At 45.2% G+C, this 71,835-nt stretch overlaps 2 protein-coding genes across 5 annotated transcripts in view; one reads left to right on the forward strand and one right to left on the reverse strand.

Annotated features, from left to right (window-relative positions):
* Positions 1–16,954: 16,954 nt before the first annotated feature.
* Fgfr1op (FGFR1 oncogene partner) lies at positions 16,955–47,979 on the reverse strand. 3 transcript variants are annotated; one of them, XM_021221350.2, is made up of 13 exons: positions 47,805–47,979; positions 47,512–47,565; positions 44,378–44,432; positions 43,838–43,926; positions 43,315–43,452; positions 40,479–40,559; positions 37,925–37,984; positions 30,673–30,893; positions 28,604–28,716; positions 27,040–27,108; positions 22,190–22,229; positions 21,346–21,442; positions 16,955–19,074 (listed from the first exon to the last, which is right to left on the reverse strand). In XM_021221350.2, exons 1-13 carry the CDS (start codon positions 47,904–47,906, stop codon positions 19,000–19,002), a joined length of 1,194 nt encoding a protein of 397 aa, XP_021077009.1. In that variant the 5' UTR covers positions 47,907–47,979; the 3' UTR covers positions 16,955–18,999. The 3 variants fall into 3 exon arrangements, with proteins under 3 accessions (XP_021077009.1, XP_029388980.1, XP_029388979.1); XM_029533120.1 differs by lacking the exon at positions 37,925–37,984 and having other exon boundaries at positions 30,673–30,890; positions 47,805–47,954; XM_029533119.1 differs by lacking the exon at positions 37,925–37,984 and having other exon boundaries at positions 16,956–19,074; positions 47,805–47,954.
* Positions 47,980–65,947: 17,968 nt separating this feature from the next.
* Rnaset2 (ribonuclease T2) overlaps positions 65,948–71,835 on the forward strand; it is a 54,479-nt gene continuing 48,591 nt past the window's right edge. Inside the window, exons 1-3 of one of the 2 annotated variants that reach the window (XM_021221473.2) lie at positions 65,948–66,449; positions 68,267–68,327; positions 71,488–71,540. In XM_021221473.2, the coding sequence (XP_021077132.1) occupies positions 66,349–66,449; positions 68,267–68,327; positions 71,488–71,540 (215 nt within the window). In that variant the 5' untranslated portion in view covers positions 65,948–66,348. The remainder of the gene's footprint in view (positions 66,450–68,266; positions 68,328–71,487; positions 71,541–71,835) is intronic. The other variant, XM_021221474.1, reaches the window with a different exon arrangement.

The following is a 71,835-nucleotide window of genomic DNA, read 5'->3' on the forward strand; positions in this document are numbered from 1 at the left end:
ATCTCTGTGAGCCTCGGTTTCCTCTTCAGGGATATGCATACACACGGCTACTGTAAAAGCACACAGTAACTGGGTGATGGCAACACACCTTTAATTCCAGCACTCAGGATACAAACAGATCTCTGAGAGTTCGAGGCCAGTCTGGTCTACAAAGCGAGTTCCAGGACAGTCAGTGCTACACAGAGAAACCTTGTCTCGAAGAAACAAACTCAAACCAAACCAAAAACCAAACCAAACCAAAGCAAAACAAAAAGCACACACTGGACACACACCGACACAAAGAATCAGAGAAGAAATAGATTGCTGAAGTCTAAGTTATGTTAAGGTGTGTTAAGACACCACAGATCTGAGTCTTTATAGATCTAACATGTCAGAATAGTGCTAAATGATCTTCCTAGCCAGCTACAGTTCTGGCCATTCCAGACTGTAGCATTGACTCGATAGCGTTTCCTGGAAGCTCTGTCTCCAGAATGCTGATGGGGAAAATATGGGAATGCGGGTATAAGGTCTGAGGGTGTACCTCCATGTACTCTATACTTTGCCTGGCACGCACAATTCCCTAAGTAGAAGATGTGGGCTGTGGAGACCCAAAAAGAGGAGGAAAGAAGAAAAGGGCTCCCAGAGAGAAAGCGGCCGGGAGAGCAGACTTCTGTGTTCCCTTCGGTTCCTTGGCTTTGCTCTAAGAGAAGCGATGAAGATGAAGATTCTTCATCTGTTGCCTCGTGGCAGGAAGATGAAGCCATCCGTTACCTTCATCTGAGTTCCTCCAGGGAGTCAGAACTAACTTTGGCCATCTACACAGATGCCACGCTCACCACCTCCAACCTCATCCGTGTGCTCAGTGACCAGGCATAATCCACCAGAGCCTGCATCTGATGCAAGACTCACCTCTAGAGCACTGCTGCAGTGGACCAAGGGCCACCTTCTACTCAGTGTCATAAAATGGAGGGTGTAAGACTCGTGGGCAAACGTCCAACCTGGGTTCCTCAGAAAACTGCTGATCTGTGGCCTCTCGAAAAGAGGGCAGTGGGTCTTACATTGACCAATGAACCTGACTCATTATATCCAAAAGGTACCCTACAGCTCCCATTCTCTCCATAGAAGACCCTACATTCCCATTGTAGAGTCCCACCGAGGGCCCTAAAGTTCCTCTTTCGCTTACTGAAGACCACTCTAAAATCTGGTATGGATCCAGGACACCAAAAGTTCTCAGAGATCACTGCTTCTTCATGAAGACCACGCCAACAAAACAGCTCTGGAACAGGAAGGGTCTTTGTAGGCTCCTTCTACACAGGGCTTCTCCTAGAAGCCTACATCTCAGATCTTCCAAGAACTGGACCCAGAAAGTTCAGGATGCTTAATTTTCAAACCAGTTCTCTCATTTGATTCTGATGTTAGCTCAATTTAAGTTTCTTCACCCCACCCCCCTCAAAATTGAAGTCTCAGTTCAACCACTGGCCTACTTATACAATCAATGAATAATATACTTAAGATGCTGGGAGCTCACAGATAGCCTCCAACAGATCGGAAACAGATCTGGGTAGATGAGTGGAGACGTAGGTGGAGTTAGATCTGGGGGTGTCTGTCAGTCATACCTTCAGTACACCAGTCTTTCTAGCCCCCGGGGAGAGATTGCTTCAACCCACAAGTGGCTGAGCTGTGGGAGTTTCCCTCCTGCCTGTTCTGTCTTTGCTCAGGTAAATTCCAGGCTCATCGTTACCCGACAGCAGCTCTCTACTGGCTCTGCACATGCCCAGGCCTGGCTGCCACTGCCTGCTATGTTACTCTCAGACAAGTCCATGGTTTTGGAAGGAGCCATCTCTGCTGTCGCACTTCTTTGGTAAACTTTGAAGGGGTCTTTTATGGCATACCCAAGTCTCTTTCCCATCTTGGATGGGAGAATGTTCCCTTCCCTGTCAGCCCCAGAGGCTGAATTCCTCTTCTCTCAGGAAATGGTAACATTTCTATCTGGGACACCCATCATCACCCACAAGCCAGTTTGTGCCATAGAAGAAGCCTAGTTCCAGATTCTTGCACCTCCCCACCTCTCCTGCCAACCCTAGGGTGCTCCATGGGAGGTAAGAGGGCTCTGGGTTCCAGCCTCCAAGATGGGAGCAGATGCGACCCTTGTGTGGCTTCCCAGAAGTCTTTGTGCCATAGTCGCTGTGTTCTCACCCTGTGCAGCAAACATCTATCTGTTCTCCCTGGTGCTGTCAAATCTGGAACCAGTTGGACATCCCAGCTATGGCAGGCTCGTCCCTCCCTGTCATCCCATGGCTCCCTCTCTTGGTTGTCTCTCACCCCACACTCTTCGAGGGGGCATGCAGGAGAAATTGCAGGGCTGAGCCCCCCCCTTCTTGTTAGAAGGAGCAGGGCTGTTTGCCACTTCCTACAGTGTAAAAGGAAGCAGACGTCTGCGTTTATAGTTAATGCTGAGCCTGTGTGTGCTTCCAGTGTCATAACAAACATGTCCCTTCATGTAAGCCACTTCCATCCGGAGGAGCTGCCTCATTTCCCTCACTCGGCCTGGCAAGATCCATGTGGGCTCTCACCAAGAAAGCTGAAGCGATGACTGAAGGCGCTACACAGTTTAACCATGCCTGTGCAGAGCAGGCACACGGGGTAGGCCTGGGAACAGAAGACACTGGGAAGGAATCCAGAAAATGGAGAAACCCCTGCAGATGTTAAGATCCGAGAGAGGGCAGAGATGTTGGCTCAGGCGCATCCTCAGGGGCTGGAATCTGAAAGCATGCTCTTGGGTGACAAGGACCAGAAGATTTCTTTCATGAGAATCAAAGTAGAGAGGAAAACAAAGGCCCTGTCCCCTCCTACCCCAGGCCAGATCAGGAAGCCAGGCTGCTCGCAGGGACAGCACACAGCATCTCCACTAAAGGTTGCTCAGTCTGGGGACCTGAAACTGAGACAGGTGTAACAGGCCCACTGGAACAAGTGGGGCTTTCCCAGAGTGGCAGACAGACAAGAAGTATGTGTTCAGAGCATGGGACAAGCCCAGCACACATCAGGAGTGTGCTCAGAGCATGGGACAAACCCAGCACACATCAGGAATGTGCTCAGAGCATGGGACAAGCACAGCACACATCAAGAGTGTGCTCAGAGCATGGGACAAGCCCAGTACACACCAGGAGTGTGCTCAGAGCATGGGACAAGGCCAGTACACACCAGGAGTGTGCTCAGAGCATGGGACAAGCACAGCACACATAAGGAGTGTGCTCAGAGCATGGGACAAGGCCAGTACACACCAGGAGTGTGCTCAGAGCATGGGACAAGCCCAGCACACATAAGGAGTGTGCTCAGAGCATGGGACAAGTCCAGCACACATCAGGAGTGTGCTCAGAGCATGGGACAAACCCAGCACACATCAGGAGTGTGCTCAGAGCATGGGACAAGCACTCAGACCTACCCTGCCCAATAGAGACTTATGAGACCCTCATTACTACAAAGGAACCCTGGCTCATATCCTGGAGGAAGGCGTGCTAGACAGAGAGACCAAGGATGCTGAGGTTGGACAGGCAGTGCTGGGCTTTCCCCACAGTCCGACAGCATCCCTTCACACCCATCTACTCAGTCAGCTTGACTCAATTGTCCATCTTCAATCATGCCTGCATGATGAAGCCTTCATGGAGGCCCAAATGACAGGATCTGGGGGGTCTCTGGTCTCAGCATGTGGATGTTGCTGGAAGATGGGGCAGCTGAGCGGTCATGACAGCTTAGGGCCCATCTCTATTCTTCATCCTGGATGTGGCTTCACACAAATCACTTGTACTAGTAATAGTACAGAAGTTATAGTAATAGTACAGTCATACACACATCATCTAGCAAAGAACCTATGTGCTTTTTTGAATACCGTGAGCACGGCAGCAAAGGAATCGATCGCAGAGAGCAGGTGCTGGAGTCTTCCTGCCTGCCTGAAGCTGTGAATGAAGGAAAAAAGAGAGAAAAGAAGTTCCCTCCCTTTTCTCTAGTAGAAAAATAAGAAAGCCAGTATGTTTCTAAAGTCAGAAGCTGATTAAGTGGGCGTGACCATTTCTGATTTTGAGATGAAGAAACTGAGACGTGCCTGTATTAACTTTGCTCATTGCTATGACAAACTACCTGACAGAGGCAACTCAGGGAAAGGAGGATTTAGTTTAGCTCACAGCGTGAGGGTAGAACAATATCTGGAGGGAATGGCTTGGTGGCAGGAGTGCGAGAGATCTGGTCACAAAAGCTGGTGTCCAATTCACTTGCTCCTTAGGAAAGTTTGTGTGTGTGTGTGTGTGTGTGTGTGACATGTGTATGGGTGGCCATGAAGGTCAGAAGAGGATGCCAGATGCCTCCAAGCTGGAGATACAGTGGTTGGAAGTCTCCTTACGTGATGTGACATGATGTGATGTGACGTGACGTGACGTGCTTTGGGACTTGGGTCCTCTGCAAGAGCCATCTCTGCAGCCACTAGTTTGAGAATTTTAAGTTGCAATTGTGTATTGAATTTTATCTAATGAAAGATTTTTCTATCATCTCAATTGGTCAAATCTATTTTTACACACGATGTGACATGATGTAAGGTGACATGTCATGCTTAGGGACTTGAGTCCTTTGCAAGAGCACCGTGTGCTCTTAATGCTGAGCCGCCCCTGCAGCCACTAGTTTGAGATTTTGAAGTTGTAGCTGTGTATTAAATTTTCTCTAATGAAAGATTTTCCTGTCATCTCAATTGGTCAACTCATGCATTAGTTTTAGGTTACCAGTAGTGTATCAGCTCATATTGGTTTTCAATATCGAAAGCAACAGATGGGCCCAGGGTCATCATATAACTTCATCCACAAAGGGATTTGGGTTGATGGTATTTTCTGTATCTATTGTTTTGTTTGTGAAAGACACTGGTGTGGTGCCTTTGCTTCTTCTGTTTTATCCGTTTTGGCATCACCAAATCACTCTCATTACAAATGAGCGAAGACTCACTCCCCCTGTATGGCCTGCTTTGTTTCAAGTTTTCTGAGGGGGTGATCAGTGTCTTCACGTAGCACCTGACATGTCCTCTGTTGAAAGGTCTTGGATCCAGTTCAGGGTCTCTAGATGGACCCTTAGGTCAACCATTTCTCGTCCCTATTTTGCCTGTTGAGATCTTTTTTTCTCCTTACTTTCTTTCTTTCTTTCTTTCTTTCTTTCTTTCTTTCTTTCTTTCTTTCTTTCTTTCTTTCTTTCTTTCTTTCTTTCTTTCTTTCTCTTTCCTTTCTTTCTTATCTCTCTCTCTTTCCTTTCCCTTTTCCCCCTTTTCCCTTTTTTCCCTTTTCTCCCTTTCCCCCCTTTCCCTTCTCTTCTCTTCTCTTCTCTTCTCTTCTCTTCTCTTCTCTTCTCTTCTCTTCTCTTCTCTTCTCTCTTCTCTCTCTCTCTCTTCTCTCTCTCTCTCTCTCTCTCTCTCTCTCTCTCTCTCTCTCTCTCTCTCTCATAGTTGCTGTTATTATAATAATATTTGAGGCAGGACCTGGATGAATGGCCTTGAGCCTATTGTGTAGACCAGACCAATCTGTCTTCCAGCTTTTGTCAATCCTCCTGCCTCTGTCCTTCCAGAGGTCCTTCTTTTGCCATTTTGGGGAGCTTGAGTACATCAAAGATGTGGTCCACTTTAAGTTGTCTATTCCTGTGTGCAGGGCTGTCTGTGGAACTCTGTGGATGGGCACAGACACGGGGCTGTGCTCACTTACTGTGGGAATACACGGAGACACAGAGCTCTGCTTACTGTCGATGCACACAGTCATACGGAGCTGCACTCACTGGGAACTACTGGCTCCCTTTCCTTTGACGTGTTAGAATGTACACCCTATTTTTTAGGGTGGATATGGGTGTCATTGGATTCTATAGTTCTTTTTTGTCTCTTGTTTCACTGATTTTTTTTTAGAGCTCATCAACTTTACATCTTTTTCCTTTTTATAGTTTAGTAACAATAAGAAATGTTAGATTACTAATATAGCTACTGTATTTGTGCATACAGGACTTTTGTCAAAATAGGAAAAGCTGAACAACATAATTTTTGGTGGCAGAGGTCCCCATAATCCTCACACATTCATGTTTGCTTTTCTTATTCTCCTACCATGTGTACCCCCAGCCCCCAAGTAATTCATAAGTAATTCAGAAAACCAAATCCAGCTAAAATGAAACACTCTACACCAAAATCTATGCATTCTTGTGCTCACTAGCTTTTTGTCCCTGTGGAAAAAATACCAGATAAAATAACTTAAATGGAGGAAAAGGTTATTTTGGCTTAGAGTTTTAAGGGTGAGACCGGACACCATGGGTAAATGATGAATGACACTGAGGAAGGTGGCCTTGGATTCAGGGAAGAAGTCATTAGACAATGACTTCTGGAACGATTGAGTTGCATTCCTCATCACATTCTTAATGGTAAAGTTTGCAAGACCTTCCTTGAGCTGGTGACAAAGATCACCCATCACTGAGTGGTCCTACTCGACAAGGCTTCGGGTTGAGTTGGGTCTGGGAAATGAGAACTAAGCTCAACCCTGCTGTATGCCAGGACTCACTCTCAGCAGGTACATTACCTCTAAAACCACACAAGGCAAACCACAGTGGAAAATTTAGCTTATCTGGAAAATAACAGCAAGATAATCTTCTGCAAGCCTTCCTATTTGGGTACAAATCTAATGTGGCCTATATTCTCTCATTCTCTCTCTCTCTCTCTCTCTCTCTCTCTCTCTCTCTCTCTCTCTCTCTCTCTCTCTCTCTCTGTGTTTGTGTGTGTGAGTACCCATCCATGTATGCATGTGTGAATAATTTTTATTTGTGTGTGTGGCTGTACTTTTTGGGGGTTGGTGAGCGCACAGAGGCCAGCATGCCCAGGTGGAGCTCAGAGAACAATTTTGGGGAGTTGGTTCTCTCTCCCACAATGGGCTCTGGGGGTTAAGCTCTGATCATTAGGCATTTCTACCTGCCGAGCCCGTCCCACACTCTTTCCACAGTCCTTTTTGAGACAGAAGTTCTCGTTAAATCTGGAACCTGACCATTTGTGTGTGTGTGTGTGTGTGTGTGTGTGTGTGTGTGTGTGTGTGTCTGTGGGTAGACTGGTTGACTGGGAAGCTCAAAGGATCTTCCTGTTTATTTTTATTTTTATTTAGATTTATTTATTTATTATATATCAGTACACTGTAGCTGTCTTCAGACACTCCAGAAGAGGGAGTCAGATCTCATTACAGATGGTTGTGAGCCACCATGTGGTTGCTGGGAATTGAACTCAGGACCTTCAGAAGAGCAGTCAGTGCTCTTAACCCCTGAGCCATCTCTCCAGCCTGGATCCTCCTGTTTCTATCTCCCTGGAACTGGTGTTACAGATGTTCACTGCCACACTAAGTGTTATGTGGGTGTCAAGAATCCAAACTTGGGTCTTTGCACTTGCATCCCTAGCCTGTCCTACCTGTCTGCTCCTGTCCCAGCAGCCCCTCCTCTAGCCCACAGCGCTTCTTCATCCATACTCACCACAGTGAACCTGACGAATACGTATTTGGTCATATAAAACTGCTCAATTGAATACAGTTCCCACCTATGGGCCTTTGTTTTCATTTGCCTTTATTTTTATTTTTATTTATTTATTTATTTTGGTAGACTAGGGCTTGAACCCAGGACCTTGCCAGGCAAGTGTTTCATTACAAAGCTATAGTCCTAGTGTAGAAGAGTCAACTCCTCTGCTCTTTCAGAACCTCCACTTTACATTCAGCAGGGAAAAATGTGAAGAAGTTGCTGTTTCTTAGGGCTCATTGCCAATTTTTTTGAAGCCCGTGGTGATTTTTGTTTTCTTTTTTCAAAGAAGTGAAAAATCCCTGGTGATAAGCCACCCCCAGGGCCCAGCAGCATGAAAGCGCGCACACGGTAGATGACCTAGTTCCTTTGTCCTCACTATGGGGCATTTGATGCAGGCAATCTTGCTTAGACAAACAAAACCATGAAGCTGTTTTTGAGTGCTCTCTGGAGGGATGCTTTTAGGACTGTTGGCTCTTCCTTTTGCTTGCTTTGAACATGGCTTTCCTAGACCTCAGAGGCCAGCCTGTCTTCATCCTGAGCCTTGGACTGATGGTTTCTTGGCATGTTCCCATGGTAACTTGGAAGGTCTGTTGGCTTCTTTGTGAAGTCTCACTGTCCTTCAGCAAGTGTTGCCAGTCTCTGCTGCCTTGATGCCCATCCCAGCTGCCTGCCACCTGTCCCAGCTGCCTGCCACCTGTTCCATCTGCCCGCTGCCCATCCTAGCTGCCTGTCACCTGTTCCATCTGCCTGCTGCCCATCCCAGCTGCCCTGCCACCTGTCCCAGCTGCCCTGCCACCTGTTCCCGTAGCCTGCTGTCCATCCCAACTGCCTGCCACCTGTCCCGGCTGCCTGCCACCCACCGTCCCAGTTGAGGCCTGAGAGTTGACCTGCCTGGCAGTAACTGGTCATTTCAGAAGTCCCGGGACTCCAAACAATCATTTAGGGAAAAGTTTTCTCTTATGCCTTGGGGAGGAAAGAACCACTTTCCTGGCTCCAGTCTTCAGGTTCCCTAAGAGCTAGGGTCCATACAGCTGTGAGAAAGACCTCGGCTCTCCCCCTACCAGGAACAGGCTGTGACGAGCACTGTAGGACCAGACAGTCTGACTGCAGAGAGTGGTCCATCCTAATCTCCCTGAGTCAGCATTCTCCACAGACTTCCTCCAGGACATGTACTTTTTTATCGATATCATATAGACTGATTATTTGACCCCAGGATCACCTTAACATCTACTTTGATTAATATTTAAAGCTTAAAATAAGGTTGGAGGCAGATACACTGAATGTACTAAAGAAAAGGGGGGATTAGTCTTGAACTCACTGGCACAGGAAAGACTTTCTGAATAGGATACTGCTATCACAACCATGAATAAAAGGGTCCTCATGAAACGGAAAGGCTTCTGGCTGGCCAAGGACACCGACATTGGACAAAGCAGCAGGCTACAGAATAGGAAAAGATCTTTACCAATTATGTATCTGACAGAGGGATTAATTAATAGCTAAATATATAAAGAACTACACAAAAACACATGGCTATCAAGAAAACAACCAAATTTAAAAAGTAAAGAACTAAAAACAAAGTTCTTGAAATATGAAGCACAAATGCCTGAGAAGCACTTGGAGAGATTTTCAGCATCTTAGTCAGCAAGGAAATGCACATCAAAACTATTCTGATCTTTCATTTACAGAATGACCAGTCCGAGTGGCCAAGATCAATAAAACAAATGACAGCTCATGGTAGTGGGGAATGTAGGAAAGGAGAGCACACATCTGGAAATCAGTGTGGGAGTTCCTCAGAAAGCTGGGAACAGACCTACCTCGAGAGCCTGCCGTACAACTCCTGGGCAAACAATCAAAGCGCTCTACATCCTACTACAGGACATCTGCGCAACCATGCTCATTGCTGCTCTACTCATAGTGGCCAGAAGCAGCCTAGATGTTCATTTATAGATGATATGCAATGAAAATGTGGCTCGTTTACACAATGGGATATTACTCAGCTGTTATAAATCATGAAATTCACAGCTAAATGGATGAAGCCACAAAGATCATACTGGGGGAGGTAACAAGGACCTCGAAGGCAAATATGGTATGTGTTCTCTTCTAGGTGGATGTTAGCCTTTAAGCCTTCAGTAGGTAGGCTTCAATCCATATAACCAAAGAGATTAGTGATTAAAAAAAATGGGACTTGGGGTGAGGGGAGGATTTCCCAAGGAAGGAGAGATATACAGTTATACACAGGGTGGAGACTGGAAAGGAAGGACTAAATGTGTGTGTGTGTGTGTGTGTGTGTGTGTGTGTGTATAAAGAAGGGAATTCCCCAAACAACTTAGGCTATTGCAAGGCCATTGGCTGCTCTCCACAAACTGATGCTGAGGCCCTGTTGCTGAAGATGATATTCTCATTGAACACAGAGAGGTTGAGCTGGTGCCTAACTACAGCCTTCAACCCTACCGCTTAGTGTTCATGGTACTCAAAGGTTCACTGTAAGCTACCAGAAGAGAAAGCTAAACACCAACCCAACTACAAACCCTTTGATCTACAGTGGTGACCTGCTTGCAAGACGTGCTGGTTCAACAGGGTCACAAACATTGTGGGAGTAACCACCCACTTTCTAACTGGGATTTAAGGCCCATTCTAGGAACTGGAACCCGTGCCTGATGCTTGAGTGGCCAGAAACTGAGACTAGATAGGCCGTGGACCTAGGGGAAAACCAAATCCGATTGTTTTACTAAAGCAGCTTGCAATGTCATGACTCTTAATGCCATTCTGCTATGCCTACAGATCATGTTCCATTCAGCCATCGCCAGTGAAACTTTCTCCTGCAGGAGCTGGGAGCTATACAGACATCCATATTTGGGCAGTAGGCAGAGAGTGAGAGACCTCGGAGCACCTAGTCCTAAATAGAATGTCTTTACCAACCCCTCCCTTCAGGATGTGTGGACTCTCAGAAGAGGAGGCAGAAAGATTGTACGGGCCAGAGGGGGTGGAAGACACCAAGAAAAACCTTCAGACACAGCAGAACTGACACACAGAAACTCACAGAGACCAAGACAGCACACACACACGGCCTGCGTGGTCCAAGCCAGGCAGAGTTCCAGTGCTGAGGCGGGAAAGTGGACAAGAGGTCCATCCCTAAGCAACTGTCTCCAACTGACCACTGCTTGCAAAGAAAAAAATTAGTTTTGCCCGGTGGAGACTCGATAGGTACATAAACCACATTTCAGGGCAGGCGCCATAGAGCGTTTGTTTTTCTTAACCTTACTGATATCTTGCTTGCCTGTTATGGCTTCGTAAGCTTGCATATCGTGCCTCTGTGGGTTTGTGTCTGTGTGTTTCACATGCTGTATTTAATTTTTATTTATTTATTCTGCCTGCTTTCTACAGAGAGAGAGAGAGAGAGAAGGCGTGGAGCTGGGTGGTTTGGAGGTGGTTGGGGAGGGTGTGGGAGGGGATGAGAGCAGGGAAACCGATCAGGATATATTATACGAAGACATTGATTTAAAAAAAAAAAATAGGGCTGTTGAACGAATAAAGAAAAATTCACCCAGTTTGTAGTTTCTATAGTTCCGTGAATCTTTTGACCTTGAAAAAAAAATAGGGCTGGAGGGATGGCTCAGTGGATATGGGGTTTGCTGTATAAGCCATGATTTTGATAACCCCAGGATCTGCAGTAGGAGGAGGGAGTCCTGACTTCCACAAGTTCACCATGCTACACGCACCCCTCCCCCTTTTCTGTTTATGTTTAGCACACAGTTTAAAGTTTTGCATATCTGTATTTATTTATTTCCTCCTTCCTTCCTTCCTTCCTTCCTTTCTCTCTCTTTCTTTCTTCTCTCTCTCTCTCTCTCTCCCTCTCTCTCTCTCTCTCTCTCTTTCTTTCTTTCTTTCGAGACAGGGTTTCTCTGTGTAGCCCTGGCTGTCCTGGAACTCACTCTGTAGACCAGGCTGGCCTCGAACTCAGAAATCTGCCTGCCTCTGCCTTCCGAGTGCTGGGATTAAAGGCGTGCGCCACCACGTCCGACTTCTGTATTACTTTCTAAGGAACATGTTGACTTTCAGGAATGTGTTTGGGAGCTGGAAAGATGGCTCGTTAGATAAAGTGCGTGTGAGGGTCTGACTTCAGATCCCTGGAGTCCATGCAGAGCTGGGCATAGCCATGCCCATCTGTAATCCCAGTGTTCCTATGAGGTGGAGACAGAATACACAGATACTCGAGGGTGGGTCACCCTACCCCAGTACACACACAACAGTGAACGAGAGACTGTGTCAAGCAAGGTTGAAGGTGAAGATCAGCATTGGAGGATGGCCTCTGACCTCCACACGCCTGCCCCGGCATGCACACGCTGGCCCTCACGCATGAGCGTGCATGCACAAAGATAACACAGAAAGCAGTGTTTTAAGGTACCACAAGGTTCGGAGAGACCGTTTGAGAATTTTCATTATGTAAACTCCTCCACAGATAGACACGGAGAACAAAGGAGACCTCGCTCCTCAAGCTGTCAGAGTTCCATTTCAGAAGCCACTGGCCATCAGTTGGCTAACGCCCCAAGAGGTGGAGGGTGGAGATCATCTCCAGGAGCCCACTCCCTCCTGCCACGGTAATGCCATGTAGAACACGCCACAGCATCCTCGGAACCTGCATCCCGTCATAGGGCAGGGTCCATGGTTCCTTAAACGCTCACAGACAGCTGTGAAAGTCTTCCTCCCCAGGTACTTGACATCTAACTGTCCTCAGGCCACTTGGGAGAAAACACAGCAAGTGACACGATGCATGTCATGGGGGAGGGGTGTTCTGGAAAGAGGGGAGCCTGACACTGAGCAAGGGACACATGTCAGAAACAGGGATGGCTAGCAAAATTAGGAAGGTCTCATTGTCCAGAAGTGCGACCTGGGAGCACAGGTCCCTGCGGAGGCAGCTGAGGATGCCCTCTGAACTTCATCTGGTCTTCCTTAGTCTCTCCATCGCTAGGAGCTTCCCTGGTTCACTTCTTAATCTTGGGCACTTAAAAAAAAATACATAGTTCTAGAAAGCAGGAGTCCCAGGAGATGCTGGGCTAGTTACATATGGGGCAGGTATTCTAGGGACAGCATGAAGGCAATGCGCAGAGGCACTGAAGACCGGCCCCGCATCCTGTTAGAGGAAAATTATGATAAACTGACGTGTAGGCTGTAGGACCTGGACCAGTCACTGAGAAAGATAAATGAAAATACATTTTAAAAGATAAGAAAATATTTAGGGAATTACATTGGAAAGTATGAAAATATCTGCCACATGGAAACAAAAATGGAATAACGAAGAACCAGATCTGAGCCTTATTAAGAAATCTAATGTGGCACACGTATTCAATTATAAACATTCCGTCCAAAATAAAGAAAAACAAGCAAACTAACCCAACCACACGGCATCTATGGGAGACAGCGTAAAGTTCAAAGACATAGCTGTCTCATATATCCTATGAATTCAAAGGGTGAAAGGAAATGACACCCCATGCCAACAGGCACTCCGACAAGAATGGCTACATTGCCACCAGACAAGATGGACATAAGCAGTCAGCCAGGCAGGGTGGCAAAAGTCTGTAATCCCAGCATTTCCTGTGGGCCATAAATCTGAGGCTAGCCTGGTCTACACTGTGACTCTCAGGTTTTAGCTGCTTCTGACAGATGGAAACTGGGAATGCTGGTACTGAACCACTCAACCCCACTCCATCACAGGGCCATGCACACCGATTCTCTCTACTGCCTATATCCAGTCTCTGTCGCTTCACTTCCCGCATCCCTGCTGACACCCACGCTCCTTCCTAGGGACATTTCCCCTGTGGAGTGGCCCTCTGTTTATCCCATGGGATTCAAGGAGCACTGTCACAGACCACACAGTCCAAAGGCATATCCCTGGTAGATGTTTGCTCCTCCCCTGCTTGTCTCCATGCACACAACCTGCCATCACCTCTCAGCCAAGCGTCTTCACATATTGTGGCAAGTGGCACCTGTCTGTACCGTGTCACTCCATCACAGACTGAGCTAGTCAGGAAACTGAGTCTCAGGCACAGGGTACGGAATAGGATCGAGGCCTGAAGGGAACTGGAATGGGCAGCAGTTCTAGGTCTTCAGGGGTCACAGAGAGCTTCCAATGGAGGCTGATGACGGCCTTCTCACCTGAAGGTGACACGGTTCTGTGCTTCGCAGACCACCCCTGGGGGCCATTGGAATCTGGCACACTTGGTGGCAGAAAACTGGTTCTAACCTGAGCCTTGAAGTGGGGGAAGACTGGCAATGCGAAGTGTACGTCAGATGGGGAGGACAGGGTCCTGTGGGTAAAATACAGGAGTGTAGCCAACCCAGAAAGTCTTAGTACCTCAGCAGCACGCATGATCCAGGAACCGGCGCAGCTGGATGGAGAGACAGGCACCTGTCCTGTCAAAGCTCTGAACCTAGGTCAGAAAGACTAAGGCCCCAGACCACACAGGAGGGGAGGAGAAGAGAGTGAAGGGGTATCACTTGCCAGTGATCTTCATCTCCAGATAGCTCTCTGGTTTTAGAAACCTCAGAGTGAGCAGGAGAAGGAAAAGGGCCCATGATGACACTGCAAGTCACTTGCATGTTGCAGCGAGGACAGAGGCTGGGGGTGGAGGAAGATGGGGTTCAAACAGCAAGAACACCGAGGAAGCCAGGTATGAGACAACCATGCTCCCAGCTGAGACACCACAAACTAAAATCAATTTGGGTGTCCTTGTCTACCCACCACCCTCATGCCAGCATGGACTCAGGCAACTACAGGGACCTTCCTCATTCTGGTCCTGTTTCTCAGGAAGGGGGCTAGGCCTGCAGGAAACAAACCTTAATCCATACAGGCAAGCAGGCAGATTTAGACAGCACAACCTTCTAGAAGCTGTCTGGGAACCTTCGAAGGTAACACCTTTGTCTGCAAGATTCTTCTGCCCTGCAGAATTACAGTATAACTTTTGACGGTGAGACTGCTCAACCTGACTGGCCCTGAGTCCCACGTTCTTCTGGTAGCAAGACTTTTTAAGGTTTTAAAAGTGGTTTTATGGATCTAAGCTTCATCCACAAACGATCTTCCTGGGAACCACCACTTCCTCTGTGGGATCCCACCCAGGGACATTCCGTTTCCCACCCAGCCAGAATTTTCTGTGTGACCACCTGAGAGCGCTGACCTCAGTTATAGGAGGACCTTTGGCCAAGTTTCCCAACTATTCTAATTTTGGCCTTTTTGTAAATAGAATCCTTTGAATTCATCTATAAGCTCATGAGTATGGTTGTGATATATCTTGTTAGTCCAAACCTTCCAGCCCTGAATATACAGCCCAATGATTTAAAATTCAGATTCACTTGAGAGCCAGGCACAGTGGTATGGGCTTGCAGTGCCAAACACTTAAGACTGGCATGTACTTTTAACGCAATGTGGGATTAATGTCAACATTGGTTTTCCTCCTTAAGTTGGACAGTGAGGCAATTTTTAAATAAGTTACTTTTTTTGAGATGCCTGTTTTAATAAAGTAACTTCCAATTACTAACCCTGGAGCCAAGTTGACCTAAATAAATAAATAAAGCAAGCAAGCCTAATGGTGACAGGGTGAGTGATTTTATAATTTCACAGCATGTATTATTCATTCCAGGAGAATGAAGACAGAGCAGATTGATATATAATTTGGGGACTTTAGCTTGAGCCAATGAATACTGAATTTCCAACTTTGGGAAATGTCCGATGTACTTTCAGAGTTATTCAGCTCCGATGATTGTGACCCAGGCCATTGGCTGTAGCCGTGTGTGTCATGTTACAATCACAGCAGCTACCACTGCACAAGCAGCCATGTCAAAGAGTATTGTTTCAATGCTACTTCTCTGCCAGGAAACTGCCTGCTCTTTTTCAAAGTCCATGGAGGTATATAGTTTTTTCAATTATGTTTCTTATATTTTCCTTTTATTTAATAAAAATTTTTAAATTTATTTAAAAAAAAAAAAAAAAACAAGGACTGGCATGTACTGATTGAATTCTCCCCAAGTAACACATCAGGAAACCATGTAAAAGGGGGAAAACAAACAAACAAACAAAGCCACAGGGCTGGCAAGATGGCTCAGCAGTTAAGAGCTCTTCCAGGAGATCCGGTTCAAGTCTCTGCACCTACATGCTGGTGCATCACGTCACCATCTTTAATTCTAGTCCCAGAGGATCCAATGCCACCTTCTGGTTTCTATGGGCACTACATATAGTACACAGATATATAAGCAGGCAAAGTATCCATATGCAAAAAATGAAAATAAAGGAAAAATTTAAAATCATTTTCGTTCACAGCAAGGTGTTTTAGGTAGAAGTTGTCAACTCAAATCTAACTAGCTTGATGGGTGTGACTTCATCCTCTGGACTCCATTTCCCCACTAAGGCTTTGTCTACAACAGGGGCTGGCAGCATGGCCTGTTAATGTGCACAGGCAGGGGACCATGGGCAAACCTTCCTAGTCCAGTGCTCTGGGCTGAGACTGTACACCTCTCTCCAGGACAGCTGCTCCTTTATGTCAACAAGGGCACTGGGGCTATGAGGGGATCTCCATGTTTGGGAAATGTCCACGTGGCTTTCAGTCTGAAGAGCTGTCAACCTCCAGAATCAAATCTACACCTAATGACCCCATCTAAAGACTCCAGGCTGGCAGGGACACTATCCTAAAATGTAGCCCTGAGCTTAGGAGAAGCCGTTTGGCCACTAAACAGTCCCTGCATTCTGCAGTACTTGCAAAACCCATTTTTAAGTTTATACTAGGGCCCAAATGCTCTTCTCGGTAAATTAGATTTTAGCACAGTTCCTGCTCTTTTGGAGCTCTCAGACAACAGACAGGGACATGGATCATTCCAGAATGAGTGCTGTGTGACTACTTCCCACCAATCCAAACACTCCTTCTTGCAGGGAGAAGGCAGGCACAAATGCAACGGAAACTTGTCAACTCAGTAGGTTTAGGAAGCTACAAGCCTAGTGACTCCCTTCCCACGGTTAGAGATGCAGCGCACAGTTGCCAAGGTCACTCCTCAGACGAGTGTTGAGAGGCTGTTGGTTAGGATGCTCTAGGGATGCTGGATGTAAGTAGTCACATGAGTTGGTGTGGGCTCTGTAATTAGTCCCAATAAACCAACAAGTTCACCGAACTAGACTTGAATGGTTTCTTGGGTATCCTATCTAGGTGAACGACATTTGTTCATGCCTCCCACAACAGAGAGAAATCAAACACAAGGATAAACCTAAGTGGAGAGAGGAGTACTTAGTCTAGTGTGACATTTTTACTGAAAATCAGCCTTGTGTGGCTGCGAGGAAGCCATTTCAGACAAGGAAAGGTGACTACAAGCCACGTGAGAGGCCGTGGGGTGCGGGGCCTGCAGGACCCAGTTCTAGGACAGTGAACAGAGGCTTTAGATGACATGAGGAACAAGGGAGGCAGGAGCAGCATCTGCTGCTGTAGTACACGAGGGGCAAGATGGCTGCTCATCAAAACGAAACGGCGTTTTACAAAGCAGAGTAGAGCATTTAAAAACAAAACAAAACACTGTAAAATAGAGGACACTGTCGGCCAACGTTTTAATTCACTGTTCAAAGGAACATTTATTACATGCAGAACCTGTCATTCACTTCACACATTAAGGTTTAACAGGTTAACGACATCTAAGCAAGGAGTACTGTAGAAAGCCCTTCTTCGCTGTTGAATTTCACATTTTTAGAAGTATTCAATACCTGCATGTACTGCTGACCACAAAGTTGCAGTCTGCTTTTTCTTTCCACCCTCTTAAGAGGTACCAAAAGGTCAGTCACTGGGTAATAATAGAAAGTGACAAATTTCACATTTGACTGTTGGAAAGTCTTCCTCAAATATCCAAAGCCACATCCTGCCATGCTTGCAGGCCAGTTCACTAACTGGAGTGCCTACCGAATATTAAGGCACACATCTGACCCAGACTCCAGGTGCTCAGCAGCCCCAGGGCTCTTTCAAAGTACTGAAGAGACGAGAGCAGGATCTAACAAGCGGACAGCATCTTTGTCCAGTGCTGTTCCAAAGAGGCGAGCATGAAAAGCAGGCAACGCCATGTTGGGGCAGACTAAGAACGTAAGTACCCAGGGCTCCAGGCCACCTCTGTTTCTGTCCTACTTCCTCTTGCTGACTATAGCTCAGTTTCACATAAGTGTTAAAAAGCCAGCCTCTATTGTTAGAGAGCCCGAGTCTTTATGACTACGTTTTCATCCCTCTACACTTACGCCTGGTAAGTGTCCCTGTGCTTAGGCACTAGGGACTGCAAAGTGGCACCGACACAAACCTCAGCACCTGCTCGCTCACTCACTCACCATGGATCAGGGATGTCCAGTTTCTCTTTTAATAGTCATAATTAAAATAAAATGCATCTAGGTTTCACACAGTCCCGCTTGTTAGTGGTGTGACTGTGCATGTATTGGGCTGAGTTTCTGCTTGCATATTTTAGATACTTCAGCATTACAGATGCCACTGGCCTATATCCCTGCGGCACTCCATACAACAGTGTAAATTAAATCTGCCAAGCATTCTATTATTGGCTTTATTTTTAAAGAACTACAATGCAATTATGTACAGTATACAAAGTTTGTCAAACTGAATATATATGGTCTTAGGCCATTACTACTATTTCACTCCAATTTGGATTTAAATATAATCAACTTACAGATCTGAAATGAAAGCACTGCTTAATGGTTTCAGATGCATTTTGGTATTGAATGTTTCAAGGCATTTTTAAAAACAATAAATTACGATTTTAATGAAGTAATCTGTGACTACAGCTGCTTACAGACAGCAGGCAGAATATGACCTTAACTGGTAACTGTTATTGACAAGTCTATGAATTAAGAGTACTAATCCTTTCTAGTTTAAAACAAGCAAAACTAATAGTACAGAGTACTTGAATATAACCTTAATGGTCTAACAAACCTTCCAAATGGAAGGAGATACAAAATAAAGTCCATAGATCCAATTTAACGTGTACAGATACTCTTTAGCATCATGGACTCACCAGGTCAGTTCACCAACTTTGGGCTAACCCACCTGATACACACTAAGTGGGTGAGCTCTCGATGGCTAAAGCTATGGTTTCAGAGACCCCTGGAGCAGCCATAGACACATAGTGGCACAAACCATGGCTGTACTGACCCCCTTTCTGCTCTTTAACACTGATATTTCAGGGTTCCCTTGCTATCATGAGCCTGACTACAGATGATTTCCTTGGAGACATGCAGCTAAACCAAATTAAGAATATTAAATCTCCTAGAAATGGGCTCATATAGGAAGTATTTGTTTACTAAACTGAAAAGTTTAATTTTAAAAATATCTGCAGTCTTTTTGAAATGCAAGGCACCAGCAGGAGCGGACACCCCAGCCAGAGTGACTGAGGAGAATGGAGCTGATGACTCGTCTGTCCTCTGTGGATCAGAGTACTTCCTCTTCCTGTCTATGCAACATCTTCCAGATAGTCAGCAACATCACTGAGCTGGGAAACAGTCAGGTCTTGTGTGAGGTCATCGAGCTTTGTTGTCCAAAAGAAAGAGAAAAATCAGTATATGCAAAGTCAGAATCAATCTGTATATTGTTAGAATTCAAATGTACAATTTATAAAAATATAATTCATCTTTTAAAGCCTGCTTAGGGAGGCCAGCCCTGGACTAGAGATGGCTGATAGGGAACAGGGACACTAGGTGAGAACACGTCTCCTCTGCAAACCCTGTGACATCTCTCACTCTGTTCATCTGGCCCTTTGTGTCTTTGTTATTCTTTGGATATAGGAAATGTTAAAAATAGAATCTCCTCAAATAAACCACCCTGCTCCTCTCCTATGGCCAAACAGCAGTCTTGGTATATAACTTTCTGTCACAAAGAAAATTATAATTATTGTACATAACCTTAACTAAAGTTGTTGTATTGTTTAAAAAGAAAATCAAAAAAAGCCCACACATTGCAAAATCCAGAATCCTTTGGATCTGTGTGTTTTTTACTAATTGTTATTAAATAATGAATTCATTAAGGTAATCCATTTTATTTGTAAAACAACTGAATACTGTATTATAGCTAATTTTAGACTAGAGACAAGAGCGGGGAGGGGAGGGAGAACTATAAATAAAGAAGATCTGTCATCATCTGCAGGGGACGTCAGTCTGCTGGGGTTTTAGGTTTTCAGCAAACGGGGCTGCACTGCTTGCTTCCCTTTGCCACTGAGCTGCTGGTGTACAGTGCTGCTGCTGACTCTTGTGTGGCTCTCTGCTCTGCTCAGCCTCTTAGTCTGCTTTCATAGCTTACGGTGGCCTCCTTTGTATTTTCTACGCACTTTGATCAAGCTTGCTGCAAACAATGCCAATGCAATTTCTTCCCTCGCTAGTTGGATGTTTATTCTCTCTCTTGCCCGACCGCTCTGGCTAGACTCTCCCGCACAGTGGTAAATCATGGTGGTCAAAGTCTGAAAACAGTCGTTGTTTTCCTTCCTCTTGCCTCCCTTCTCAGTTGCTGCTGGCTGCTGCTGGGGAGCAAGCCAAGCCTCACGACTGCTACCTGAGTGCTCTATAGCCCAGCGAGCCTGCTTGTCTCTGTTTTGAAATCTGTGCTATTACCAAGAAGATGAGTTAGCAACTGACCTCTAACATGAATTCCATTACAAATGCTACACAAAAATAATGCTCAGTATAGTCTTTGATAAGACTTCAAACTGTTTTTTGACTCTTCTGGATGATGACTGGTATAAAGGTAAGAGAAGAACCATCTGTTTGCTTATATCCGGGGATAGTAATTACAGACGCTCTCTCCCCTGGTATCATTTAAGTGTTAACATTTTCACCTTATAAAAGAAACTGGTAAAGCTGGGCATAGTGGTAGCACTTGGAAGGCAAAAGGCAGGCAGATCTCTGTGAGTTCCAGAACAGTCAGAGACTGAATCTAAAAAAAACAAACAACAACAACAAAAAACCCCAAAAAACAAAAAACCCCACCTCCCAAACAAACAAGAAACTAAAAAACAATCAAGAACACTGGAAAAAAACAAACCACACCAACAACAAGAAACTGAGATGACAACTGGCTTCTGAAAGGTGGAGGCTAGAGACCTGGTTCAAGGTCGGGGCTTGCCTTTACTACATAGTAAGTTCAAGGACCCTATCTCAAAAAATCCAAACCAGACAACAAAGGAACTCAATACAATAAAAATAACAAACTCAAAATGTCCTTACTCCTTCCAAAATACCATCTTTCTTGAAGGCCTTCTCCTGGTGTGATAATCGGAACTCAGCTTACACCCACCTTTTTTGAAGGGCATCTTCTAGTTATCTCATGACACGAGAAGGCAGACCCACCCAAGATGTGAGCAACAGAGATGCTGCAGCTCATCTCTGTTGGGTGAAAAACTCCAGCGTGGACCTTAACAGTGGATGCCTGGCTTTAACCTCAAATCCAGGCTGTTTCCTTTTGCTCTCCTGCCTTGGGTAGCCTGAGATGACCAGAAGACCACCCTACCCCCCACCTTTCCCAGGAAACAGGACCTCACCTGTGACCCTAAGAGAGGGAACATCTGACTCGAGTCCTGATCGCTTGTGGTCACTCTTAACCAGAAGCAAGCCCAGAGAGGCCTGTCAGAGCACAAGTACCAGCTAACGGATAGCTGAGTCTCACAGACCCTTAAAGGTTCGCTTCAGACTTGGAACATGTAAGTGTCATGAACCTTTGTGATTTTCAACCATATTTTACTAGTCATCTATATTTCCTAGGCCTCACAAGTCATCAAGTGGACAGACACACCCAGACTGCGGCCCCTTACTTTATCACTGGTGTTCACGTCCTCTACTCCCATGGAAAGGTCTTCTTCAATCTCTTCACCAATACTTAGCTCACTTTTTTCTGAGCGATGGCTAGCACTAATTAAAAGAGAGGAAAACGACAAAGAACTCTGAAGAACAACTCCCATTACTCAAACTTCCCAGAGATTCCGAATCCTCTAAATAACATACAAACCCAACATTAAACATCAACTTCACATATGTCATTTAAGAAAGCTGACATGGGCAGCAGAGGCGATCACACGGAAAACCTGGATTTCTCAAATGCCACTCGCCACATGCTATTCCTATCTCTAAAACACAGTATAATAAATTATAGTAATAAATAGAAATCTCTAAGCAAAAGAAAAGTGTCAAAATACCCAGACATGCAATTTGAATTTTCTAATCCTATTTATAACAAATATTACTTTCCCATTAATAGGCAATTCATACAAGAAAGTTACCTCAAACAAAATGTTAAGTAATGTCATGCCGAAGAAGGCAGTTTTGCTTAAAGTCAAACTCAGATGATTCCCACCCCCAAAGACAAAAATGTGCCTTAGATAAGCTAGCGACTTGGTTTTGAGTGACAGGCTAACAACAACTCGGCCACTTCTTTATTCTTTCCAACCCCTGCCCCCAACACAGTGTACATACTCATCTGTATTGTACTGTAAGATGAAGAAGTCACTCCAAAATATAATTTTGGATTAACTATCTTTCTGTACTTTCAATCAACATGAAAAAGAGAATTAAACACCAAATAAACCCAATGTAATTTTGCCATATCTGTATTCAGAAAGTATTTAAAGATTTACATATTCACCTCAAGGTGTTTCTTACCTATTAAAATCATCAGCATAGTCCTCATCTTCTCCAGTGCCTGGCAATGAGTTTTTAAAAAGGAACATGTTAAATAGATTATTTAAAATACTTAAATAAGCATGTTTACTGCAAAACAACATATTAACTGAATATTCATGAAAACGTAAGTACTACAGAAGTATTTAAATGTTTTGCAGATTTATTTATTTTATATGCATGAATATTCTGCTTGCATATATAGTATGTATGTGTGGCATGTGTGGAGTCCCTGGAAGCAGCCACCATGCGGAAGGAGGCTGTGAAATGAACCTGGCCCTCTGCAAGAGCAACACTCTTAACCAGTGAGCCATCTTTCCAGCCTCAGGAATTGTATTTTTAGCACATAAAATGAAGGCAGATAAGAAAAGGTGTTCAAGGGGTCGCATCAGAGGCTAACTAGTGAGTACCCTGTCTGTTCTAGGTTCAGGAGGTGGCTTAATCGTGGGGAAACTCACCATGATGCACCCCTGGGGCCTAATGAAGCACAGCTCTGGGGGTAGCTCAATAGCAGAACACTTTCCCAACATGTTCATGGATCTGACCTCTAGCCTCTTCACCACAAAAACAGAAAAAGTGACACAGCAGCAAGGTACCATTCAACTTCTCTAGTCATCCCGTTTCCAGCTGCCATGACCTTCAACTCAGTAGTTCATTGAAGATTTTAAAAACAATCAGAAAGTGTGAAGAGGCAATAGAGCATGCATGTGGGCCTATCACCCAAAGAGGTGCTTCGAGCCCTTCTGTGGTCACATCCAAGCACAACCAGGCCTGAACCACAAAGTTCTGAATTCATAGGGTTTGATGCACGCGAGGTTCCAAATGCAGTCACCACAGGAGCTGTGCTACTAATGTAGAAGGACCTTAAGCTCCCTCACATACACAAGCTCTCAGTGACAACTAACTGCAAATTAGCTGTTTCCCGATGGCTTTTAGAGCAGCCAAGGAAAGATGCTGGAGAAACAAGACAACCACTGCCAATGGGAAAGAATGGCAGCTGGGCAGTGCACAGGAAGTATCTGAGAGGCTAGAGGAGGCTGCAGGGCAGGAAAACCCTGGCTGGAAAGTTAACTGCTCAGAGCTGCTGCCTATACTATCCTAGGTCTGCTAAAACATGGGACCAGACCAGAGGAGGATCCAAGCCCTAGAGGGGGCAGAGCACTCTTACAGAAGCTTATTAGTCATCTATCACACTCTGGGTGACTCTTAGAGGTCTCCCACAGCACAGCAATTAACACAGAGGGGCTTTCCACTGTACAATAAAGCAAAGGGGGCATGGTGGGTGAGACAAAGAACTCTGAGGCAGCGTACACTGAAATCTATGGTGGAGATAGACAGATTCCAGGAAGATGTGTTCCTGAAGGGAAGTGAAGCCTGACGCAGTGAAGACCATGTCTGCGACAACCACTGTGGAGCAAAACGGGCTGGCGGTACACAAGAGTGACCTGGTGTCTTTTCTCACAAGGAGAACGGTAGGTAGGCGAGGCAAGACTGGAAGTTAAAGGCAACAGAAAGCCGCGTAGGTAGCAAAGCTGTAGCTCACTGGGGCGAGGGCCCCAGTGGCAGGTGAGAAAGGCTCGGCATAGGGTGAGGAGCAGACTCTCTGCTGGAGCCCCTGAAGAGAAGTAACAGGCAGGGACAAATTTCTAGGTTGCTCTTCTCTGGACTAAGGAAGCTGTCTCTATCTCCTGCCACAAAAGCTAAGGGGCTGCAAGAGCTTGAGAGAAAGCAGGCAGTGTCGGGTCCTCCTGGGCAGAGAGGAGGGAGATGTCCTGGTAACAAACCCCAGCCTTGGCTGGTCTGCAAGTGCCACTAGACAAACAATGGTCCCAGCTGACTGCTGTGTCTCCAAGAACTAAGAATACGATGGAGGAAGCCAAGTCAGGATAGCGGGCAGCTGGGGCTGCAGTGTGGATCCATGAAAAGCTAAATGAATGATCTGCCTTCTGACATCTGTAGTTAGTTCAAACTCAAAATATTTACTGACTACTGTGCTACCACACGCAAGAAGTGATGATCTGGAAAGAGTACATTTAACAGAACATATACTAAATGAGAGGCTGGTACATGCTGCCCACAGCCAGTGACTTTGACTTCTTCCTTCTGTCTATGTGAGCTCTGTCTCAGCCTTTATCTCCGTCACCTGGCCTTTATCTCCGTCACTTGTTCCTTTTGCATTCATTCTTGCACCTGACCAATATTAGCCAATGAGCTAAGAAAGAATAATTTCTGTATTTTGAAATATAATTTTTTTTGATATTTTGTGTAATTTTAAAAATTAATCTTTATTTTTTATGTGTTTGGGTGTTCAGCTTGCAGGTGTGTCAGGTTGTCTGGCTGCTGCCCTTAGAGGGTGTCAGATCCCCTGGAATTAGAGTCATGATATGGACAGTTGTGAGCTGCCACGTAAATGCTGGGAATTGAACCCAGGTCGTCCTCCGAAAGAGCAGCTAGGGCTTTTAAGCACCAGGCCACTTTTCAAACCCATAAACATTAAAACAAAAATAAAATAACAAACACTACAAAACATGTGCTAGAGATGGTTTCCCGGGGCTTGCCAAAACTGACCTGCTACTCTACAGGGTATTTCACGGTTTACTACCCTTGCTGTAAACAGGAAGCGCCCACTTATAAACATGACATCTGTAAAGTTTTGTTTCTTTCTACCTTTCCTATAAATCACGCATCCTTATGTAATGTATAGCCTGTCTTAACATGGAAAATGGAAAATGATTAGCACAGTGAAGTTTGCTAATGTATTTTTGCTTCAGTTTTGTGGTACAAACAAGCGCGACTGTCCTAGAAGACTTCAGGTATTCACAACATTATCCTACCTGTCGTCACTGTGGTGGACGTTATTCTCTAGAAGGGTCATCTACCTAACACGGTCTCATGCAACCCAGCTAGCCTCAAATTCAGAGATCTACCTGGCTCTGCCTCCCAAATGCTAAAGTCAAAGTCGTGGGCCACAAGGCTAGCTCATTTGCCTACGTTTTATTTGTTAAAGTAAAATAGATGGTGTTGAAAGGCTTTATTTTAAAACTGTTCCTATGAAATCCCATTCCCCTGAAACAATATTTAAATCGTGCCCAAGGAGAGCACATGACATCCTGAAGGCTAGATCTAGGTGATCCATCAAGACTCCAGAAGCTCACACTAGCTGTAGAACAGAGCAGTCTGTTTCTCTGAGTAACAACAAAAGCAGTTTCTTCCTAGGGGAGAGCTGTACATCACTGACAGTATCCTACCTGAACCGCGTAGGTACCACAGCTATATGCACAGTCTTGTCATGCATATTACAGCAGAAACCTAGGTCAAATGACAGTGTTGCAGTCTGAACAACTACCTACTTCTATAGGACCTGATGCCGCCCTACTATGCCGCCCTGTACAACACCCAATCTCAACTCAAGATGTATGTACTACAAAGCCACCAGAGGGGGAAATGAAGCAGTGACCTGCCATTTTATTTGCTCCAACAGCCCACAGTTAGAGCTGTCTTCAGCAGAGCAGGGAACCCACGCTTTAATAAAAGAACAAGAATGATGAAAGAGGGAGCCCAACAAAAGCTTGGCACCAGGTGAACCACCACAAGGTGAAGCACAATATCACAATGAGGAGACAGAGCAGCACCTAAGGTGTCATGATCAAAGAAGGAGGCAAAAATGCACTAAGATGCTAGGATAAAGAGCTCCCTGCAGATGTGACCACACCTAGTGGGGAGGAAGAAGAGCAGGCCCACCAAGCCAGCAAGGCGGTGACCAGGAGGCCCCGAGGAAGGGCAGCACTGGCCACTCAGCAGTTACCCAGCAGGCCTCCAGGGCACTGTGAGGAACAAAAGTGAGGCAGCTCAGAGAACATCTACTCTGCAAAGGAAACAACCGACACACAAAGGAAAGCAGCAGGTGAGGCCCTGCATCAGGCTATTTGCTGTTGTGTATAGACATGGACATCCGTGCAGTCTTCAAACCGAGCTACATGTTATTGTTCCCACTTAACAGAGAAGAAACAAAGGCACTGTTTACCCCAAGTTGGGGCCACAGCTGGAATCTTCACATAATTCTCTCTGTCTTTCACCTGGGTGCTGCGCACTATTTAGAGTGGTTGCCCAGAAACAGGAGAGAGACTCTGTGCTGCCCCATGACATACCCAAGGTTATAAACTGAACAGAGTACATGGTACTTTCTCCCAGCCTGCCTGAGAAGCAGTGTTCTAAACCCCCCAGAGTTCAATGCTCTCACAACAGAGCAACTCAGCATCACATCAATCTGCAGAGGGCAGGAGATGGCTAAGTGCCCCGGCTGTACCATTTCCTTCAGGTCAGTGAGAAAGTAAGGGTCTCTTGAGGTCCCTGTGTTACACCAGTCTGCAGTGTGCCCACAACTCGGTTCCATGCACACTGGTCCTCTACCTCCCACAGAAATCTGTTTACTTACACCTGCTCCAAATAACACAGCAGCCCACAGTTGTCCTCTCACAAGTGTGAGCCTTGCACTAGTCTGACTCCCTGTGGTCTGGATCTTGTATTCAGCACCCAGAGGCATCCCTTAACCCACTCTTAACCAAAACCTTCCGTTACACAGCTCTGACTACATCAGCCTCTTCTGAAGGTCTTTCCTGAAAGCCCAGGCCAGGGGCAGTCCCCAACTATGGTCTGAATACCACCAAACCAAGGTCTATCCAGCTGTTGCTACAGTTACCCCCTAGTGTAGGGCTGAACTCAACACATGCCAGTTCCCCAGTATCTGCTGAACAGCAGCAGGAAGGTTCTCTCTGTAGACTTTAATCTGGAAGACGATCTCACCAATCATACTAAAACTGAAATCTAGTTACCTAGCCCAAGTGATCCAATCTTCTCACCAACCAATTTCAGATCCTTCAGGACCGTGCTTCCTCTTTTACCTGTGGACAGGAAAAAATACTTGTACGAAAGGAACTCAGAACAACATTCTCTAAGCCCATCAACTTCTCTTTTGGGTGGGACATCTCTACCCCTAAGAATGCAGAAAAAACCTAGAACAGAAATTATAAAATCAACACAGGCTAGAATCATGTACTATTATTCCCTGGGTATCTATTTTTAGTAAAAGGTAAAGGATTTATGCGTGGAGAAACCAGATTTTACTATTCTTTGTTAGATCACAATTATCAAAATAAAAACGTACACAAAACCCCATACTGTGAAGTCCAAGTGATGTACTTCAGTTGACCTGCTGATTAAATACTGAACTGACTGTGATGGGGTGAGGTTCACAGATGCTTCTAAAAGACTTGCAGCATTGCCCCAGGGGTAGGATGAGAGGATAGAATGACAGTGCAGGAGGCTGGCTACTACCACCCTACATGGGGCTAGCAACCTCTCCATGGATCTCATACTCACAGCACCCAAGGTCCTGACGGCAGAGTGAGGCCTAAAATGATCACTCTATGCCATAACTTCTTTAAGAAATTAAGTTATTTTAAAGGTCCATGAAAAATTTGTGGAATGGGACAGCATCTAACACTCATCCTAAGTTGCCAATATTACAGTCAAAACTCCACTAGAGAGACCTAACCTACTAAATTTCACAGTGTGGCAAGCAGTACCATAGAACATTATTTGCCTTCCCTAGTGATCATGTGGCAATGATGATAAAACACAGAAGGCCATGTATATTGCAGCCAGAGAAAAATCAAGACTAAATTTGGAGTATTGAATGTGTATCATATCTGTAAAATTTAAAAAGTTTAAGTCAAGCTGTAAGCTGCAATATACACATATAGACACACACATACACACGCACAAACACATATCTATCAATAGTCTAACCCAGTTAAAAAAGCAGCTTGCTAAAAAATATTTCAATAGCATAGCAAAGAATAGAAAATGGTGAATACTGACTACATTAAGAAATGAAAATAACAAAATATTGTCCAATTGATTAAAATTAGGATTTTGTAAAACAAAACAAAACACAATCCATAATAATTGCATCACATGTGATTGGCTAGTTTTTTGCTTTCTGTCAACCTGACATAAGCTAGTCATCTAGGAAGAGTAAATAATCAACTTAGAAACTGCTTACGTCAGACTGACCTATAAGGTAAGTCTGGGGGCATCTTCTTGATTAATGATGTAGCAGGGCTCAGGTTCACTGAGCAGTGAGTGCTGCCTCTGGGCAGGCGGGCCTAGCTAGGCTCTATCAGAAAGGAAGCTGAGTAACCATGGGGAGGGAGCAAAGCAGGAAGCAGTGTTCCTCCATGGCCTCTGCTTCAGCTCCTGCCCTCATTTCTCTTCACGAGGAACTACAATTGTCAGCTGAAATAACGCCTTCTTTCTCAGCTTCTTTTTGGTCATGGTATTTGATTACAGCGCAGCAGTGGACACTACAGTTATCTAGAGTATTCAAGTACTTACTCTCAGGATCTGTTAGTGAAGGGGCTCCGGCCAGGGAGCTGAGGCCACTCCTTAAGTGGGGCTTGTCAGACAGTGAGGCCAGACCTCCCACTTGCTTCCTAGGTTCACTTCTCCTAACAGGAAGCAATTGACAGGTAAATGACAATTTCAGACCTTATCACTAGAGTCCTTTAGTCTGTAAACATAAAAAAGCAATGTAAAGAAGTTCTATATGTGTACAATGGCTGGACATGAAAAGAATTTACAGGTTGCAAAGCATAAAGCAAACCTGCCGAGCAAGCTGTGGTTACGGATCCATGATCCCTGAATTAAGTCTGTCAGTGAAGCTCCAGCTCTCTGAATTTACAGCTGCCTGCCCTCTCTCTAAAGTCTGCACTGCAGAAGCCCCCCTCCACTTCCCAGAAACAAGACAGTATGCACTCAACAGACAAGCTTGACCTCTAATGCACCCACTGTCAGGAAGAGCAGAGCCTCTGACCTTGAGGGTGTCAGTCCATGCTTTCCCTCAGCTCACTCCTAACTCCCCAGGCACTGCCATCCAGGCCTACACTGCACACCCTCTTCATCCTGCTGGCAATTCTCCCTGGAGTCCAGAACCAAATAGCACTCCAGGAACTCTTTGCTCCCTTATACTAAGCCCTGGGTATCATTTTCTTACACTAGCACTCACACCCAAACATACACGCATGTATGCACACATCTAGACCCACATTTTGCCTAAGTCCTCATACTCTGTACCCTTTATAACTCACTAGGACTTGCTATTTTAATCCTTCCCCAACATTCCTTCCTGGTCAACTATAACCCTTGTATCTGCCCTATTTCCAGTCCAATAAAACTGTCAGTCAAAGTCACCTCCAACCTCCATATGGCTAACCCCAGCAGGTGACTTTCAGATGCCATTGCAGGTGTTGTCTCCGGCCTTTCCTGCCATGGTTCCTCAGTCTCCTTTATGCTGCCTGCTCACCTCACTGACCTCAAGTGTGCTCAGCCCACTCTTGTGATCTCCCTATCTATTGGCTTCAGTATTCCCTATATACTGATGACTCCCTTGCTCTCTCCAGTGTACATCCTGCCCAACATCTAGATCCTAACACATCACACTCGGGACTCTCAGGCCACACATCTGTGCCATATGACCCAGCTTTTCCCATTTTTTTTTTTTTTTTCCACCTCTGTTTATGGGTTTTAGCCTTCCAAATATTCAAGCGTATACCCTGGAGAGCTGCCCTGGTTATCACCTGGTTCTCTTGTACTCATTTGCAAATCCTTTTGCAATTAGCCTTAAAACATCCCTAAACCACCTATTTCCCATCACCCCATCATTTTGCTCCTGAAGAGTCCTGACAGTCTGCTATCTGGAAACCCTGCATGGACTTGGCTCAACAGCGAGGATCTGTGTAGGCTGGGTCAAGACTTCAGTGCTTCCAATCTTAGCTAGAAGTCACACTCTTGTGATTGACCTCCATCTCCACATCCAATTCACACAACCCTCTCTTCTGTGACCACACTGTCCTTCCTGATGTCCTGAGGGGCTGATGAGACCCTTCATATTTGCTAGTTCCTCTCTTGGGAGTGGTGCAAACCTGATTCCACATGGCTTGCTCACTCCCTGAGCTGTTGGCTCAGGTGTACTCCAAGAGGGCCCCAACGACAGCCTTCTCTGGCCAGCTACTGAAACTGACAAGGCCTCTGCACCACAGTGCTGCCCACCACACCACATCTCCACTGAAGATGAGTCTTACTAACTACTTGACTGCCTCTGAGGGTGAACTCCGAGGCAAGAGTCAGATCTCACTGCTGCACCCTGAAATGAACTGAAACTCGAAACAGCTCCTGTCACATGGTAGGGTCCAGATGCAGGCTCACCTCGTGAAAATGGCTTATACCTGGTGTCTTCAGTATTCCTTGAATTATTTTATGACATACTAGGTATTACTGACACAACATCAGATTTATGGGTTCAATAACTGTAATTAGCAGATTACTAGTTTTAAATAGAAAGTGAAAGCATTTAGGAATTTTGTTCTGAACCCCTGATCAGATAACCTGAAGACGAGTCTACTCACCAACCATAGGTTTTTTCTGGCTTAGGAATGGGGTCGTCAAAGAAAGAATCTCCTTCCACATCGTCTTCATCTGGACAAAGAGCACTTTTGTCTTTGGCATCTACAGTGCTGCAGAAAGATGCCATTCTTGTTTCATGGGCCAGTGAGTGCAGGCCGCTTTTACTCTTGGGCTCTGACAAAGAGACACTCGGCTCACTCTGACTGGTCTCACTGCTAGTCTTCTGAAAAGAGGGAAAGAGAGCTCTTCTCAGTAATAAAGCTTCTAAGATAGTTTAAACAATAGTCAACATAGGGGTGTGTGTGTGTGTGTGTGTGTGTGTGTGTGTGTGTCTGGCCTTTAACAACAGAAACTGTAGTGCAACCCTATGGTTTCCCACTTCATCCTGAGGCTTCCTGACACGGGCATGTTTCAAATGACAAAATGTTAAGGAAATTTGGTTACACTACTTCTTCCCTTCCTTTCTAAATGAAAAGGTCTTTACTATGCCTATCTCACTTAGCAACACTCAATCATAACAGCTTTCCCCTTTCATCCTGTATGTGTGTCACTGTTGTATAAGCTATCTTAACACACTTTCAGCTTGCAACAGGAGAGAATATTAAAGTTAAGAAGACTATGTCACAAAATAAAGCAAGTTGCACTATTCATCAGAAAAGAGAACAGTATTCTACCCAACACCAAATAAAAGCCTTTGAATGCTCAAACTTACAACAAGCAGACCCCAGCTACAGCAATTACCTTAATTCAGGCTTGCTGAGCTATCTACTGACCTGCACCCCATGAAATGCATACAAGCAGGCACATAAATCCTTTTTGTAACTTAATCCAAGGCTAAGAGTTTTATGGAGGAGCACTTCTATTCCCAACCCACTGATGCACAGTCAGATCAGCAAGAACTATTACAGTGTTTGGTTTACCCTGAGAACCACAGCATAGTTTTAGTCTATACCTAGCCATACCTCTTTTGGTCTCAAAACAGTTCAATCTATATCAATAAGAAGAACTGTAACAAACAGTGCAGTAACAGCAGTGGCTGACAATTATGGAGAACTTCAAGTGCTGTAAGTGCTATGCCTCAGTGAATCTTTAAGCTATGCATGTAGGATGTGTTGTCTGTATGGAGTCCAAAAAAGAACACAAAGGCATCTATGTAAGTTGTTAAGACCCAGGGTAGTTAATGGTAAAATGAACAGCAGATTAGCTCATCCATTTCCTCCCTTTTTGAGACAAGGTCTCATGTGGCACAGGTGGCCTTGAACTAGCAGTACAGATGAGGATGACCTTGAACTCTCTCTCCTTGCCTCTTAGGTCCCAAGGGCTGGGATTACAAGAGGTTGCCACTGCATCCAGATGAGGTTAGTTCTTAATACTCAGATTATATCATTAGGTTTAGTTATATAAAATTGCACTTAATGTGGACTGAAAAAGACAATTTCCAAAGGTCTGGCCTTATGTGCTATAGTGTATAATACTGCAATAGAGCCCCGTGATGCTTGAAATAAGGAACCTGGAAAACACCTGCTCTGTGATTAACTCTGCGATTCTATGTAGTGTTTTTAAGACATGAATTTCCTCCAGAATTAAATTTAGGTCAGTATGTATACATTAAGTTACAAACAGGCTGGGTCAGAATTAGCAGCAAGGCAAGAAGCCGGGAGATAGATTAGATCAACACACAGGGCACTACAAAGGTGCTGTTCTGTTTCCCACATGCAGATAGCACAGCATGTCTTAGGATACACACATTTTTAGACTCGAGGCCTTGGTGGGTTTGCCGGAAGCAAGACATACACTACTTAGATGGAACTGTATAGTCTGTGGGCTATTAATAATGATAAACTAATGATCACAATGTCTGGAAAAATAAATTATCCAAGTTATCCTTTTAAACTGTATAGGAAACTTTTAAGAAGGTACTTTAAAATTTCCTTCCACGTTTTTTTCGTTTTCCTGATATTGTGAAAAACAGAAATATAATGTTTATATATATATATATATATATATTCCTATCAGTTTCAATTTTTGATTTGAAAATGTTTTAATAATTGGCTTTTTCAAAGGCACTACAAGTAAATGCCCTCGAGTCTTGGGATAGCTAAGCACATTCACAGAGGCTTTAATGGTGACTGTCTTCTTCCCACCCTGCTGACAAACTCCCAGGGAAGAGGCAGCATGGGACAGACACAGAGCAGCAGCACATGGCAGAGACTCCAGGCCGCGCTCTCCTCCTCCTGGATTCACATCATCAGCTCAGCCCACACAGACTACAGAAGACTACAGAGCATGCTGATCCCTGCTTGTCATGGACATCACCTGTCTGGTTTCAGTGGCATTCATACGGTGATGAAAGGTCCTATTATAGGAAGCCGAGTTTCAGAGACAAGGACATTACGGTATGACAGATACATTTTCAAAATCAAGAGAATTATTTTATTCTACTTTTGCAGTTCTATTAATGAAGGTGAAAACAAAAGTTTCCTAACCCACTAGGGAGCTACTCAGCAGAGGCAGACACAACCAGAATGGTCCATTTGTAAGCGGAAGACCATCACCCAGGCTTGCCTCACACTACAGAAGCCAAGACAGACACCTTTCTTTTTGCTCTGTCCTCAGAGTAGGAAACACCAGGTCCTATTTCTCAAGCTCCAGATTCTATTCTGGTACAGAAGGTGAAGAAAGTCATAGCTGTTTATAATACAACACTTAGCCTTTGCCATTTAATACAAATGAAGCCGGGCGGTGGTAGCGCACGCCTTTAATCCCAGCACTTGGGAGGCAGAGGCAGGCGGATTTCTGAGTTCGAGGCCAGCCTGGACTACAGAGTGAGTTCTAGGACAGCCAGGGCTACACAGAGAAACCCTGTCTCGAAAAACCAAAAACAACCAACCAAACAACCCCCCCCCCCCAAAAAAAACAAATGAAAGGACTTATTGAACAGTACTGCATCAACTATTCCCTTTGAGGGAGCTCAAGATGAACAAACTATATGGCAAATTATGATAAATAAGCTTTTCAAAGTTTTAGTATAGGTTTAACTTTCCAATAAACACAATCAAAAATTCAATCATTACAAAAAAATAGAAAATAAGATCAGAGAAAGGTTTCACAATGAAAAACAAACTCCTTGTCTAGTAGCCAAAAATCAAATTATTGCTATAATATTTTTAAGAACCTAAAAAAGGGCTTAGATGTGGCTCAGTGATAATAGGACTTGCCAGGCCTCAATTATCAGCACTGAAAGAAACAAAGGAAAATATAAGTTGTGTTTCCAAAGTAAAACCTTGATCTGCACTACTCATAAATAGACAAAAGACTTCAGTTTTATAAGCATCTACCTGCTCTACTTCTTTCCTCACACAGGGCTCTATCACCTCTGCCCCTCCTCCTCTGCTCTGCCAAAGGCAGCTTTTGATCCATGACTTATGACATTTACTTCTACTACTTCTAATATTTACCAACAAAGTATTGAAAGAGTATATTGCAACCAAATTGAGTACTATACTTAGAGTTTTATTTGTTCACCTTAATACTGCAGAATTCTAGAAGCCCAGACAAATCTTTAAACCTCTCCATTTCTAGAGAAGCCCGCTTCCCACCAGCAGTCATCTAAGTCATACACACTCTGCTGAACCACAGCCTTTGGGAGCAAGCCCAAGACAGAATGGCTCCTGCACAAGTGCCCTCGACCGTGTCCCCTCAGCCTTCTTGCCCTTTGCAGCGCAGACTCATCTGAGGATAATGCCAAGAGGTCAACTCCAGAAGCTAGGGACCCAGGTCTAGGTAAGTGTGTTTCCCACTCCCTATCTCCCACTCACCCAGCCACAGGGTGAGGAATGAATGAGAGAAAGCCCCGAGGCGACAGCTACAGACAAACAAACCCAGCCTGAGAGACACACAATATGATTGTGTCCAATGTCCAAAATCAGCATAAGTTGAATTTATCTGAAAAAGAGTGACGACCTACATCACGTTACTAAGAATTAAAAAAAAGCAAACGTGCCTCATTATACATTAGTGTGGAAACGGATGAAGGATGCCTTCTCAGACATTTAATGGCATGATACAAAGAACTTCATTCTACACCTGCACAGGCGCTTAGGCACTTGAGACCCTCAAGTTCCACCCGACCCCGCAGGACTGTTACAAAGGAAAGTAGGAAGAGAGGAAGAATGCACTGAGGCTAAATATTAAAAATAGTATTATCTTGCTTTGTTTCTCTAATTAAATGGTAAAGACCCAAAAGGGCAGAGCTTTTGCAAAGTCTGCTATGATGTTTTTGCTGTTGAGTTCTTGAGACAGGGTCTCACTATATAGTCCAGGCTGGCCTAGATCTCAGTACATAAGCCCAGAATGGCTTTGAAGCAGCAATCCTCCTGCCTCTAATTTTCCAGTGTTGGTATATAGGCACACATCACTACATGCAGGTGTTCTAGTTCTTTGTATTTACTATGTTTTAAGAAGCATTCTTTGCTAATTCTTTGAGAATTCCCTGTAATGGTATTTTGAACAGATTTTCTCCCTTTCAACTCCTCCTACCCCCAGCTGAGTGTCCTCTCCCCCACTGCCTGCATGGAGTGCAGCTTCTGTTGTCCAACTAGTCTGGAGAGTGGGGTCTTCTCTACTGATTTCTCAGACAACTGAGACATTATTTGGAGAAATAAAATGGTAATAAAAGAAATAACCACACTTGGGAGGCAGAGGCAAGCGGATTTCTGAATTCGAGGCCAGCCTGGTCTACAGAGTGAGTTTCAGGACAGCCAGGGCTACACAGAGAAACCCTGTCTCGAAACAAAACAAAACAAAACAAAACAAACAAAAAGAAATAACCATCAGCACTACCTTGAAAACCTGAGCAGACAGCTCTGCATCTCACCCTTCACAGGCAGGGAGATGCCTCAGCAGGCAAAGGCCCTGCCCCTAAGCCTGGCATTCTGAGCTCCAACCCCAGGCCCACATGATGAAAGGAAAGAGCCCACTCTCCAGTTTCCTCTGCCCTCCACATGTGTACTATGGTATATGTTCAACTACACAAACACAAATCATTAAAGTAAACTCATTAAACAATTACTTCCCATTTAACTCTGTTCTGAATCTATCCATTCTATTGTTTAACAACAAAATGAAGAAACCTTACTGAAACTGTTTAAAAAAGCCTTACACACCAGTTATATTTACACACACATATTAAACAACTGCTTTTGGATTTGAGACAATCTCAGTACTGTAACCCTGGCCAGCCTCGGACTTGCAGAGATCATCTGCTTCTGTCTCCAGAGTGCTAGGATTACAGATGCACAAGGCTACACTGAGATAGCTTATGAATAATTTAAAAATGCATTCAGACAATTAGCATGAGCTTGGGCTTCTCAACAGTTGTCCATAAGCAGAGCTCTCAGAGTGCCAGAGCTCAATGGAAAGCAATACCCCGGGCTTCCTTGGTTTTGCTCAAGGACCCTGAATTCTACACACAGCAAGCACACTTTGTGTCTGTCTATCACATGGATGAGGCTCTGACAACCGGAGGAAATGCCACTCACTTGCCAATGCAGCGGCTCCCACTAGCATTCTGGTGGGCATATCCCCAACCATTACATGCCACTAGGCATCTTGATTAGTCGTTAACAATGTTCTAGAAACTGAAAAGTTACTGCATGCAGAGGGCAAAGCAAAAAGGGAAAGGAAGAAAGAGCAGAGGGCTTAGCTATCTAAGGCTAGAAAGAGGCAGCACAGATCCACACTGGCTACAAAAGCAGTTCAGAAAAGTACAAGGCCAGAGAAGAAAAGGGTGAAAGGACTTCCAAGTGACTGAGGAGATAGTCTTGATTCAAGAAGCACAATATGGGGCTGGAGAGATGGCTCAGCGGATAAAAGCACTGACTGTTCTTCCAAAGGTCCTGAGTTCAAATCCCAGAAACCACATGGTGGCTCACAACCATCTGTAGTGAGATCTGATGCCCTCTTTTGGTGTGTCTGAAGTAAGCTACAGTGTACTTACACATAATAATAAATAAATCTTTAAAAAAAAAAAGCAGCATACTATGAAACACAAGGAGCTAGACTTACAGTCCCCACTATGAAACATGGGCCCAAAAGGTTCTAAATTCCCCTCAAGTCAGAGAGCATATGAAGGTTCAAGTCACCACAGCTCTGTCACATTACAGTGAAAACCATGTCTCTTAGTATACACTGGTTTTATGTACTGATTCATTCAAAATGTTTAAAAATTAAAGTCTTAAGGCTCTAGTAAAGTTATAAAATCTCAATTCTATGAAATATGCATCTAACTTAAAAATTTTAAACAATGCAATGAATCTCAAACTACAGGTTAATATCCTTACATAATCTCAAGGCTGTCTGGCCTCTCCAGTTAGACTGTGAATTCAAACAAAGCCACTTTCACTATGCAGATGTTACAACAGTACTTACTGGACAATAGAACATCTTTTTATCAAATAATGTATAAACAGTGACTGCAAAGAGAATTTGCCTTTAAAAATCACTACAGCTAAAGCCAGTTAATAGGCAAATCTTAGTTGTCTTTTTTTTTTTTTTTTAAAGTCTTTATTTGAGATGCTTTATTTATTTATTTACTTATTTATTTTTAGTTTTTCGAGACAGGGTTTCTCTGTATAGCCCTGGCTGTCCTGGAACTCACTTTGTAGACCAGGCTGGCCTTGAACTCAGAAATCCGCCTGCCTCTACCTCCCGAGTGCTGGGATTAAAGGCGTGCGCCACCACGCCCGGCTCTGAGATGTTTCAAACTTAGGAATATGTCTATGCATCAAACTCTACACAGAACTGAGGATCCTGGAGAATTGAAAATTAAATCACTGTGACTAATTCTAATTACTGTTATGTTTTCTTACCAGACTGACAAGTTATTTTTGTTTTATGCCAGTATGCCTTCCCACACTCTTCTACGTCTTGTCTTTTCCTTACTGAGGTCTGCGCTCAGTGCTTGCTAGTCTAGTGCTCTGCCATTCGACTATACCCCCCAGCCTACTTAATTACTTTGTAGTTTTAGATGGAATCTCACTACATTGCCCAGCTTGGCCTTCAACTGGCAGTCCTCCTTTACCCTCTCAAGTAGCTCAGATGGCAGGCCTGTGCCTCAGCTCTGGCTCTCATGGGCTGATAGCAGATGGCAGGCATGTGTAAGAAGAAAGCTTAGAACCCAGGCCAGCAGGAGGCCCCGTGTCTGGGCCTGTCTCAGCACAGGCTGCTTTGCTCTTCTGCCCTCATGCATGTTACCTTGTCACCAGACTTCTGACCGCTTGTCTTCTTCTTACCTTGTCCTTTATACCTTGGTATCTGAGCATGAGAATAAAATGACATTTTACCATAAAATGTAAATCTTTAAAAATAAACTAACTCATTACCAAACTAATAAAGACTGCTATTAGACGATATCTGTAGTTGGACAATTGAACATACTCCTCTCCACAGCTTCCTTTCATAACTCCCAGAGTGTCCGCCCGTTGTAACCAGCTTCCAGCAGGTTTCTGGGCAGCAACTGGCACTGACTACTGCCCCCAGCTTCTGAGGAGGGGCCTGGCTTCTTTCACACTGCCCTTTGTACCACTCTCCACTGGCCTGGAGACCCTAAGCAGCTGCTGGGGCTCAGCACACTTTAAGTGCCCTTCCCCAGGAGCACACAGCTGGTTCCCATCAGCCAGTCGAAATCCAATCCTGGGCTACAACTTTCCAGTGTCCCTCACACTTACACTTTCACTCTGTGGACTCACAAGGCTGATGAGGAATCATCGAGAGGCAAGGAGAAGTGGAGAGCTAGAATCTCAACTCTTCAGGTATGTAACGGAACTGTACTGCAAGTGACAAAGCAAGGATGTATTTTAAACAGACCCCAGTCCCGGCCAGCTGTCACGATCTTGGATGTTTCTTAAAGGGCCATTCTAACCCCAGCTCACACCAGAGGGGACCTCACTGAGAGAGGAAATGAAAGGTGGCAGAGGTGTGGCAGCCCTCCTCCCAGGAGAGACACAGGCCTGTATACTAGCCTAGGAGACTGATGCTTTTCTGTAAGAACTTACAGCGACATTTCTAAAACACTCAGTATCATAACTAACTCTTAGATATTAAAAAATGTACAGAGAATAAAACATGTCATAACATTTTTTTCTTGAAGATATACTTTACATGGGATTGTCAGTTACCCTTATAAAAAATAATTTACTAAAAAGTAGATTTCCAAGCAGGTCAATACTTCAAGCACTTATACTTAGCAGTTAAAGGAAAACGTACTCAGGACCTAGTCTGTCAATCATAATCATCAAGAGAGAAATATCTTCAAATAATCCTTATCGGAAAAGGCCTGGATATCTCAGAGACCACACAAATATGATTTTTTTTTTGGCTTTCAAAGCTTAAAAAGGGAACCAACTGTCAAGGAAGAAGCCATAAGTACGCCCAGTGTGCTGTCCAAGGCACTCAGCAATGAAGTACTTGGCAAAATATGCACAAGCTCGGAAGGCCACTGATTTAAGACACCAGTTTTATCTATACAACCCTGTCCCACCCTGAACCCACATGAGAAGCATTGTGCTGGGATGGACTGCACACCATCTTTCTACTCTGATGGGAAAGTCACAGAGTTCAATGTTGAGTGAACTTCAATGAACTGAGCAGCTATGCCTACCCACCCTCCTAAAAACCCTGATAAGTTGAAATCCCAATCAATCCCTATGGTAAGAAGAGTATTAAGTAGGGCCTTTGGGGAATGATTAATCAAGAGTGTGGAGTACCTGTGTATGGGATTAAAGATTTCATTGAGCTCTTCTTCCCTACATAAGGATATATAGAAGGAACTGGGACTACACCAGACATCAAATCTGCCAGTGCCTCAATCTGTGAGAAATCAATGTCTGCTGTTCATAAGTGATGCACTCTCTGCCACTTATGACAGCAGCCTGGGTGGACTAAGATATGACCCAAACCCAGTACTTCACAGGACCAACTAGAACCAGTCAGGATGTATTCTACCAGCCTTGGGAGACCATCACTTCAAATGCTCTATTATTAAATACATCTTTGAGCTGTAAAGATAGCTCAGCGGTTAAGAGCACTGACTGCTCTTCCAGAGATCCTGAGTTCAATTCCTAGCAACCACATGGTGGCTCACAACCATCTGTAATGGGATCTGATGCTCTCTTCCGGTGTGTCTGAAGACAGTTACAGTATATTTACATATATAAAATAAAATAGTTAAAATTAAAAAAAAGTTTAAATAAAAACAAAAAATACATCCTTGATCTTAAATTCCAGTGTTCAAAATGTTTTCTCGTTCATCTAGTATTCCTGAAATCAGGTCTTATCTATTAACAGAGAGCATGCACAGGCACGCGTGTGTGTACACACACACACACACACACACACACACCCCAACCATAGTATACTTTCCTCTAAATTTCAAAAATAGTTCATAAATATTTAAATACTACCACTATTCCAAATCTGGTCATCCATCTAAAAAGTCTAGAAAACTCAACTACAACATTTTATATTCTGGAACTTCACTGTCACCAGTAGTTTATGCAAGGCTTCTTATTAGTGCAATACAAAAATATTTCCAAGTATCAGTGTCTTCTGAGTTACAAAATTCAAATATTACCAATAAACAAAAGAAGCAACTTTTTAAAAACTTATGTAATCAAAAGGGGGAAAGTACCTTGGAGACACTTTAAGAAGGCTTGTTACAAAGGGAATTTACAGGCAACAGGTCAGAAGAGGGAGCAGGGCACCTGGGTGCCTGCCCAGCGCCCACATCTCTGTCCAGCCATACACTCACCTTACTTGGGGTAGAGTTTGCACTTGATTTTCCTTCGGGTGACTTTGATGGAGGATGTCCATCAGATAGATCCAGTGCACCCTAAAAAAATCAAAATTTAAACTGAAACACACTGAAACTAAAACATGACTATGTCAATAGTACTTCAAAAGAAATTTAGCATTTAAGCACATTATATTGATATTTCTTCATAAATCCCTTTTCTAGACTTTCCTCTAATTTGAATACACATACTTAACTGTCAGATTTGAATTACCTGCAAAGTATTTCCCGTAGCCACCTTGAAGTGGGCACCCGACCTACACTGTGGGTGCCCAGTCCAACTTTCCATCACAGCTTCTTGGATGGCAAGGTTTATGGAAACATTACAAATTACAAAAGCTCAAAATTCTGAACTGCTTCTGCTCCTAAGATTCCAGAAGCAGGGTCCTAGCTGCATTCAATCTACACTTTCCATCCCATGCTAGAGTCGCTCCAGTTTTTAAAAAGACAATGAATGTAGAGCAGAATCTTAAACCATTCAGCATGAGTGAAGAGACTGAAGAGAAGCCACTGGCAGGAATGGATGCTTCTAGAAGAGATGAAGATATAATTGCCAAAGATGCCAGGAAAGAGGGAACTCAATCACTGGGAAACTCAACAAACATGCAGTGTCTTTAATCATCCACAGCTGGGACTGAAGCCAGCAACCCAATGCTTAAATTAAGTTAGCTTTTAAAATGCAGTTGTAGGGGCTGTCTAGATGGCTCAGTGGGTAAAGGCACTTCCTGTCAAGCCTGACAATTTGCTCCCAGGGACCCATATGGTGGAAGAAGAGAACCAACTTCCACAAATTGTCTCCTGAACACATACAGATACTAATAATTAAAATACAAACTCTGAAAAAGCAATTTTGGTGAAAGGCAACAAAACTGAGACTGACGTGTTGATCTTCATATAGAAGGTTTTCCTATGCACAATCTAAGTTTAGTATTATCATATGGCCAGCTTTCTTATCCATAATTTAAGTTTAGGATCACAAAAACCTATCAGCAGTTTTGTATTTGTTATGACAGGATTCCTTTCAAAGCAACAAAGTTAAACAGCAGTGAATTATGGAAATGGAAACAAGGAAGACACTAGACCCTGCGAGGGCCTCTGTACAAATGCCCCCAATAACTCCCACCCAAAACCCACTAATGAATTCTACGAAGACAAAAAAAAACTTAACGAAAAGAGATAATCCCCCAATTTCATAGTGTTGCAATTTGGAGAGCAAAGCATTTCCTTTTGAAGATACAAATGTCTGTCTGGTCCGCTGAAAGAATTTTAGTTTATAATGTCATGGTGGACTGAGTTAAGCATTGAACAGTTGCTTCACACCTTTCTCTATAACCTTAGATGATCATTTAAACATTAAACTCCTTATACAAGTTATCTTCTTGATTAGATGAGCTCTTTCAAGACACAGGACTTTCTTAAATCCTGCTCTTTTATTACCCAGAGAATCTATTTACTGTGACTTAAATGCAATTGGTATTCAGACAAGCTTTTGCGATTTTCAGATTCTGACTGATCTCTAAATGGAATCCACAAGTACTTTATGACCCTCCTGTTTCTCAGCTAAATGTTTCTCTGACTGAAAGCACATCCAGTCACAGTGGAGCAGCCTCTAAGGAGTTGAATATGCAAAATAGTATGTTTAGGTAAAGCTAATGTGTGCAACTGGAAGTCAGATCATCAATCCTATGAGCAAGATTCCATAAAAGAAAGATGACGGGCAAGAAAAGTAACTGCTAACGAGAAAGTATACATTTGTGCAAGGCTATTTTAATAGTACACACTTGTAATCTGAACACTAAGGTGGCACAGGAAGATTCAAGGCCTACTTAGACTACATAACAAAACTATATAGAAGAAAATCTAACAAAAGAAAAAAAGTTGGAGTTTAAAAACATTTTAAAAATAAGTAATGTCAACATCTCAGTTTTAAAAAAATCCATTAGATGGGCTAGAGAGACGGCTTAGAGGTTGAGAGTACTGGCTGTTCTTGCAGAAAACCTGGGTTCAAATCCCAGCACCTACATGGCTGTTTACAACTGTAACAACAGGTTCCAGGAGACCTGATACTCTCTTCTGGTCTCTGTGGCCACTGTCCACAATGGTGCATATACACATGCAGGTGAAATACTCATACCTATGACAAAAAGTTTTTAAAAAAATCTTTATGTCTAAAACTTATGTGTAATGCAGCCTTTCACAATGAACTAGTAACAAGACCATCCATCAGGGACGCTCTCTATGCCGAGGGCTGGTCTGACTCTCGTTGTCATTTTATAACTGAGGTGATGGAGGTAAAGTGCACATGGTCAAGGCAGCGGCTGGTCCCTGAGGAGTTTATGATTTACTCCAGCCTGGTTCCTGAACGCTGAGGACCAACAGTCAAAGCAGGTACACAAGCACAGCTACAGACTTTAACTTTCATTAAACTATTTATATACCATCACAGTCCATTTTATTTTGTTTTAAGGGGCAGCTTCTAGTGCTGGGTGATGATGGCACACACCTTTAGTCCCAGTACTTGGGAGACTTAGGCAGGCAGATCTCTGAGTTCGAGGCCAGCCTAGGCTACAGAGCAAGTTCCAGGACAGCCAAGGCTACACAGAGAAACCGTCCTGAACAACAATAACAAAAACAAAATGAAACAGAAAGAGTGGCCTGAACAAAACAACAACAACAACAACACGAGCGGTTCTTTTCACGCAAGCCTCAAGTCATTAAGCACGTACTCATGTCCATGACTTAAGTACACAATTACCAAAGCAAAGTATAGAAAGCAGTAGCACAGGATACTTACTTCCACACTGGTGGGTCCTTTCTCTTTCTGTTGACAGCGTCTAATCACTTCTAATAATAAGGGTCCACCCACAGTACCTTCTGCTTCAATGATGCCTAAATCCCGGGCCAAGTTCTCTCGACCTTCAAGACCTTGAATCTAGAAAAGAAGTAAGATTTAGGTGCACAAAATACAGCAAGAACAGCTAGGTACCAAAGGGAGTATTTTGGGAATGTAAAGCCATCTTTAAATGTAAAGAGTCTGTTTAAAGTGAATGAACTTTGCAAGTTTTGTATAGAACAGCTACAGTTTAGGATTTCTACTGTGACAGCTGCAACATAGTCTAACATCTTAGTAGGATCAACTCTACAGTAACATGCATTTCTCAGCAGCTTCAAGTGACATGAAGCAGCTCAGATGGCTTTTTAGAAAGACAATCTAGCAAACACAAAAAAATAACCTAATGTGAACAACTTCATTTTCACTTAGTATTCACTCCGTAGAGAAGTCACAGGTTAGGTGTGAAATCCTGTGTTTTCCTTACTGTGCTAGTTTCAGGATGGAAAACAGCCAAGGTGAAGTCAAGATTAAAAAACTGAAGAAATTCTGCGACGAGACTAGCCACTAAACGACCTGTAAAAACCAAGGGGAAAAAAGACATGGTGAACAGAGCCAAGGACTCTCAATTTTCCTTGTGAACTGAAGCATTCTATAGGGAAAATGAGGTTTCTAAGTTTTTTAAATCACATATTTCCTCTGTGACTAATTCATTTAAGCATGAAAATCCCCATGTTTCTATTTTTGCATAAGGATCATTAACCTGCAACTTCAAGACCATGTAGTGTTTGATAAATGGATTTTAGTGTTTCCCTTTCTATTCTAAGTCTGCTTTAGCCAACAACTTCCCACTATCCGAAATGCTTAATATGGCATAGTGGTGTGCTACTGGGTCAAGTCTGCATCAGGCACGAAGACCCCTGAGGACTAGAGGCCAGCATGAGTCAGAGTGAGACTATTCTCCCCACAACTATGGACAAAAGTGTAAAGCTCAGAGGAAGATAAAGTAAACACAGTAACATCTTACCATCTTTTGTATTTAAAAACTTTTTCAAGCTCTCATTGACCAATGGAGTTTTGTTCTGTTGAAAATAAAAGAAATATTTTAAGTGCTATATGTTTACTGTAAAATAACTAAAAAGTGCACGTTAAAGTTCTCTTTTTCCCATAGCCCAAGTTTATGGTTGGTAGGTGAGAAAACAAACATCCTCCAGAGCAGAGTGTCACCAGTCATGCTTATGTTGGCAAAGATATACAGAACACATACGCTGCTCTTCATGAAATCATGGCTTTACCATCCACCTCACATCTATTTACTTGGCATAGGACTTACTTTGTGCTATTTAGTAACTTTTCAGGTTAATGACCCCAATCTGTATATGAAGACATTTACTTCAACCTTTAAAGCGCCTTTTACACTGCTGGGGATTGGACTCAAGACCTTGCACGTGACAGGCAGGCACCTATACTTGTCTATACCCCAAGCCCTTCAACATGCTATAATTGCACTGCTTTTTACAAACATGTGTGGCATTAAATTTACTTTAACTTTATATTTCAAGTACATACAATTTGAAATTTATCATCTTAGATAGCTACCATCTGCAATTCCAAATTAATCAGTGGTTTATGGGATGACTTTCTGTGGCCATAGCTCAACTTATTCTTTTGGCTTACAGTCTGAACAGACGTAGTAAAATATACTTCTTGCAAACTGAATCTGTGTTAACTGTTGACAGTGAGGATAATGTAGGTAACAACACATGATGGGCTTCTTTAATCAGCATCACATTTTGTGGATGGAAATACAAAATGCATGGGTACTGTGGGAAACAGTTGGAAGGTTTGTTTTTAGGTTTTAGGTTAATATCTCCAGCAGGGAGCCAGTCATTCCACTCTCAAATATTTTCTAAAGATAAATCCCAGATCCCAGCAAAGATCTGGACATGACCATTCACAGCAGCATTATCCACAAGTGAAAAACAGGGACAACCCAAATGTGGTATCAAAACGTAGATGGCTAAGTAAATTAAGACTATCCACTCAGTGACTAATGCAATAATCCACCATTCCTGAAATCAGGACTAAGTGGAATAATAAGAGACACTCCAGCATTATGCTGATTGTCAGATATAAGTGCATGTTACACACTCCCATTTGCATGGCTTTGAAAGTAACTGAGATGCTGGGGAAGGGTGGGGAAGGCAAACTCAAAGGGTTGTGCCTACATTTTCTTTCTTGGTTGTGTTCCTCACATCTCATAAATAGTAAAGTTTATCAAATCTGACATTTTAAGGTATGCATTTACAGAAACAATTATACCTCAAGTTAAAGGGGGAGAAAAAAAAATCACAGAAGTACATGGTGTAGAGAATCTAGGACGCTGAGTTAACTGAACTAGTCAGAGAACAGAAGGACAGAATCAGGCATGTGCTACAAATGGCCAACCCAGGGCAGCTGAAGACCTGAGACATATGATGAGGGCACCCATGACAGATGGAGAGTAACAAGTGTCACTCTGGAAAAGCTGTAACTAAGCCAAGAAGACACTGCCAGGAGATGATAGAGCGAGGGCAGAGAAGGCCTGGAAAACTCAGGGTCATCAGTCTGTTGCGCAGCCTAACCTAACACAAAGGTCTAAAGCTCAGAGGGGGCTGTGCACCACACACACACACACACACACACACACACACACGTCAAAGTTACTGGTGGTGTTAAGGTCACCTCGGGGAAGCTGCAGACCAAGTACTGGAACAGGACACAGACAACTGAAGTGTGGCACGTAGGGATGAGATCTTAAAGAAACCAAGGACTAGGCAAAAGGAAAACACTTAGAAAAAGGTTCTCAAGGTCAAAACATTTCCAAAAACGAAAGAGGGGTCACTGTTAGATGGTGCAACAGCCAGGTGAGCTGGGTGACAGCTGAAGCATACTCAAGTGAAGGAACCTTCTAGAATGTAACGAGAGAGGTTTCAGGTATAGCAGTACTGTGTTTAAATGTTTAATGGAGCAAGGGATATGTGATAATAAAAAACATCATGAGATATACAGTCTAAACTTTGCCTGTTAAAGCAGGAGAAAAATCAAGAGTAATAGTTTATTTTAAGAGCAATTAAACATTTTTATGCTCAAAGGAGGCAGCAGCAAAGAAATCAAAGATATTGTGATTAACTAAGGAGATGAGAATCCATGGCAGACAGAAGCAGACAAATTATATTGGCAAGGCAGAGCCTCTTCTCTTAAAGCAGGAGCACAGCTCTACAGACACAGGTAACCTTCCTGAACTGACAGATTGGGATAGCTGCAACAGGGCACACATTAGGACCCAGGAGCTGCTCTTGTTCCTGTGAGTGAAGATCTGGTAAGAAAGCTAAAGGGGACCAGACGGGGAGCACCCCAGACCCTGCTCAGTTACGACCCACCGCTATGGACTCACACATTCACCTGGCTAAGTGACTTTTCTTTGGCAATGCTTATGCAGAAACAGGAGAAGAAAATAACTTGCTGGATCAAATGATCATTACTGTTTAACTAGAAAGCAAAGAAACATGGGATTCCAAGAGGTGGACAATGGGACCTAGCCTAGCCAAGAACCAACAGTAAGGATGAAGAGGAGAAAGTTAAGAGCAGGTAGGTTATACAGGGCCACAGACGTGGAAGGATGGAGGCAGATCTGTCACACAGTAAGACTTTGCTTATCCTGTGATTCTTACTGACAAGGAGTTTTACATTTACTCAGGATGGTTGCTGGGGCCTAGGGTAGGCAGAAAAGCCAAGTTATTAAACATTCAGGTCTCACTAGATTTCTTTGGGGGGGGGAGGGGGATAAGAGCGGAGATGTTTTTAAAGTAATGGTCAGATTTTTTAACCAACCAATCAGAATTTGGGAAAAGGTTCCACAGTGCATTCCTTCCTGTCAAGACATTCGAAGTGACATTCCCGCGACTCCTGCACCTGAGCTTTAGCCGAAATGCCTGGGCTACTTTAAGGCCACTGTAAACGTGCAAAATGATTTAGAAAAATGAGTTTTAGAAAGCAGCCCAAACCTTAGCCGTTCAGAACCATCCCCGGTTAGTCACTGAATATTTCAGGATGGCGTTTCATTTATTAGAAAGCGGGCGTTAAGGGGGACGGCCTTAACAAGGTCTGGGGGTCTCCTACCTCTACTTTTTCTTGTTCTTCTAGTGCCAAAAACACAGCCGCTCTGAGTTCAGCCTTCAAAAGAAAAACCCACAAGATTCTAAGTCAGTTTCGCGACCTGAAAGAGCGGGGGCAGACACGAGGGCGCCGGCCGGCCGCGCGTGCAGCGGGCGACGGAAGGCCACGGGCCTGGGCGCTCCACACCGGGCCCACGAACTCGGGCCAAGGCCCCACGGCCGCGTGGCCGCCCCGTGCCGGCGTCCCGCGCCCCGCGCCCCGCCAAGCCCCGAGCCCCGGCGGCCGCCCCGCCGCACCTTGATGCGGTTCAGCACGCCGCTGTTCTCCAGCGTCTGCACCAGCAGGTCGCGCAGCTCCGTGTCTTCCTCGGCCACCACCGCGGCGGTAGTCGCCGCCATCTTGCTTCTCCAAGACAACCACCCAAGCCGAGCTAACGGCCAACGGCCGCCGCGGAAGCCACCCGGCGCGCGAGCGCGCAGTCGCAGCCCCGCCCCTCGCGCCGGGGAGAGGACCTACGGGGTGGGGCCTCCAGGCGGGTGTTTGGGTTTCATGACGCGAGGGGCGGGGCCTCCGCGTGCCGTTTATGGGCGGAGCCATGGGCACGGGGCGGGGTCAGGCTCTGGTGACGCGCTCTGTGGCATATTAACAGAATTATATTAGACATCTCACTAAATTGCACTTAATTTCCCCATCCCTGTGCGAGAGAAGAGTCCACGTTGGCCGAACTTACTGGCTCGACCCGCTTCGATGGCGGTGTCAGGGGAGAGGCTCTGGGAGGGAGGGGCAAGAGGAACTGCGGGGCGGAGACTCCAAGTGGGCGGAGTAAACTGTGGGGCGGGGCCTTCCAAGGGGTTGTTTCCTAGCGTGAGCAGCAAGTAGGCGTTCTGTTCTTGCCTCTGTGCGCGGTATTCACGCTCAGCTTAAGTCCCTTTTGCTGGGCGGCGGGGTCTCCAGTCTCTGGTAACTTGCTCTTGTTCTTTTGAAAGAGCAATCGGCCAGGAGGGGAAATTCCAGGCTGCCGCCATACATGGGAAGCTTCAACCGTGTTGGCTTGGAACTTCACAAAGATTCCGGTACCGGTCTGTAAAAGGGTTGTGGACTCATTTCCAACCACGCAAGTGGCCTGTGCAGTATGAATGCAGTTTCACATAAGAATGAAGTTAAACGCTTTCTGTGCTGCTTTTCAGTTTATGAGAGAAACTAGAAGAGTGATTTTTTTTTGTTTGTTTTCCTACATCTTCCGAGAAAGGAACCATTGAGAGGTTAAATTTTAAGACTGGCCTTCAGGAGAACAGTTAAGGGGTTAGAAGGGTCACACCAAACACTGAGAACGTTGCATAAGAGGGGGCAAAGAGGACTTCCCATGCTGGCAGTCTAATTACAATCGGGGCACAGGAAAGGAAACGGGTTTAATAGATCAGGAAAAACTAAGAGGAGTGTCCTTGTAGTGTGCAAACTTCAAGCTAGGGACAGATGAAGGGGAAAGTGCTCCAGTAAAGGAAGAAACGTGTCTGTGCTTGACTTGGCCCATGTGCAGGGAAAGCAGCATTGGTGTGGTTGACAGAAGGAAGCATGATTGGGGGTAGGGGGTAGGGGCTGGTCCAATGCAGATGATGACACATTACTTTGGAGAATGATGGGCTTGAGGCATTGGATATTCAGAAAGGTCTGAAATGCATCTAATCAATACTTTAAAATTGAGTGGCTATCCTGTTCTAGACCCTTGAAGATTAAGAGGCTTGAAGATGTTGAAAACTATCTCCCACAGCCAGGCAGCCATCAGTCTGAAGCCTTGGGGTGAGCCCTTGTGTGAGGACAGGGGAAACTGCAGCTGGAGGGCCTGGAGAGAGACTAGGGATGCTTGAAGACTGAGACTGTAACTTCGCTGTGATTGCAGTGAAGACGAGACCTCCACAGACTAGTAAGGACTGGATGAGGTCATAATCGGTGGGCCAGTGTCCCAAACCCTCCCAACACAGAAAGGGTCTCTTATCAGGAACTGAAGACACTAACAGACCATCTTGAACTTCCTCCGGAAGACTAAGTTGGGTTTCTGTTGTGGAAGACACCTGGTCTGGAGTATTTTGTATGGCAGCCTGAGCGGCCAAAGCCAGATGGCTTCCCCAAGAGATGCTACTCAACAGCTGTTGTGTTGGGAGGTTTGCTGGCGAGGAAGAGAGGGCACACCAGACAGAAGGAACCGGACAGACTGCAGTCAGGACCCAAAGGAAAATCACTGTCTACATGGGAGTAGCAGGATGCCCATGAACATAGACATACACACATACCTACACACTTAGTACTTTTATTTTAATCTGTCCCCAGTGACATGGAGACTGACAAGGGCTTGGGTCTGCAGGGTGAGTTGGAAGCTGGAGACCGGGGAAATCTGTTCCTGAGCTAGCAGGCTCAGCGCCCAGGGAAACTGAAGCTGACCCTGGAGCATGCTCCTCTTCCCACCCCCAGAGTAAAGGCCAGAAGCAAAACACACTCTCTTATTGGAGAGACTAAGTCCTTTAAAACAAAAAACAAAAAAAACAACAACAATCCGAGGCTGGAGAGATGGTTCAGCAGTTAAGAGCACATACTGCTCCTGCAGAGAACCCGAGTTTGGCTCCCAGCACCCACACTGGGCAGCTTACAAGTGCCTGTAACACCGGTTTCAGAGGACCTGACACCTCTGACTTACTTGGGCACCTGTACTCATATGCTCATATCCACTGACCCCCTCCCATAAACAAACATCTTTTTAATAAAATAAAATAAGGATCGGAAAGATGGCTTAGTGTTAAGAGTGCTGACTGCTCTTTTAGAGGATCTGTGTTTGATTCCCAGAACTTCCATGGCAACTAACTACTGCCTATAACTCCAGCCCAAGAGGGTCCACTGCCCTCCTCTGGCTTCTGCAAACGTGTGGTACACATACATAAATGTAGGCAAAGTGCCCACACAGATAAAAACAAAATTTGTAGTATTCATATTTTTTAGTAAATCCTGGTGTGGGGTCACTAGCTGCCTCAATGGTTTATGCTCCCGAATGAAAGACACATATACAGCCTTTATATTTTAATATGCCTTAAACAGCACAACAGCTGGGCAACTGCCTAATCTCTATGCTGTTACAATCTACCTCCCACTGATCACTCTGACTTACTACTTCCTATGCTCCATCTTGACTGCTCTTCAGTCTAACTAGCCCTCTGGGAGACCTTCCCTTGGCTCAGAGCCCAAGGTGCTCTCCTTTCTTCCCTACCTCACCATGGGGCTTGTCTCTGTCCCGCACACTCCTACCTCTCCTGCCTCTTCCTTGCTGTCCCAAGCCAGCCCCACCCCCTCTTTCTTCTCCCCAGCCATTGGCTTCTGGCATCTTTATTTACTGATCAGAATGAACTGCGGGCAATTCCCAGAAGCTATGTGCAGACTCGTGTGCAAACAACTTTGGGGGGGCTCAATTTAACATCAGAATACAAAATTTCCCCCAAAATGTAAGAAAATACAATTTTAAAGTGAGCATGTCCCATTCCATCTAGTTAGGTTACCAAAATTTAAACTGCCTCATAGACTGGGTGCCCATGTCCCGTCAAGTTAACACATAAAACTAGCCAGTGTAAGGCTGGGCTTCATGGTGCTTGCCTGCAGTCTGATGGTGGTTAGGAGAACCAGGAGTCAGTCCAAGCTTACATACAGATGTGGTTACACGCAGATGTGGTTACATACAGATGTGATTACATACAGATGTGGTTACACACAGATCTGAGGCCAATCTGGGATATATGAGACTTGTCTCAAAAAAAACCAATTCAGTATATTGTCACCAGGTTCCTATAAGATCAGACAGGATCTAGCAAGGAAACGCCTTCCCAGCTTCCATTTGAATTCTCTTGGGCTGGAATATGTCATTTCTTTACTATTAAAAATGTGTCTGGAGGGTATAGGGGACTTTGGGGATAGCATTTGAAATGTAAGCGAAGTAAATACCTAATAAAAATTGAAAAAAAGATGTGTCTGAAATCACGGTGATTTCAGTCTGGCCACCAGAGTACTAGCACATTCTCCGTAGAACTAGAACGTTCTGGGGAGCATCAGGCAGGTAGAGAATGGACGGGATGCTGTGGGTGGCCGGCCTGTGAGACTGCTTAGATGTTCTCAGACTGTGTGCGTGAGGTAGCTGCCGGGGAAGAGGTGCATCCATTCTTCCTCTACTAGAACACTCAGCAGAGCGCATGGAAGGTGCTGAGTTCGTTATTTCCGTGAAGAGTTGCACGAGGTTGTGGATGGTGGTTAAAGTTCTGCATGGGCTCCAGGGCTGTGCTGCGTGGGTTTCAGTGCACTGTTAGGTTGCTGACTATAGCTTGTCACTTAGCCTCTCTGTGCCTCACTTTCTCAGCTGCCAATGGGACAGCGAGCAAATGGCTTTTGTTTTCATACTTGCTTCATGCCCCAGAGAAGGCGTAAAACCTAGAAAAGGTAAGTGGTTTGCCCAATGTGTGCAGCCGAGATTAACCACACGCCTGTCTGGGTCCCTGCTCTTGCCACGGCATCTTACTTTCTTCCAGAGTTATAGGGTGTAGCTATCGGAGCTTGTCTTCTGTGGCTGAACTGACTAATTTATGAAGGACAGGGTTTATTTAGCTCGTGTTTCTGGAGATTAGAAAGAGCAGCATCAAGGTGTGGCTCCTGGTGAAGCACTGAGAGCGTGTGCTCAGTCCTTTTTCCTCATAAAGCCACGAATGCCATCACAGGCTCCCACCCCTCTGCCTCTCAGCTTGTCCTAGCCTCTTCCTGAAGGAGCTTGGGGGTTTAGTTGTTAACACATGAACTAACTGGAGAACCTTAAGTCACAGCAGTAATTTGATTAAGCAAAAATAGAATTAAATAATAATAAAGCAGAGATAATAAAAGCAGAATAAAGGAAATGTAGAAGGGGAGACAAGTTCACCCTTTACCACCAGGGGGCAGTATGCAGCAGAAGAAGACCAGAGAGAGCTTTTCATTATTTTGTATTACCTGCCCAAAGATGTGATGGCTAGAGTATGCCACACCTGCTCCCCCCCCTCCGAGCACCCCCTCTCCCCACTTTGGCAAAAGGACTACTTTTGAGCTGAAGGCAGTTTAGAAGAAGCAGGTCTATAAAAACACGCTCTGCCTTCTGCCTGTTTGCCCACCAGCAGCAAGTGCATTTACAAAGGTGTCTACTTCTCTCTCTACCAGGCAACAGGAAAGCCAGTAACCAACTGACAGACCCTCTGCAGCCTGGGAGGTACGGAGGAAGCAAACTGTACTGGCCAGCCTCTTGGGCCATTACATCTCATGTGTGCCTCTGCCCTTGTTTCCTGCCCTAGGAGCTGGGACTTTGCCAAATGTCACATTGCTTTTCTAGGATGTCTGAACACCACAGGGCACATGGTGATAAGCTTCTGTCTTGCTTTTCTTTTGCCAGATCCCCGGCTAGACCCTGAAATGGGTGGAGGGAAAAACTTCTCTCCTGCAATACACAGAAGTCAGCCAATGGTATCAGCTAATTGGCCAACATTAAGTTCACCCTTTAAGAGTTTTTGGGTTTTTTTTTCCTCTGCTGTGCTGTGCATAGAACCCAGGACCTCCCACGGAGCTCTATCTCCAGCTTCTACGTGCTTTTAAATATGAAAAACAAGAGAAGAGTTTTGAGTGTTTTGTTATTTACTTCTGCATTTTACTCCACACTGCCTAGCTTTTTTTTTTTTTTTTTAAATGATCTTGTTGCTAAGTGCATGTCTATGTTAAACTGAGTGGTTCAAAAGTTGTCACCATGGTAACAGCAACACCTGGCACAGTCAAGCCTGGGAAGGAATGTTCCTAGTGCTGCAATGGCTGAAGAGTCACAGTTTTAAAAACTACTCCGACTGCTGCTAACCCACCTTTTAAATTGATTCTTATGTGTATTCCACACTTAGAATCTGGCCAGATTTTAAGTTATGGTGCTAAGATAAACTTAATTAAATGGGGGATGATATTATTTATCTTTAAAGGTCTTTTTTCTCACACTGGGGCTAGAACTAAGACATGCTAAGCGTATTCTGTAAATCTGATGCACTTCCAGTTGCCTGCCAATAATATTTTAATTTTAAAAAAAAATCTATGCAAATTCGTTTAAAAATGTGTGCATTTGTGGGGGAGGGGTTAGGGGTGGATAGATGGTCCCTGTCAATGGTGTCTGCCTTAAAAACATGAGAACCTCACTGTGGAGCCCACAGCAAAGAGTGGTAGGTGTCAGCACTCCCAGCACTGAGGAAGTGATGCTGAGACAAGAAGTGGGTCAGCCAGCCTCGGTTAACTCCAGGTTCAGTAACAAACTCTGTCTTAGAAGGTGGGGGCTGAAGACTTGGATCAGCAGTTAAGAGAACTCTGTTCTTGCAGATTCAGTTCTCGGCAGTGACATGCAGTTCACAAGCATCTGTAACTTCAGTCCCAAGGGATCTTCCAATCTTTGAGGGCATCAGACACACATGCAGGCTAGACACATAAAATGATAAAATGAGTAAATGTTGACTACAGTAAGGTGGAAGAAAGCACCTGACACTGAACTCTGGCTTCCAGCCCCACCCTGCAACCTGGACACAAATACGCAAACACCTAGATACCTTCGAAAATGTTAGAAATTTTAACAATTATAAAGAATGCTATGAATTCACTCTCTATTTTAAAAATGAGAATAAAAAGAACTGATTTTGGACCCAGAGGCACAGGTCTGAGATCCAGTGGCACCCTGACAAGTTTCTCTCTGTCTGGCTACAAATGTGTACAAAATGCAAGAGAGTGACGTTCTGATCTTCATATTCACTGGGAAGGCAAGGAAGGAAGCCATAACTGTAGAAACCTCTGTAGGAAGTCTCAGGTGAGGAGAAGTATAGGAAGCTACAATCTAAAACAGACTTAAAAGACATCTTTAAAAAGTGAAATTATTGCGCTGGAAGATGCCAACTTTGATAATAAAATTATAAAGAAATAAAAGACCGCCATAGAAGGCAGGATAGTTTCCTACAGGTACTAGCTGTAGAGGACTGGGAGGCTTGCGCAGGGAGCCTATCTGTGAAGGCTGTCTAGGGGGCTGACAAGGGTCTAGTGCCTCACACTGACAGCGAGGAAAGAAAGAATCACAACAAAACAGCCCAGAGCACAGAAAGCAACTGTATTTGCCTTTGGATTCACCACAGTGTGGTAACCTAGAGAGAATGACATTTTTCAAACAAAGCTACAGGGAAGTGTAACCAAAAACCAGGAAGTGCTCCCACAGTGGAGGAAATAAACTTGAGCTGCCAGGGTCACAGGACAGGGCTTGAGAGAGGACCACAGCTGTGTCTGTCTGCATGGTGACACCTCTGCAGTTAGTCTCTGAGATGGGGGTGGGGGTTGACCTTCAGCATTCTCTCTCTCTCTCTCTCTCTCTCTCTCTCTCTCTCTCTCTCTCTCTCTCTCTCTTGGTTTTTCGAGACAGGGTTTCTTTGTGTATAGCCCTGTCTGTCCTTGAACTCACTCTGTAGACCAGGCTGGCATTGAACTCAGAAATCCACCTGCCTCTGCCTCCCAAGTGCTGGGATTAAAGGTGTGCACCACCACTGCCCAGCCTCGGTTAGCTCCAGGTTCAGTAGTTAGGAGTGCATACTGCTCCCTGGACCCAACACTTCCCCTTCCATGGAGGCCTGACTCTTACTGTTCAGCCAAAGCACAGGTCCATATACATTAGGTGCTTAAAGACTCCCCACTTTCTTCTTGTTTACATCATAAGTACATCTAAGGCAATACCTTCCAGGCACATGTAGAAACAGAGAGGTGACAGAGTCTAAGCCTATGCACACAACCAATCCCCACATGTACACTGGGAGTCCCTGGATCCTGTACTGCAGGTTCAGCCATACTGTGACAATCCCACTGGGCGACTCTTTTCCTGTGTCCTTATCAAGGAACACATACAAATGTCTTTACAGGTCAGCAGTTCTGCTCCTGAATATTTACTGGAAGGAAACAGAAACCTGAAAAGAATTCTACATGGATGTACACAGTGACTTTATTTATTATAGCCAAGCCTGGAAACTATCCAAATGCCACCAGCAGAGAAGAAATAAACCACTGTGATATTTTTACCATGGGATACTAATCATAGATGAAAGGGAAGGAGTGACAGACATGTAAGACAAGGGCGGATTTCACAAACACAGCACTGAGCAAACGATGCCAGACCCTCAACACTCAAGAATGGGCACAATCCACTCATTGGAAGTCAGAGCATGGGTGTTCTGTGAGAGAGGTAGGCAATAATTGAGAAAAGGCACAGGGCGTTCTCGGAAATGAGAGGAAATGTTCTGTATCTTGAGAGGTACAGGACTTCCTGGATGGAAATATTTGGCAAATGTTAAAAGTTGAGATGGCTTGTTGGGGCTTGCTATACAAGTGACCTGCATAAAGGTGCAAGAAGAGAGTTGTGCACTAAACTGTCCTTTGACCTTCACTTGCAGTCAAAACACTCATACACATGAAATGATAAAATGAATCTAGAAAAAATGTATATGTATATAACCACTCCTAAAACTTTTATGTATTTGTGCACAAGGTATCAGTTTCAAGAATCAAAGAAAAACAGCCTATGTATTGAAGATTCTGGGGTCAGGTCAGCTAGGGGGTGACTGAGAAGGGGCAGGGGCATTTTGGGGGGAATTCTACAAGGCTGACAGGCTGGAACTTCTGTGGTTGTGGAGAATCGGAAGGTTTGCTGGTCCAGGTCCAAGTGATCTTGGGCTGCCTTAAGCTTACTAATAGCCAGTCAACTGCCCACCTCCATCCTTGTGACTAGTAGGCAAACCCCAAAGGCTCGGAATATCCTCAGATAACATCTGAGACTTATCATAGACAGTTTTCTGTTTTGCTGTGACCCACCTGCCTAGTGTTCATATCAATGGATCTGAAAAATACTTTGACTTATGATTTTTGTTGTTGTTCTGTTACTGAAAAAAATTTTTTCAAAAAAAACTATTACTGCGTAAGAATGTGGTGCTGAGGTCATCTTTGTCCCAGCTGTATGTATCTGCTTCCAGAATGAACTGTCTTTTATATCCTTTGAGGTACTATCTGTGTTTTTCCAACAACACCATAACTTAGATCTGAAATGCTCCTCCACAGGCTAGTTTCCAGCTAGCAGTACTTTCGCAGGGATGCGGAGGGACCTGGTTGGCTGAGGCAGGTCACTGATGCAGGGTCCAGGAAGGTCACCATCAGCTGCTACTTCCTACTTTGTTTCCTGCTCTGCCGTGGTGTGGACCGCTTCCCCTCCGCTGCCCGTATGGACTGGGACGCTCCAAGGCTTCCCCACTACAGCAGGCTTAGCGCTCTAGAATTGTGAAACCAAACAAATATCGCCTTTCCTTAAATTCTGTCAGGTTGAGAGCTATATCACTGCAAAATAACCAACACACTGTCGGTAAAGGTGTCAGAGGGTGGGTGAGATGGCGCAGCAGATAAAGGCACTTGCCACTAAGGCAGGCAGCCTGAGTTTGATTTCCAGAACCTACATGGTAGACAGAATGAACTAACTCCCTCAAGTAATCTAACAGGAGTATTGCAGCTATTTTAAATTAGTGTTGTTAAATGTTCTCAGTTTTAATTTACAGTAATGTAGATGTGGACAAATATGGAATAGCTTAGCAAACTGGGACTCCAATTGGCCTGGGCTATGCACATGCCCTTTTCCAAATAACACACTAGCAACCCATTAGCAACCTAGGATCCCCACCTGCAAATTTCTCCTCCTCTTAGTGCCCACCATTCTCCAGTTATGTTGGGTACAAAGGTAGGTAGGGTTGGGAGCTGATCTAGTTTGTACTGGTTTGGGTACACATGCAATAAAGCAAACTGTGGTCTCTAGGTGGATTTCTAGGGAGAATTCCCTACTTACCATCTTATGCATATGCATAATTTGACATGCGTATTATTAAAATCAAATGCTTTGCAGAAATGCACAGCAAGCTAAGGCTTATGTAATATAAGCCAGTCAATCAAATTAGGGAACCATCTATGATATGCTCCTTAGCAACCAAAACTCCCTCTCTTGAACTCCATAAAACAGAGACAGACCTCTGTTTTAATTAGGCCCATGAGCACCCTTCACTCTGATCTGCCCTCTTTGCTTTGAACAATGTATTCTCACCGCTCTGCAGTTTTTAATTTGCTACTTGCGAATTTGACTTTACTCATCTTGAGTAAGACATCATAAGAACCTAGAAACATGGGTCCCAGACCCTGACCACCATTAACATGGATGTCCTTAAATACAAAGGCTAGGGACATATGTTTCGTGAGGTCCTCAAAAACCTTTTATAAGGGCTCCCGGGAGCAAGTAGTTGAAGGACCACTGTCCCAGAGAATAAGTTAAATCTTGCTGGGTGATGTTCCAGGATGGCAGTAGAAGGACACGGCCCCTTTGGGATACTTCTGATGTTAAACAACATTGCTTTAAAAGATTTATGCTGGACCTACTATTCTATGAAGGAAGAGATGTCATCAATGCCCTTGGGCTCTGGGCTGTTCCTGGCACACAGTGCTTAGCTGTGTCTACGACACACAGCAAGTGTCACAGGGTTCACTTTCTGCCTCTGTGAGGTAGTACAGTCACCTGACCTTCTCGACATAGGTATCTTAGAAAACCCATCAAGATAATGAAACTAAAGCATGTGCTGACCCAACAACTGCTTTGGTTTTTTTTCTCAACAGTTATGGTTGGATGCGTGGACAGTGTCTTGGATCAAGTGGCTGGAGGAAGGATGAAGTAATAAATGAGCAAGCCCGTGTGTCGCGTACCTCTCCTGGTCACAGGTCACAGCCAGCATGCAAGATCATGAGACAGCGCCATCCTGTCTCAGGGTAAGGCACTGCAGGGGGTTGAAGAGACCTAGCTTAGAGAGCAGGGACCACACCCAGTGTCTGGAAAGCAGACAGAGGAAGCAAGTGGGGTGACGGTGTTGCCAGCAGAGGCTTCGCTCAGTACAGGTTGCTGTTACGGGAGAGACAACCAGTGAGCCCCAGGAAAGCAGATTTCCAGAGCTTACGTGCATGGCTGCCTGCATCCTGGGGAGTTTTCAGACCGCACTCTGTGGCTGGTAAGGTGGTGTAGCCTTCTTTTTCTTCCCCAGAAACCACTTTCACACTTCTTCTCTCTACCCCCCTACACATCTTTTTGAAGTCTACCTTGACATATAAGGAGGTTAATATTAACAATGTACCAAGTGGCCTCCGCCTCCGCCAGGCTTCTGAAGTGCTGATAAAAGCAAATTATGATGGGATCACGTTGGCTTTAACTGAGCAGAGACCAGCTGTGTGTCGCCACCTCAATCTGGTCCAGGGAGACTTTTCTGTGGTTTAACCAGCTTTCTAAAACAGAGCCTGCCCCAGGGACCAGGGAAAATTACTTTAATGACTAGGTATATTTTGAAGATGGAGCAGGGTGCCATTTAGACAAAACAGAATTCCCTTGTTAATCTGTGGCCAAATGCTTGTAAGACATTAAAGGGATGTGGAAAAGCCCATAAACGCAAAGAACCAAAACGAGAGCGCCTCTCATTATAGGTCTGACTTGCAAATATCACTATGAACTCATGGGAGGTTTCTTTTAAAACCGAAACTAGCAGGGCCAACTCCTAGCTTTGTCTCCTACTCAGGGTTAGAACAGAGTAGCCTGTGGCAAGACATCCTTGAACCTGCACACACAGAATTCCAAAGCCCCAGCATGCCTTGACAGAATGAGCTTGAAGTCACAACGTGTGTAGCCACGGCTGGAGAACAGGAGGCTCAAGGTGCATGTGGCAAATGACCAAAAAGTAAGCGTCACAATGCCTGGAACTATAGCCCTGAGCAAAAGCCAGAAACGGCAGAGCAGCGCTGGGCTTCAAGGCTGCGTGACGGTGTGCTACGTGTCCTGCTTTATCCCGCTGCCAGCCTACAGTCTGCTTGCTTCTCTCAGTGTAGCCTGATGAGACTTCAGGTCACTTGGCTAACCTGAGGTCCAGCTGACACAGAGCAGGAGATACAGGGAAGACCCTCGTCAGCACATGCTTTTGGAATTCAGAAGTACTCCCATGTGTGCCCCAAAGTGACCGATGAGGACTTTCTTTTCTGTTCTGTTATTACTTCCCATCATCACCATCATCATTGTGTGTTCATATCCTATAACACATACGGAACTTTCTAGGTATCACACTTTTTGTCCCTATAGGTGCCATTTGAAATTAGCTTCCAGGATCTGCCTTGGCCCAAGGTGTTTTGGGCCTCCTAGCTCTCAGGTGACAGCCTGTCTCACTAAGAGGTCCTGGTTCCTCTTAATGAAGACGTATACTCAGGTGCTCCTGTCCTAAGGGTGCTTATGGCCCTGAGTTGCCCATTATCACTGGGTTTTTTAAATTAATTTTAAAATCCTTTATTAGTTTACTTTATTTTTATTTTAATTAAAATTTTTTATGTCTATTCATTTTATGTATATGTGTGTGTAGTGAGAATTCTGAAATTTTGGTTTCTTTAAAAACACAGAAGTATGATAAGAATGTGTCTTTGTTTTAGTCCCAGGTGTAGGGATGTAAGGTTGCTTTGAAATGTCTGCAGCAGCTGACTATGATTTGCCCCGTGCTCTAGCAGAGGCATGGTTTTGCCAGCTACAGATAGTTTCTGCAATTGTGTGACATTTGGAATTCTGGGAACTTTTCAGAGGGTGTATAGATGCTAGAGACCTAATAGGCAGGATAAGTAATTGTTGGTCTTTCAGATGGGTTGGTTTCAGTTTGTTAGGAGTCCTTTCTTCACAGAAGAAACAAAAGGAAAGAAATTAGGCTCAAGGATCTCCCCTCCCTCTCTCTTCCCTATCCTTTTTTTCTCTCCTATCTAGGGATAGGACCAGCCACATGAGTGTACATATGTGTGTGGATGCACGTGAGCCATAGCCTGCATGTGAAGGTCAGAGGGCAGCTCCAGGGAATCAGTTCTCGACATCCACCATGGGGGTTCCAAAGTTTAGACACAGGTTTGTCAGGCTTGGTGCAGATGCCATCGATCACACCAGTCCAACTTTCATCCTTTTATGCACCAGACATTCCTCCCATTGCTACCAGGACTCATTTGTTCTGTGTGTTTGGATACACGATCACAATGCTATGCAATCATTAACAAAATGGAAATTGAAAACAACTTACGGTTCCCTTTATGTTACGTTTGGTTTTGGTTTTGAATTTCCTTATGCACTGTCCTAGTAGGAAACGTGGCCACCACATACCCATTCCTCTGCTTTCCCTTGGTTGTTGGGGGTTGCCACTTTAAGGATCAGTTTTTGTTTCATAATTATAAAGGATGCACACACTGTGCCAAGATACATCAAACTCAAAGGAGTCTGTCTTCCATCCCTTTCCATTAGTCTGTTCCTCCGTTAACAATCTTTTCTTCCAGTTGCCATGGCGATGTAACAAGTTACCCCCAAAGCTTAGTGGCGCGCACAAGCACTGGGTAGGTTCACACATTTTGTGGGTTGCAAATTTAGTCAGGGTTCTGAGGCAGGGAAGATCAGTGGGCAGCTTGGCTATGCGGCCTGCAACCCTGACCAGCACTTGACACACACACCCCTCTCTGAACAAAGCACCTAGCAGCCTTTTAAAAGACCTAGGTCCACTAACCTGCATCAAGCTTCAAGCCTATCCCCCTTTGAACGGTGGAAATCACCAACAGAAGACACAATGGTTTCTCCTCTTAGCAGCCATCAAACTTAGATTCTCTCCTATCAGATTCCAGTTATGCCCAGGTTTGGAGGTTGGGAAGCTGATCTGGCTCATACTAGTTTTGGGTGTGTGTGCAATAAGGCAAATTGTGTTTTCAAAGTGAACTTGTAGGAAGAATCCCCTATTTACTGCCTTGTGCCTGTGTATAATTAGATGCGGATATGATTAAAGTCAGATACATCATAGGAAAGGACATCTGTGGTACAGAAAAGGTTGTATAACTTAAAAGACCCTCAATCAAACCAGACAACCTACTGTTACTATGCCCCTTGACAGCCAAACTCTTCCTTCCCCCGAACCCAGTAAATTGAAGCCCCAACAACTGGGGCCCTTGAGGACTTTCATTCGTGTGGCTTACAGTCAATCTTGATAGTATATTCCTTCACCCCTGGACTATTGCATCGAGTGGACTAAAGTTTCCTTGCTACTTTGCAATCTGTGCAAGCTTTCAATTCCTTGAATGAGATCTCGAGAGCCTGGAAACATCTGATCCAGACGCTGACCATCGCTGACCCTATGATGGGAATGATATAATGTGTACTTAAAATGCTCTCCAAAGACCTTGGTTGCCAGCCAGTGGGGTTTCTGATTGGGTCCTGAGGGTCACCAATGACTTATGCACTGAGGGCTTTCTAATTGACTGGAAGGTGATGGCAACTAAATTTGATGAAGCCTACTTGAGGAAGCTGGGCTGTGCTCTTGGGGACTAGATTTTCAGTCCCCCCAACCCTGTTTCTATCAGCATGCTCTTCCACCATGATTGGCTGCCTTATCATAGGCCTAGCAATAGCAGAGCCAAGTGACCTTGGCCTGCTAGCATCTTAAACCTTGAGCTAAAATAAACATTTCCACCTTTTAACTTTTCCTTTCGGGTATTTTACCACAGTGATAGAAAGGTGGCATCTGGAGACTTAACATCTGGAGACTTAACATCTGGAGACTTAACATCTGAAGACTTAACTGCTCCTAATTAACCCCCATAAGCCCACCCCATCTAATTCATGTTGGATTCGATCTCTAGCCTTTGAATACCTCACAGTGGAGGTCAAATTTCAACAAGCGTCAGAGGGGTAGACATCCAAACTAGAGCCTAACGTGTCAGAGGCTAGAACTGAGGGAGTTCCTTTGTAGGCCAGCCTTTAATGGGTCTTGATAAAGGTCATTTGCACATGTCCCGTTTTTGTTCTTCAGCGAGGCTCCCAAGACAGAGGACACTGAGTAGGGGCTGCAGTACTGGAGATGCAGGGCATGGCTCACTCTGTGATGGTCCTGCTCCACTCCCAACATCCATGCTGAGTCTACTATGGCTGGCTTGCTGCCCTCAAGATGATGGTTTAAAAAGCTCAAGTAAACAGCCTTTCATAATACCCACGTAGGAGTGTTTATAGGTGCATGTGGGTGTCTGCACATGTGACTATGTCTGAGTAAGCTCATTTTTTTTCACTTTCAGAGTAAATATCCTTTGTGAGATGAGTCAGAAATATACAGATAATAAACTTTTAGGACGAGATTTTGTAGATGACATTTTGGTTCAAAGTACAGAAGTTGGCATTAAAGGATAAAGATAACACAATCCACATGACAGAGCATCAGGCTGTTTGGTCTCTTCTGCTTATCTCCCGTGGCTCTAGTTTTCTCTGTGACATCAACAGGGAAAGATGACATTTCAAGAGACACCTGACAAGGCGCTTCCATTTCTCTCCTGTCCCCGTTTTGTCATAGCCATAGCTCAAAACCGATTCCATGAAATGTCCCACGACAGCCAGCCTGACATGGCAAGGCTAGAAACCTGGGTCCTACAAGAAGAGAAAGGGCAGAACGAACCAGAGCTGTCCCTTTCCAGGACAGACTGCAAAGGAGTGTTAAAGTAAGATAAAACGCTTCACAATTTGAGAATTCACAGCGGGTGGGATAAAGAAGGAACCATACACATGTATGCAATCAAACCAAGGTAGTTTCCACCAGGAAGCCTCCGACTCTACTGTCCCAACTACAAGGTCCCCAGCCTCTGTCGTAGGAGAGGAAAGCAACATGGGTTCTTCCCAGGGGATTGGGCATAATGGCTCCCGACACCATCACTGACACTTTCTCTTTGAACGACATGGCAGGCTACCAAGATGGCTGCTCTCCTGATTGCAGAGGTGAAGAGCTGGCTGGGAAGAAGCCAGTTAGCTAGCTTGCTTTGTTCGGGTGCCGAATCTTGCTCATCTTGACCCTTTCATCCAGGAGTGTGCACTTTGAACCCAGCGGGATGCTCCCTCCTCGCTCTGGCTGGCCACCGCCTCCACGTTTTCCTGAGAACATCCAAGTGTCAGGGTATGTGATGCTTTAAGTTTACATTCTGACACTTGGCGCATTCAGTTGTTGTAGAGTGCTCAGCTTGTTTTTGACAACTGACACATTTGTGCACTACCACCACTCACAAAGCAGATCCTGGCCCAAAGGATCCCATTGGATGACAAGGCATCAGAGCTAATGTGTTTGGGGCCATTGAAAATGTCACTCTGCCTTTTGAAGGAGCTTTTAACTCTAGCTTGGGTCTAGAACAAAACGCCCCATAGGCCTTCTTTGCATCTGGAAAGGAAACTATGTTGCAACAAACTGACAAAATTGGGGCAGTTGGTTGCTTCAACATAATCTGGTGAAGTCACCATGCTAAAGCTCGGGGGTCACCAAAAGGCCATGCCATCCTGACCTCTGAGGTCTAAACAGATTTAAGGACCTCAGCGCATGGACATGATCATCCCTGCCAAGGTCCCACAGATACACATGCAAATTCCATCCTTCAAACCTCCCCATCTGTCCCTTCACACTATGTCATAGGAGGGAATAAAATCCCTTCAGTGCTTCACCTCCCTGCTGCCCGGCTTCCCCGTAAGCTAGAGTACCTCTTTCCCTTTCTCTTCTTTATCACAAACACTTCTCTCCTCTGGCTGCATGGGGCTGTTCAGGCTCCTGCCGGACACTTGTTCCAGGTTCACATCCAGCTTTTGGGAGGTTAGGTATTTCCACAACCTGGAAGCTCTTTATTAAAAAAAAAAAAAAAAAAAAAAAAAAAAAAAAAAAAAAAAAAAAAAAAAAAACAGGACCGAGCTGGAGCCGGCTGGTCTACACAGTAAATTCCAGGTCAGCCAAAGCTACGGACTGAGACTTGATCTCAAAAAAAAACAAAAAAACAACCCACCCAGGAATACACAGCTATCAACACAAAATGAAGCCCAGGGTCTTGAAGGGACCCGTATCAGTCAGTGAAAGGGGAAGCAGGAGCCCGTGCTCTGGTCAGGTCCCTTGCTGAGGGAAGCGAGAATAGTAGGTGGATTGCAATTCTCCAGGGATGAGAGACCTGTGCTGAGGATAAAGGAAGTAGCTGGTGGCTCCTTCCAACTGATGGCAAATATTACACAACCAAACCCCTCAGTGGGCTAGAACTCTGGGAAATGGCTTATTGCAAGAGCTGTCCTTTACCCATGTTACCTAAATAAAAGTCCAGATGTGCCTGTCAATTCTGCTCCTCACCAAGTCCATCTCCAACCCATGCTACAGAACACTCATGACCCAAGTCATGCGAAGCTGTTCCCCCCTGGCTGAGGGGCTGGGGCTCGCCCTCTTTAAGGAGAGGCTGGTCCTTGGTACAGCTCTAAGATGACACTCCAACACTATGTTCGGAGCCTGGAGACTCCTGTGAACTGTTCCAACTGCAGCACCCTCCCACGAATGTGGTGGTTCTCAGCCAATCCCCTGCAATTACCCTTCTTAATGACACCTGGCCTTAGGAAGTCCAGCAGCGGCCAAGCAGGCTTCTCTCTCGGGTGTTTAACTAGACATGACTGAGGCTGAAGTAGAATTTGGGGTAATTAGTTTGCTTGGTTTTTAGGTTGGCTTGTGATTTTATGTTGGGTCACATCATAGCCATCCTTGGCTGTGTGCAGCCTAGAATTGGACACTCCTGGCAAAGCAGACTTAAATGGTTCTCTCCATCCAGTCCGCAGCTGGGCTCCTACAGTGGCCACGGGGGCAAAGTGGCATGGGCCTCATTCAGGCTGGAGGGAATGGCAGATAGTAATCTCGATCATGAGATCTTTACTTACTTTGAACCATGGTGTTATTCCCATGAGGTCCGGGCCTGGAGGAGAGTTTCACAGGTCTAAGTGCTGCGGCACAGGACCCCTGTGGCTCCCCTCATTGTGGACCAGGTGTGCTGGAGGCTGGAAAGCAGGGGAGCCTCAGGCACCTGGAGGGAGAGGCTGCGTGAGGAGTGGACCTGGATTTGGCTTAGCAAGAGGAGAGCTGAAGTCTACTAAGTGGTCTAGGGTGTGTGGGAAGTGAGGGGCGAGAGAGGGGTGTGAGGTCCCTCAGGTGGGCCTGGGCGATCGGTCAGGTGGTCTTGGGGCCATGAGGTGGGTCCGGTGGGCTGGGCGTGGGGACATGAGGTGGGTCAGATGGGCTGGGCGTGGGGACATGAGGTGGGTCCGATGAGCTGGGCGTGGGGCCATGAAGTGGGTCCGATGGGTTGGGCGTGGGGACATGAGGTGGGTCAGATGGGCTGGGTGTGGGAGCATGAGAAGGGTCAGGTGGGTCGGGGCGTGGGAGCCTGTCCTCTTATTGGGGGGCGTTACAGCGTGGGGGCGTGTCCATCAGGTGGCTCGGAGCCTTTGGATGTCTGGAGCCGGAGCGTGGGAGCGTGGGAGCATGGGAGCGTGTCTGTCAGGTCCGAAGCAGCTGATCCCTTCGGAAGGCCAAGGCGTCGGGAGGCCAAAGCAATGGGGTCAAGTCATTTTGGTGCCAGGAACTGAGGCGTGGGTACCTGGAGCTAGGTGTTTGGGGGCGCAGCGTGGGGGGCGTGCCCGCCGGAACTGGAGCCCGGGGACTCTGTGGGCTGGGGCATGGGGGCGTGTCCGTGCGCGGCGGTGGGCGTGCCTGCGGGCGTGGCTTAGGGGTTACCCTGTGGTGCGGCGCTGGCTGGCGGAAGCCGGTGCCGAGGAGTCGTTGGAGGTCGGTCCCGCCGCGGAGCCGGCGAGCGCAAAGGCCGCTGGGAGGCTGCAGAGCCCAGGGCAGTGCGATGGCGCCGGCGGAGGCTCGGGGCGCGATCCCGGGCTGGATCTCTGTGCTGGGCTGGGGCCTGGCGCTGTGCTGTCTGTGCGGGGCGGGCCCACTGTGGAGGTGAGCGCCGGCAGGGCTGGAGGCTGGTTTCTAGACGAAGGATGCCCTTCTTCCTCTGTTAAAGTTTTCTAATCCTCCGGGGGCCCCCGCGTTGTCACGCGCCCCTTGGTTCTCTCTGGAACACACGGGATACCTCTGGTAATCTCTGCTCCAGTTCTTCTTCATTAGTCACTGAACACATTATGGCCTTTTTCTCACCTCCGTGTTAACAGTCGATTAGTAAGCTTTGGTGCTTACACCACTGGAGCGGAAATGGTGGGGCATCACCCTCCAGAAGAACTTTGTTCCCAGAGAGTAACTGAAAACCAGTGGCATTTGCTTGCTTTCATATTTATTTACAGTCACTGGGGCACACATGGCGTGTGTGTGTGTGTGTGTGTGTGTGTGTGTTGCGGGGGTAGTGGTGCAAAGGCTAGTCCCTGTCCAGGAGTGTGATCTTGGAGTCCTACTGCACAGACTTGCCCACATACAACATAGTTGATACCAGGAGAGAGCAGCGGACACAGAAAGTACTCGGAGCTGTGAGTGTTAGCTAAGGCTGAAGTGCACAGTTCTCCTATAATCGGCTTAATGCACGCAGCTGACGTAATGGTTAGGCATGGGATTGATTTAAGCCCTAAGGCCAGGTGAATCCCCTGCTTTGGGTGGGTCTTTAGCTTCTCTGTGACTCTTTTCTTGAACATTGGAGTAGGTGAGACTTTCGATCTCTTATTAAAATGCTGTGTCTTCCTTTTGTCTGAATTACAGATAGAGATAGTTTGGTTGAGTTTTATTGTAAGCCAGCCTGTTGTCTTGGCCTTTCTAGGAATGGTTTAAACGCCCAGGGTCAGTGTGAAACTTTACAAATAAGTTTCTGCACTGGAGACAGCAGAGCTTTAACTTTTTTCAGCCCTGATCTTGCGGTGCGCTCCACCCCTTGTGTAGAGAAGGTTTTCCTCATCTGTTATTTTATGACGATTGTCAGGAGGTCTAACCAGGATCCCAGGAAAACTCATAATTCTGTCCAATGGCATACCACCAGTGACCTGATGGGTCCCAGTTGGTCCCATATCTAAAAGCTCCCACTGTTGCTTTAACTCTGCCTCCAACACACGCACCAACCACACTACAGCTCCACAGTCCTGCGAAGCCTCTGGATTGGGGGAGCTTCACTTCACAGACTTGTGATGGAAGCAGTCCAGTATGCATGCATGCGACAAGGCATAGAGCACATACCACAGACAACATGTAAGACAGCTGCTCACCCAGGACAGGCTGTGGATGACACACATGGCCTGCTTGGCATCATTCCCAGGCCAGGCTCTAGGTAACATTTCCACAGTGGTCTCTGAGGCAGCACCCTGTGAGGTAAACACCGACTAAGAGATTGATAGTACTGTTGTGGTATTTCGAGTTTTGTTTTGTGTTGCTACATGAATTAGAGGAATACGGTGAATTTTCAGAGCTGTAGGAATTCACAAAGATAGCAGAGGGATTATGAGTCCCTATTCATAAACTACCTGAGCATCCTGAAAAAGGCAACTTACTGTTCGATTACTTTCCATCAGCAGGCTTTCCCGGCTCTACCCCTGACCCACCTGTCCTCTTCATTGCATTTATATTCTCTCTCACTTACAACTATGCACCATGGTATGCATGTTTTTTCTTAGAGTACTTGTTGCCGTTCTCTGTGGTGTGCATGTCAGGAGGTGGAGACTTCCTTCCTGGCAGTATGCCGAGTCCCATAGACCCTCCAAAGTTGAATGAGTGGTTGATTGGATGGGTGGATTTTTGTCACTTTAAAACAGTATTGAAAAAATCCATTTGTCTTTTAACAGTGGCAACCATGAGTGGAAAAAACTAATTTTGACCCAGCACTGGCCCCCAACAGTATGCAAGGTGAGCTCTGCTTTGACTGGCCCTTTTGATCCAGCAAGCCTGTCTGAATTGCTTTGTATGTATTAGCGCCCACCTGTAGACCAGGTATAGTAAATCAGTGCAGTGGCTGTAATGGACCTCCTGACAGGTGGCTTGCAGAGGAGGATCATGTGTTAGATTCTGAGAGTGGCTATAACAAAATCTCAAGTGGTATGGCTCAGAACTTTGGAAGTACACCCTCTCTCGGCACTGGGGCTGGAAGCTTGAAACCAAGGCTTCGGTAGGATCAATTCTTGGAAGCATTTGTTGGATCCTGTTGCATAGCTCCTACTATAGAGGCGACAGCCTTTTGGTGTCCTACATATAGATGTGCCACTTCAATGTCTGTCTTCTTCACATGCTGTCTAAGACACCATGACCAAGGCAAATTACAGCCTTTATTTGGAGCTTACGGTTTCAGAGGGTTAAGAGTCCTTGATCATCATGGAGGGGAGCATGGTGGCCTGAGGGATGGTGTAGGTGCAGAAGCTGAGAGCTCACATTTTGAGATACAAACAAGAAGCAGAAGGCGGGGGAGAGGTCGAGGGCTTTTGAAACCTCAGAACCCACCTCCAGTGATACACCTCCTCCAATAAGGCAACACCTCCCAACCCCTCCCAAAGAGCTCACCAGTTGGAGAACCAGGTATTTAAATATAGGAGCCTATAGGAGCCGGTCTCATCTCAACACTACACATAGTGTCGCTGTCTCTCAGGACAACACCAATTGGATTTAGGGCCCAGCCTGATCTGGTAGGGTCTCATCTTTGATTGCATCTTTAAAGGCCCTGTTTCCAGATGTGGTTGTGTTCACCACAAGGCCGTTTTGGAGAGAGATGTATCTCTGGGTGATGTGGTTCTGCTTTCACTAGGCCTGTATTTGTTTGCTCCCTCTGTGCTACTAAGTTTTATTCAGAAGCCTCTCAAGGGCAGACTCTGGTTGAAGGCCTTTGCCTGTTGGCAACACTGTTCTGTTCGGCTTGGTACCCACGGTGCCCTTCTCCCACTCTGTTCTCCGTAGTAGTCATACCCTCCCCCCTTGGTTGCTACCTCTCTCCATGTCTGTGTCCTTGTGGGCTGCCCATGCTGAGCCCCTTGTGCTGGGAGTGATGCCAGCTGGGGCCCTTGCGCGGCAGTTTATAAAGCCGATCCTGGAGTTGACCGTGTGAAATCTAAAGTGATTTGTCATGTGACAGACTGGGTACAAGTCTTACTGATGGTTTTTCTGAAAGTTTGAGACCTCTTAATTATGCAGGGTCCAAGGAAGCTTTGATGTGTGCCGTTGGATCACCTTGCCAAAAAAGCCCCTGCTTTTCATCTGTCCTTGAGCATGGAGTAGAGTGTGTGTGTGTGTGTGTGTGTGTGTGTGTGTGTATTTCTGTTTCACTTCCCGTCTTAATTTCCTGTTGAAAAATGAGCAGTTTAACTCAGATCCAAGTTAGACTCTTGACCTGGAAGGTCATCGAAGCGCCTTATTATAGCACACTCCTGGGACTCTCTGGCTCTGGTGTGAGGGTGGAGTCAAACCCAGGGCCTTAGGAGGCCAGGACCTGGCTCTTCTCAGCAGGATACCAGGAAACCTTGGTCCCTAATGCAGGAACCACATGAAAAGAAGCCTCTGCTTCAGGCAGGCCCTAGAGGAGCTGCTCTCAAGGAAGCACCAGGCTGGTCTGGCCTGTCTGAGGAAGTCTGGGCTTGCCCCTTGGCAGCATGAATATGCATGGAAGTGCCTTCCTGCCTGAAAGCTTTAGGAATTCAAAGAAGAAAATCAGTCACTATAAAAATGTCACCTTTAGGGCTGGAGAGATGGCTCAGTGGATAAGAGCACACTGACCCTTCTTTCAAAGGTCCTGAGTTCAATTCCCAACAACCACATGGTGGCTCACAACCATCTGTAATGGGATCTGATGCCCTCTTCTGGTGTGTCTGAAGACAGCAACATTGTACTCACATACATAAAATGAATAAATAAATCTTTTTTTTTTTTAAAAAAGCAATTTATTTCAAACCATCAATGAGGAACTTCTTTCCTCAGTGTGCCCTTCTCTAGCTGCAAGTGCTGTGTCTTGTCCTCCTCTGTCCCATTTGATGAGATAGACATGATTTATGCTGGGACACACCTGCCATGAGCTCAAGAGGTACCATGAGCCTCAGTGTTGGCTGAGTGAAGAAGACAGCCCCCTCTTACCATCATAAAGCAGGTAGACTGGAGCTTAGCAGGTAGCAAAGACCTTTCGGATGGGTTCTGCTCCTCATGCACAGTGAACCAACAGGAAATGAGCTCTTGAAGGAAGGAATTGTCGTGTTGGCTGAGGTGTAGTATATGGCCTGTTACCCCAGTCTCTAGTCTTTGAGTCAGTCTATAGTAGGCCACTCTCCCCTGTGGCTCAGTGACCTAAGCTGTACTCTCTCTATAATCCATAGAAAGAGGCTGCATAGTGGGGAGACGTCTGCACAAGAGGGACTTGATGTCTGTCTGTAGTAACTGGGTCTAAGTGTCATATTTGCCTGGTTACTGGGGTGTATGTATGTATGTATATATGTGTGCATACATATGTGTATGCATGTGTCCTGAGTTCTGTTTTATCCAGTCTAATAGCCCAAGTGTATTTATTTATATTATCATTTATTGTGGAAAAATTTCATCTTAGCTAAACCATTTGGAGGGCTCTAAGAGGTTTATCTTACTAAGAGTTTTATCTCTGATTTTATCATTATTAGTGATATATACTCCTATTTTACACTTCTTGGCTTCAAGTGTTCAGTACTTTCTACTGTACTGATATTTTTTCGGTCTGGTACCAGAGCAGACTTGAGAGTCACAGAGTGTCAGGGTGTTCTAACACATTTGCCTCTGGTAAGCAGGTTATTCATAAGTAAGTGTGCATATCCATATCTGTGAATGCATGAGAAGAGCAAAGCCAACAGCTGCCTGATCCTCTCAGCTCAGTTGTCTTAGGACTGACCCAGAATGTGCAGCCCTGACTTTTCCTCATGAGCTTGATGCTGGAGTAAACTGCAGTGCAAACACTGGGTTTTCTTTCTGCTAGAGATGCCCCTGTGTCTAGTTAATGTGTGTTAGAAGAAAACGGAGCTGATAAATATTTCAACAACCAATCACCTTCCATATCTTTTCTCCCTAGGAAGTTAACAGCTGCCGAGACTCTCTGGATTACTGGACAATACATGGACTATGGCAAGCATCTAATACAGTAAAACTAATGAAGCAGTTGGGAAAAGCTACCTTGGATCTAGTCGCCATAAGTAGAACTGTTATGCTTGATAGATATTTCTTCAGCTGACCAGATTCATATGAATATATTCATGTACATATGAATATATTTCCTTTTATCTTATGTATATGATATTTTCCTTGCATGTATATTTGTGCACCATGTGTGTAACCAGGTTCTTGCAGAGGCCAGAAGTGGACATCATCCCTGGGATTGGAGTTACAGGCAGTTGTGAACCACCATGTGGGTGCTGGGAAT

This window comes from Mus pahari, chromosome 21 (genome assembly GCF_900095145.1).
Source record: "Mus pahari chromosome 21, PAHARI_EIJ_v1.1, whole genome shotgun sequence".
NCBI lineage: Eukaryota > Metazoa > Chordata > Mammalia > Rodentia > Muridae > Mus > Mus pahari.

Coding starts and splice junctions, on each gene's coding strand:
- Fgfr1op (XM_021221350.2), bottom strand. CDS start 47,906: ATGGCGGCGACTACCGCCGCGGTGGTGGCCGAGGAAGACACGGAGCTG. Junction 44,433..47,511: donor AAGAACAAGAAAAAGTAGAG/GTAGGAGACCCC, acceptor TATTTTCAACAG/AACAAAACTCCATTGGTCAA. Junction 21,443..22,189: donor TATGCTGATGATTTTAATAG/GTAAGAAACACC, acceptor TCTTTTAATTAG/TGCTAGCCATCGCTCAGAAA.